General features: G+C 46.4%; 2 protein-coding genes across 3 annotated transcripts; one reads left to right on the top strand and one right to left on the bottom strand.

Annotated features, from left to right (window-relative positions):
• Positions 1-11,418: 11,418 nt before the first annotated feature.
• Positions 11,419-22,438, top strand: NDUFC2 (NADH:ubiquinone oxidoreductase subunit C2). The gene is made up of 3 exons (XM_023209326.1): positions 11,419-12,056; positions 18,709-18,852; positions 22,085-22,438. Exons 1-3 carry the CDS (start codon positions 11,891-11,893, stop codon positions 22,132-22,134), a joined length of 360 nt encoding a protein of 119 aa, XP_023065094.1. The 5' UTR covers positions 11,419-11,890; the 3' UTR covers positions 22,135-22,438.
• Positions 22,439-23,793: 1,355 nt separating this feature from the next.
• On the bottom strand, positions 23,794-40,755 carry THRSP (thyroid hormone responsive). 2 transcript variants are annotated; one of them, XM_023209324.2, is made up of 3 exons: positions 40,725-40,755; positions 27,826-28,724; positions 23,794-24,480 (listed from the first exon to the last, which is right to left on the bottom strand). In XM_023209324.2, exon 2 carries the CDS (start codon positions 28,337-28,339, stop codon positions 27,845-27,847), a length of 495 nt encoding a protein of 164 aa, XP_023065092.1. In that variant the 5' UTR covers positions 28,340-28,724; positions 40,725-40,755; the 3' UTR covers positions 23,794-24,480; positions 27,826-27,844. The 2 variants fall into 2 exon arrangements, with proteins under 2 accessions (XP_023065092.1, XP_023065091.1); XM_023209323.2 differs by lacking the exon at positions 40,725-40,755 and having other exon boundaries at positions 27,826-28,881.
• Between the last annotated feature and the right edge of the window lie 15,131 nt (positions 40,756-55,886).

The following is a 55,886-nucleotide window of genomic DNA, read 5'->3' as shown; positions in this document are numbered from 1 at the left end:
GGAAGCAGAGATAATTGGGACCATCTTAGAGTCTGTTCATTACGGTGTCTATTGTATAGATGGACCAGAATTTATTTAACAAGATTTCTCTTAATGGACATTTAAGTTGTTTACATTTTTGACAGTATGAATAACACTGCAATCAATATCAGTATTCCATTCTGCATGTGTGCTAGGACTGCACATGTTGAATTAAATTTCTAGAACTAGAATTTCTCTTTTTTTTTCACTCTCAGAATATGCTTAATAGAACTAGAATTTCTATGTTGAAGGCTATGCTCAGTTGTACTTTCGATAAATATTGACAAATTGGTGATAGAAGTTGCATCAGTTTATGTTTCACAGGCAGTGTATAAGGATGCCTATTCACACATTCGCCAACTTACTGTGTCATCAAGTTTTGCCAGTGATGTCTGTTATCTTCATTTGTATTTCTCTTATGAGAGAGGTTAGAAACTTCTTATATGTTTAAGAGCTATTTGTATTTTATTGATTGATTGAGACGGAGTCTTACTCCTCAAGTGGCACGATCTCAGCACACTACAACCTCCACATCCCAGATTTTTCAAAAGATTCTCCTGCCTCAGCCACCTGAGTAGCTGGAACTACAGGCATGTGCTATCACGCCCAGCTACTTTTTTTTTTTTTTTTTTTTTTGAGACGGAGTCTTGCTGTGTCGCCCAGGCTGGAGTGCAGTGGCGTGATCTCGGCTCACTGCAAGCTCCGCCTCCCGGGTTCACGCCATTCTCCGGCCTCAGCCTCCGAGTACACCCAGCTACTTTTTGTATTTTTAGTAGAGACAGGGTTCCACCATGTTGGCTAGGCGGGTCTTGAACTCCTGACCTCCGGTGATCCACCTGCCTTGGCCTCCCAAAGTGCTGGGATTACAGGCATGAGCTACCACACCTGGTCCTATTTTCATTATTTTTTAAATATAAATGGTTTACTAGATTGCCAAGGTCGGTCTTGAACTCCTGGGCTCAAACGATTCTTTCACCTCACCTCCCAAAGTACCGGGATTACAGGTGTGAGCCACTGTGCTCAGCTTAGCCATTTGTGTTTTCTTTTCTGAAAACTGTGTTGATGTTCTTTGCCACCTTTTTTTTTTTTTTTTTTTTTTTTTTTTGAGACGGAATCGCTCTGTCAGCCACGCTGGAGTGCAGTGGTGCGATCTTGGCTCACTGCAACCTCCACCTCCCAAGTTCAAGCAATTCTTCTGCCTCAGCCTCCCAAGTTGCTTGGATTACAGGCACAAGTCCCCACGCCCAGCTAATTTTTATATTTTTAGTAGAGACAGAGTTTCACCATGTTGGCCAGGTTGGTTCTGAACTCCTGACCTGAAGTGATCCACCTGCCTTGTCCTCCCAAAGTGCTGGGGTTACAAGCGTGAGCCACCAGGCCAGCCAGAAAGAATTTTTAAAGACACACTATAAACCATAATGAATAAGATTGGCTGGGCGTGGTGGCTGATGCCTGTAATCCCAGCACTTTGGGAGACTGAGGCGGTTGAATTGCTTGAGCCCAGGAGTTTGAGACCAGTCTAGGCAACATAGTGAAATCCCATCTCTACAAAAAAAATTAAAACATTTTTAAAAAATGGGTAAAAGATGAACAACCAGTTCATTCATGGAAGAGGAAACTAGAAGAATCAATAAATATGAAAATATATTCAGCTTCACTAATAATAAAGGAAAAGCAAAACCATAATGAAGTAACATTTCTACTAGAAGACTGGCAAAAATTAAAGTTTGGCAATGGCAACAGACAACAGGCAAAGGTTGCCAAGGATATGGGGAAACCCAACAGAATCAAGTGGAAAACCATTGGAACTAATAGGAAAGTGTAGTAAAATTGCTGAATACAAGAGCAGCATTCTAATTAAGCAATTAGAAAAGGTAATAGAATATAAAGATATTTGCAACAGTAACAAAAACTATAAATACCTAGAGACATACTAGTTAAAATGTTTAAGAATTTTGTAGAGAAAATGCTTATGTTTTATTGAGGAATATAAAAGGAAATTTGAATAAATGTATAAATATATACCATGTTCATAGATCAGAAGACTCAGCATTTTAAATGTATCAGTTTTTTCCATAGGAGTCTATAAATTTAATGACATTCTAATCAATACCCTAATGAGATTTTTCAAATAACTTGACAAGGTGATTTTAAAATCATAAGGAAGTCTAAAGGTATACAAATAGTAATAATAATTGCTAACATTTATTAGCTTTGAAAAAAAGTAGATAGGCCGGGCGCGGTGGCTCAAGCCTGTAATCCCAGCACTTTGGGAGGCCGAGACGGGCGGATCACGAGGTCAGGTGATCGAGACCATCCTGGCTAATACGGTGAAACCCCGTCTCTACTAAAAATACAAAAAACTAGCCGGGCGACGAGGCAGGCGCCTGTGGTCCCAGCTACTCGGGAGGCTGAGGCGGGAGAATGGCGTAAACCCGGGAGGCGGAGCTTGTAGTGAGCTGAGATCTGGCCACTGCACTCCAGCCTGGGTGGCAGAGCAAGACTCCGTCTCAAAAAAAAAAAAAAAGAAAAAGAAAAAAAGTAGATGATACACCCTATCAGATATTAAAGAACAATTCAACACTGTGGTTATTAGATTGTATGCTATGGGTATAGTAATTGGTAAAAAGAACTGTGGAACAAAATAGATTTCAAAAATAGACCATGGCATTTGTGAGAACGTGATGTGTATTAAAGGAGGCATTATATACTAGTGGGGAAAAGATGGGCTTTAATAATAAATGATGTTGGGCCAGTTTTCATGTGTAATATTCCTCACACTCAACACAAAAACAAAAATTTGAATGGACTAAACATGGAAAGGTAAAACTTGGGAAGAAAATATCTGAGCATATCTTTATGATCTTAGAAAAAACAAAGCTTCTTAATAATATTAAAAACATAGACAACAAAGAAAAAATTGATACATTTTACTAAAACAATAGTTTACACTTTATGACAGCCACCCCAGACTCCATAAATAACATTCAAATGCAAGCAGAATAGTTGGAAGAGCTATCTGCCATATATTTAACAAAAGGTTAGCATCAGAGTATATATATAAGGCCAGCACAGCGGCTCACACCTGTAATCCCAACGCTTTGGGAGGCCGAGGTGAAAGGATCGCTTGAGCCTAGGCGCTCAAGACCAGTCTGGACAACATAGTGAGGCCCCATCTCTACCAGAAATTTAAAAAATTAGCCAGCTGAAGGCCAGGCATGGTGGCTCACGCCTGTAATCCCAGCACTTTGGGAGTCTGAGGCAGGAGAATGGCGTGAACCCGGGAGGCGGATCTTGCAGTGAGCCGAGATCACACCACTGCACGCCAGCCTGGGCGACAAAGTGAGACTCCGTCTCAAAAAAAAACAAAAAAGTTAGGCAGCTGGGGTGGTGTAGGCCTGTAGCCCCAGCTACTTAGGAGGCTGAGGTAGGAGGATCTCTTGAGCCCAGGAGGTTGAGGCTGCAGTGAGCCACGATCATGCCACTGGACTCCAGCCTGCACCAAAGACTAAGACTGACTCAGAAAAAGAAAAAAGAAAGGCCGGGTGTGGTGACTCATGCCTGTAATCCTAGTACTTTGGGAGGCTGAGGGGTGGATCACTGTAGGAGTTCAGTCAGGGTGGCAGGAAAAGTTGTAAGAAAAAGTTATAGGAAAAGATGCAAACCTTCTTGGAAGGCCAGGAGGTTTTCCCAAAGCTTCGGAAGGTAATTATGGCTGAAGGCAGTCAAATTCTCTTGTCTGGAGCCTGAGAGCAAAGGGCAGATAACAAGGGAATGTAAAGAAACTTACCTAGATAAATTTGTTTACTCCTATCTCCAGAAACCAACCTTTAATCATTTGAGCACAGGACTGCTCTCTACTTGGGGGGTCAACAATGTTTATTACCCACAAATTGTGTTTGTTCCAACCCTTTGTCATTAAATATGTACTAAATAAGTGCGAGCAGGGCCAGCTTATTGGGACTGCACTCTCTCAGCGGCTACTGCACTCTCTCGTCAGTGGTGCTGAGCCATGAGGTACCCTAGCTGTACTGTCAGGCAGAATACCTGTGTCAGCATACTTCTTTCATCCGTTGCTCAGCCAGAGTCTGCGGGACAGACTCAGCATATCACCAGGTCAGGAGATTGAGACCACCATTGCTAACACAGTGAAAACCCGCTTCTACTAAAATTACAAAAAAATTAGCCGGGTGTGGTGGCACACAACTGTAGTTCCAGCTACTTGGGAGACTGAGGCAAGAGAATCGCTTGAACCGGGAGGTGGAGGTTGCAGTGAGCCGAGATCGCACCACTGCACTCCAGCCTGGACAACAGAGCAAGACTCCATCTCAAAAAGAAAAAAAAAGAAAGATGGTATGGTACTGGTATACACACATAGATAAACCATTGTGTATATGGCCAAATGATCTTCATCAAGAGTGCCAAGACTACACACGGGGGAAAGGATAGTCTGTGTTGGGAAAACTGAATATCCACATGCAAAAGATGAAGTTGGAACCTTACCATATCCCACGTACAAAAATTAACTCAAAATGTTCAGGCGTGGTGGCTCATGCCTGTAATCCCAGCACTTCGGGAGGTCAAGGTGGGTGCATCACATGAGATCAGGAGTTCGTGACCAGCCTGGCCAACATGGTGAAACCCTGTCTCTATTAAAAATGCAAAAATAATCAGGCATGGTGGCAAGCACCTGTAATCTCAGCTACTTGGGAGGCTGAGGCAGGAGAATTGCTTGAACCCAGGAGGTGGAGGTTGCAGTGAACCAAGATTGCACCACTGTACTCCAGCCTGGGTGACAGAGTAAGACTCCATCTCAAAAAAAAGAAAAGAAAAGAAAAAAACTCAAAATGGATTAAAGTCCTAACTATAAGATCTAAAACTCCTAGAAGAAAATATAACTTCAGGCCAGGCGTGGTGGCTCATGCCTGTAATCCCAGCATTTTGGGAGGCCGAGGCAGGTGGATCACTTGAGGCCAGGAGTTTGAGACCAGCCTGGCCAACATGGCAAAACCCTGTCTCTACTAAAAATACAAAAAAATTAACTGATGTGATCTCTCATGCCTACAATCACACCTACTTGGGAAGCTGAGGTGAGAGAATCACTTGAACTCGGGAGGCACATGTTGTAGTCAGCCAAGATTGTGCCATTGCACTCCAGCCTGGTGACAGCGAGACCTTGTCTCAAAAAAAAAAAAAAAAAAAAAAGAAAAGAAAAGAAAACATAGTTTCAGAACACTGGATTTTGCAATGATTTCTTGAATATGACACCAAAAATATATGCAACAAAAGCAACACTAGACAAATGGGAGTACATCAAACTTTTTTTTTTTTTTGAGATGGAGTCTTGCTCTGTCACCCAGGTTGGAGTGCAATGGCATGATCTCGGCTCGCTGCAACCTCTGCCTCCTGGGTTCAAGTGATTCTCCTGCCTCAACCTCCTGAGTAGCTGGGATTACAGGCGCCCACCACCACGCCCGGCTAATTTTTTGTATTTTAGTAGAGACGATGTTTCACCGCGTTGTCCAGGCTGGTCCCGACCTCCTGAGCTCAGGCAATCCACCTCCCTCGGCCTCCCAAAGTGCTAGAAGCGTGAGCCACCGCGCCTGGCCGGGAATACATCAAACTTTAAAACTGTACATCAAAGGAAACACGGTGAAAATGCAGCTTACAGAATGGAAGAAAATATTTGCACATCATATATCTGGGCTGAGTGTGGTGGCTCACACCTGTAATTCCAGCACTTTGGGAGGCCAAAGCAGGTGGATCACTTGAGTTCAGGAGTTCGAGACCAGTCTGAACAACATGGCAAACCCCATCTCTACAAAAAAATACAAAAATTAGCCTAGTGTGGTGGCATGTGCCTGTTGTCCCAGCTACTTGGGTAATTGAGAGTGAGAGGATTGCTTGAGCCTGGGAGGTGGAGATTGCAGTGAGTTGTGATCGTGCCACTGCACTCCAACTGGGCAACAGAGCCATACCTTGTCTCAAAGAGGGGAAAAAATTATATATATATGGGGTTAATATCCAGAATACATAAGGAACTTCCAGAACTCTACAACAGTAACAAAAACAATCCAGTTGAATAATGGACAAAATAACTTGAATAGACAGTTTTCCAAAGAAGACATACAAATAACCAGCAAGCATGTAAAAAGATGCTCAAAATAACTAATTATAAGAGAAATGCAAACCGAAACCACAGTAAGATATCACCTCACACCTATTAGGATGGCGGTTATCAAAAGAACAAAAAAAAACATTGGTGAGGATATGGAGAAATTGGAATCCTTATATACTGCTAGTAGGAATTTAAAATAGTGAAGCTGGGCCAGGTGTGGTGGCTCATGCCTGTAATGCCAGCATTTTGGGAGGCCCACGGCGGGCAGATCATGAGGTCAGGAGTTTGAGACCAGCTTGACCAACATGGTGAAACCCCCTCTCTACTAAAAATACAAAACTTAGCTGAGCATGGTGGCATGCGTCTGTAATCCTAGCTACTCGGGAGGCTGAGGCAGGAGAATCACTTGAACCCGGGAGGCAGAGGTTGCAGTGAGCCGAGATCATGCCACTGCACTCCAGCCTGGGTGACAGAGCGAGACTCCATCTCAAATAAATAAATTAATTAAATAAATAAAACGGTGCAGCTATTATGGAGAATAGTATGGAGGTTCCTCAAAAAATTAAAAATAGAATTACAGTATGATCCAGCAATCCCACTTCCGTGTATGTAACCAAAAGAATTCAAAGCAGGATATTGAAGAGACATTTGAACCTATGTTCATTCCAGCATTATTCACAATAGCCAAGAGGTGAAAGAATCCAAGTGTCCATAAAAAATGAATAGATAAAGAAAATGTGGTATATACATACAGCGGAATATAAATTATGCAGCCTTAAAAGGGAAGGAATTCCTGTCACAAGCTACAATCTGGATGAACCTTGAGGACATTAAGGTAAGTGAAATAAGCCAGTCACAAGAGGAAAAATACTGTATGATTCTACTTATGTGAGGTATCTAAAATAGTCAAAATCATAGAAACAAAATGAAAAGGTGGTTGCCAAGGACTAGGGGAGAGGAAAGGCTGAATTAGTGTTTAATGAGTATAAAGTTTCAGTTCTTCAAGATAAAAAGTTCTAGAGATCTGTTGTGCAACAATGTGAATATGGCCCGGTGTGGTGGCTCACACCTGTAATCCCAGCACTTTGGGAGGCCGAGGAGAGCAGATCACAAGGTCAGGCGATTGAGACCATCCTGGCTAACATGGTGAAACCCCGTACCGAAAATACAGAAAGTTAGTCAGGAATGTTGGCGGGCACCTGTAGTCCCAGCTACTCAGGAGGCTGAGGCAGGAGGATGGCGTGAACCCAGGAGGCAGAGCTTGCAGTGAGCCGAGATAGCACTGCTGCACTCCAGCCCTGGCTACAGAGCGATAGTCTGTCTCAGTAAATAAATAAATAAATAAATAAATAAATAAATAAATAAATAATAAATAAATATTTAAAAATTGAATATACTTAACACTACCAAACTCTAAGGTAGGTTTGTTTTGTTTTGTTGTTTGTTTTTCTGAGACAGTCTTGCTCTATCGGCCAGGCTGGAGTGCAGTGGCACTAATCTCAGCTCACTGCAACCTCCACCTCCCAGGCTCAAATGATCCTCCCACCTCAACCTCCTGAGTAGCTGGGACTACAGGTACACACCACTATGCCCAGCTAATTCCTTTGTATTTTTTTGGTAGAGATGGGGTTTCGTCATGTTGCCCAAGCTTGTCTCAAAATCCTTAGCTAAAGTGATCCTCTTCCCTCAGCCTCCCAAAGCACTGGGATTACAGGCATGAGCTACCATGCCCAGCCCCAAACTATATGCTTAAACATAGCTCAGATGGTAAATTTAATGTTCTGGTTTTTTACCACAATAAAAAGGTAATACTTTAATTTATCTAAAAAGTATCATTGCATATATCATAAATCCAAAATTGTATAAAATGTATATGCATAAATAATAAAATCTATATCCCTATACCCACCACATAGCTTCACAATTGAATATCATTAATACCTTAGAGGTCTTATGCCTCTTCCTCTCCAGAGGTAACTATCCTGAACATTTGCCTTTAATTTTTCTGTTACTTTTCTTTAGGGTTTTATCACTAACATGTGTCTCTAAAAATATATTTTTGCCTAATATTGAATTCTGTATCAATGGAATCATAGTATGTTCTCTTGTAACTTGTCTCTTTTTCTTAAAGTTAGGTTTTTAAGATTCATTGGCCAGACGTGGTGGGCACACCTCTAGACCCAGCTACTTGGGAGGCCGAGGTGGGAGGATCACCCGAGCCAGAGGAGATGGAGGCTGCAGTGAGCTGAGATTGCACTACTGCACTGCAACCTGGTGACATAGTGAGACCCTGTCTTAAAAAAAAAAAAAAAAAAAAAAAAATTTGGCCGGGTACAGTGGCTCACACCACTGCACTTTGGAAGGCTGAGGCGGGCAGATCCCCTGAGGTTGGGAGTTCGAGACCAGCCTGACCAACATGGAGAAACCCTGTCTCTACTAAAATACAAAATTAGCCAGGCGTGGTGGTGCATGCCTGTAATCCCAGCTACTCCCAGGTAGACCCAGCTACTTGGGAGGCTGAGGCAGGAGAATCACTTGTACCCAGGAGGCAGAGATTGTGGTGAGCCGAAATCACACCATTGCCCTCTAGCCTAGGCAACAAGAACGAAACTCTGTCTCAAAAAAAAACAAAACAAACAGCTGGGCGCAGTGGCAGACGCCTGTAATCCCAGCACTTTGGGAGGACGAGGAGGGCAGATCACAAGGTCAGGAGATGGAGACCGTCCTGGCCAACACAGTGAAACCCCGTCTCTACTAAAAATACAAAAACAAAATTAGCTGGGTGTGGTGGTGGGCGCCTATAGTCCCAGCTACTTGGAAGGCTGAGGCGGGAGATTGGCGTGAACCCGAGGTGGAGCTTGCAGTGAGCCGATATCGCACCACTGGACTCCAGCTTGGGCGACAGAGCGAGACTCCATCTCAAAAAAAAAAAAAAAAAAAACCCACAAAACTAAACAAAAAAGGGCCGGATGCAGTAGCTCACGCCTGTAATCCCAGCACTTTGGGAAGCCGAGGTGGGCATATCATTTGAGGTCAGAAGTTCGAGACCAGTCTGGCCAACAGGGTGAAACCCCATCTTTATTAAAAATACAAAAATGAGCAGGGCATGGTGGCACACACCTGTAATCCCAGCTACTGGGGAGTCTGAGGCAGGAGAAATGTTTGAACCAGGGAGGCAGAATTACAGTTAGCTGAGATCGTGCCACTGCATTCTAGCCTGGGCAACAGAGTGAACCTCTGTCTCATAAAAAAAACAGACAAACAAAAAATAGGCCCAGAAGATTGTGGGGGGTTATGTGTAGGGGAGCAGTGGGCTAGGCTTCTGTTATGGATCCCCTTACTCTGAGTTAGATTTTTTTTTATAGAAGCTGAGCCTTTGAATATCCATTGAATACACAAGTATTTCATCATGTTTTAAGAAAATCTGTAAACTTCATTGTAAGTGTTTGCCTAGTAGTTTATCTGGTATTCAGAATTTACATATTGCTTCTGAGGAACATTTTTGGTTGTTTTTATTCTTTTGATAACATTTTAAAAGAAACATGGTTAAAAAAACAAACAAAAATTTGTGCAAAAAAGGTTTTTCATCCTATACTATTTTCAGAGGATAAGATTCCTAGATGTGTAATTATTGAGTTAAAGGGTGTGAACTTTGAAACATTTGCTGCCTTTGAGGAAAGTTCTAATATACACTCCAGAAAAATCCTAATTTGGGCTGGGCAAGGTGGCTCACACCTGTAATCCCAGCACTCTGGGAGGCCAAGGCAGGAGGATCCCTTGAGCCCAGGAGCTCCAGACCGACCTGGGCAATATAGCAAGACCTTGTCTCTATAAAAAATTTAAAACCTAGCTGGCATGATCGCACCACTGCACTCCCGTCTGTGTGACAAATGAGACCCTAACTTGAGGGGAAAAAAAGCAAAATTCTAACTTGAAATATTGTCAGGTAGTGTTTTTTCTATAGAGATAAAAGGTCCATGCTTTATGTAATCACTCTTAGCTGGTATTTAAGTCTTCCACTCAGGAAATCACTATCTTTCATGCATATACCTTTGCATAAACCTCTGGTTTAATCAGCCTCGTTTGGATAAAATGTTGATTCTACTAACGAATGGACATGACAGGAAGACATTTTAGCTCAACATCAGGAAGGGCTTTCCAAAGGGAACTGTTCGATCTGCAGTATTAGAGGTGGGTGAGCAGATGTCATGCGTGTCTGTGTTAAGAGACCACCAACAGGCTTTGTGTGAGCAAACGGCTGTTTATTCACTGCGTGCAAGTGGGCTGAGTCTGAAAAGAGAGTCAGCAAAGGGAAATAGGGAAGAGGTTGCTTTATAGGAGTTGGGTAGGTAATGGAAAATTACAGTAAAAGATGATTATCTATTGTTAGCAGAGGAGGGGGTCACAAGATACATGGTGGGGAGATCATAAGACTCATTGTCCAGAAGAAGGATGTCACAGGTCGATTGATCAGTTAAGGTAGGGCAGGGACAAGTCACAATGGTGGAATGGTGGAATGTTGGTTAATCGGTTAAGGCAGGAACTGGCTGTTTTACTTCTTTTGTGGGTTTTTGACTGCCCCAGACTTCTTGGCTCCTGCAGGCCATCTGAACGCATATGTGCAAATCACAGGGGTTACAATGGCTGAGCTTCGTTGGGCTCAGAGGCCTGACAGCAGAGACTGGAAAATTGCTTAATAGAATTATAAATTCCTTCTTTCATTACTCAAACCTTTTTTTTTTTTCTTTTTTTTCTTTTTTTTTTGAGATGGAGTCTTGCTCTGTCACCCAGGCTGGAGTGCAGTGGCTGATCTTGGCTCACTGCAAGCTCCGCCTCCCGGGTTCACGCCATTCTCCTGCCTCCGCCTTCCGAGTAGCTGGGACTACAGGCATCTGCCACGACGCCCGGCTAATTTTTTGTATTTTTCATAGAGATGGGGTTTCACCATGTTGGCCAAGCTGGTCTTGAACTCCTGACCTTCAGGTGATCCACCAGCCTCCACCTCCTAAAGTGATGGGATTACAGGCCTGAGTGACGGCGCCTGGCCTCATTACTCAAACCTTTAGGGAACACCTCCTCACTCAGCCATGTGCAAGGACGTGAAGACCCAGAGGTGAAACATTTTAGGGTGCTGCCTCCAAATCTGAATTTCAAGAAAAGACTACAACGATCCAGTCCTGGGCTTCTCTAAATTCTTTTGTTGCTGACCAGACCTTAATTTTAGCCTTTGGAGGATGTGTCTATGCGAATGAGCGGCTGAAAACTCAGAAAACGAAAACTAGCTTTTATGGAATTTCAAGTAATTACGTTTCTCAAAACTATGCATCATGCTCATTTGTGGGCATTGGATGAAAAGATAAATCTTTCTAGAAGGGGCAGGGGAGGGAGAGGCAATTCTGGGTGCGGAAGTTGGCAGAAAAGAAAATCAGTGTCTCCTAGACTTCGCCCAGTTTGGCTCGTTTGGGGTACCCCTCCACCACGCGTTACCAGGCCCGTGAAACCCACTCCCACCAGAGAATTAGCGCGGGCGGACGAGCAAATTGACACCTAGTAGTCCGGAACTTTGCTTGCAGGGTTCCTGCAGCAGCACGCACCGGGAAGCTTTTGGGCGCTGCACCGCGCTGCGCCGTGGCCTTGAGTCCGGCGTGCAGAGGAGGAGAAAGTTGACTCCTTAGTCCCGGGTAGTGGTCGTGGTGGTTTTCTTTGTAGTTCGTGGTCTGAGACCAGGCCTCAAGTGGGAACGGCGTCACGATGATCTCACGGCGGAACCCAGAGCCCTTACGGTTTCTGCCGGATGAGTCCCGGGGCCTGCCCCCGCCCAAGCTGACCGACCCGCGGCTTCTCTACATCGGCTTCTTGGGATACTGCAGTGGCCTGGTTGATAACGTGATCCGGCGGAGGCCGGTCGTGTCGGCTGGTGAGTGCTGCGCGGGCGGGATCGGCTGGGAGGAGAGGGGACCGCAGGGCTGCAGACCTGCCCCGCCGTAGGCCCTCCTGAGGTGCTCTGCTTTTCCGTGCCTTGTTGCCTGGCTGACCCCAGCTCGCCTTCCTGGGCGGTCCGCGCCCCGTTAGCTCTTTAGAATCGAGCAGAGCCAGTGTGTCATTTGGCACTTGAAGAAATTGAGGTGCAGTGAAGCCCGAACTGAGACTGTGAAGGACCCGGGACTACTCTTCTGAGTTCGTGTTGTACTGTGTGCACAAATGAGCGGTGGCTCCATGCCACGCACTACTCACACTATGGGCATTATTGATAGCATTTAGGCCTTAAAACACTTTATTAGGGATGTATTATTCACAACGAGGAAACCGAGCCTAACAGGTTAACAGCAGCTTGCCCAAGGTCATAAGGCTATTAAGTAGCAGAGCTTTTTTTTTTTTTTGACCTCTGAATGGATATGGGACACCGGTGCTTCTCAAACTTAATGTGCATACGAATAGCATAGGTGTCGTGTTAAAATCGGATTCTGGACTGGGCGCGGTGGCTCACACCTGTAATCCCAGTGCCTTGGGAGGCCGTGGCGGGCGGATCGCTTGAGCTCAGGAACTAGATACCAGCCTCGGCAACAGGGCGAAAGCCAGTCTCTACAAAGAACTAAAAAAGTTAGCCGGGCGTGGTGGTGCATGCTTGTGGTCCCAGGCTGAGGGAGGCTGAGGCAGGAGGGTCGTTTGAGCCTGGAAGGCAGAGGTTGCAGTAACCCGAGATTGCTCCATTGCACCCCAGCCTGGGCAACAAAGTGAGACCCTGTCTCAAAAAAAAAAAAAAAAAAAAAAAAAAATGCGGATTCTGATTCATGAGATCTGGGGAGGAACTTGATGTTACTAGCAAGTGCTCAAACTGCTGCTGATCTGAGGACCACTGTTTGAATAGGAGGCTCTAAACCAGTGTGCTGTAATCCCATCAGAGACACTGACTATTCTGATAATAACCACCACAGTAGCTTTGCTAAGCTCTATGGATTTCCAGAGGGAAAAGAGGAGAGGAACTTTGGAAGAGGGGTCTTTGAAGTTAACTTTGATTATCAGGCAGGACTGAGAGACAGCTTTCTAGGCCCATGGGGCTAGTGGGAGCCACTGGGGACAAGGACCTCTGAATGGAGGCTGTTTAATGATTGAGTGAGTGTTCAGGTTTAGAGTAATAAAACTACAAGGGAGATTTTAGCACAGCTTGGCAATTTATTTTCTAGCCAGCCAGGAACTTTGTAAGCTTTTGAGAGCTGCAGGGGTGCAGTGATGAGCTCTGTATTTTGAAAAGTCATCTTTGTCAGCAATGTGAGGCATTGATTGGAGCCAAGAAGCACAATCAGGAAAAAAGCTCAGGCAATGGTTCAGGCAATTAGGAGTCACCACACTTGTACATCTTTTGCCTTCTTACAGCTGTATGTCATGCCTGAAGGTCAGCTTGCAGCCCATCAAATCCCAGCATTTCCAGTGCTCAAACAGTATTGAAATCCTATCTCCCTTGGACATGACTCCTCACTTCAGAAAGGAGTGATCTTTGTCCATTTATGCCTCTGAGGACTCGAGGCTTTCCCTTTTCATCACCACTTCACAGTTGCCCAAGACTGTCACTTGGTATAATGAAAAGAGCGCCACTTTGGAACTAAACAGACTTGCTCACCAGGCACAGGCACAGTGGTTCACACCTGTAATATCAGCACTTTGGGAGACCAAGGCAGGAAGATCTCTTGAGGCCAGGAGTTCAAGACCAGCCTGGGCAACATAGTGAGACCCTGTCTCTACAAAAAATGTAAGAAATTAGCTAGGCATGGTGATGTGCACTTGTAGTCCTAGGTACTCAGGAAGCTAAGGGAGGAGAATCACTTGAGCCTAGGAAGTTGAGGCTGCAGCAAGCCGTGATTGCACCACTGCACTACAGTCTGGGCAACAAAGTTGAGACCTTGTCTCCAATAAATAAATAAATAAACAGACTTGCTCTACTGCTTTCCAGCTGTGTCAGTTTGGGCAAGTTACATGGTCAGGTCGATCAGAGCCAAAGTTTCCTCATCTGTAAAATAAGAATAATTAATTTTTGGGCCGGGCGCGGTGGCTCAAGCCTGTAATCCCAGCACTTTGGGAGGCCGAGACGGGCGGATCACGAGGTCAGGAGATCGAGACCATCCTGGCTAACACGGTGAAACCCCGTCTCTACTAAAATACAAAAAAAATTAGCCGGGCGTGTTGGCGGGCGCCTGTAGTCCCAGCTACTCGGGAGGCTGAGGCAGGAGAATGGCGTGAACCCGGGAGGCAGAGCTTGCAGTGAGCTGAGATCAGGCCACTGCACTCCAGCCTGGGCGACAGAGCGAGACTCCGTCTCAAAAAAAAAAAAAAAAAAAAGAATAATTAATTTTTGCATATTTGTTGTGAGAATTGAGTGAGATTCTATAGGTAAAATGTCTGACATGTAAAAAGTGCTGGACAGAGTTCCCCTTCCTTAGCTCTTGTTATGGAAACAGTTTACCATATATTTGTAATTTGTTCATTTACTGAACCCCCCCCTTTTTTTTTTTTGAGACAGGATCTCACTTGTCACCCAGGGTAGAGGGCAGTAGTGCAATCATGGGTCACTGCAGCCTCGACCTCTGGGCTCAGGCGATCCTCCTATCTTAGCCTTCTGAGTAGCTGGGACTACAGGTGCGTACCACCAGGCCTGGCCAATTTTTAAATTTTTTGTAGAGATGGGGTCTTGCCATCTTGGCCAGACTGGTCTCAAACTTCTGGCCTCAAGTGATCCTGCCACCTCAGCCTCCCAGAGTGCTGGGGTTATAGGTGCGAGCCACTGTGCCTGGCCTTATTGAACTGTTTCTCTGTTATGTGCCCTATGGAGCTCCTAGTGAAATCAAGGAGACAAACAGTCTGTTGCTGATCTTGGTATGATAGATACATGTTTTGATAGAGGTGGGTGAGCAGAAAGCACTTTAGGAGCACAAAGGAGATACAGATGGGAGGGAGAATGCTGTAGAGGAGGTAAAGGTTGACTGAAATGTGACGTATGCACCACTTAATCTCATTGTTGTTAGTTTAGCAGTTTGTGCCTTTCTGGGAGACAGAAGAGTACAGCAGTTAAGAGCATATGCTTTGGGGTTTGACACCACCTCCACCCCACTAGTCATTTGATTCTGGGGAAGTTCCCTATCTCAGGACTAGATGAGATAATGAATATAAACTGCTTAGCCCAGGAGTAGGGATCAGACTTCCTGAGCTCCCAGAGCTTCCCTAAATTGCTTTGGAAGATTTAGATCCTAGGACTTTATTGAAATGGTTGTCCTCAGCAGCATTTACTGAATGCATATTGTATTTATCTAGGTCAGTGTCTGATATCTATAGTAGGTGTTCAATAAGTATTGAGTGAGGCCAGATGTAGTGGCTCATGCCTGTAATCCCAGTACTTCGGGAGGCTGAGGCAGGTGGATCACCTGAGGTCAAGAGTTCAAGACCAGCCTGACCAATATGGTGAAACCCCAAAATTAGCCAGGCGTGGTGGCACATGCCAGTAATCCCAGCTACTCGGGAGGCTGAGGCTGGAGAATTGCTTGAACCTGGGAGGCGGAGATTGCAGTGAGCCGAGATTGCGCCATTGCACTCCAGCCTGGGCGACAGACTGAGACTCTGTCTAAAAAAAAAAAAAAAAAGTAGTATTGAGTGAATAACTATATGCAGATTACAAGGAATATAAAACATGGTCCCAATCCTCCAAAGGTTTACAGACTAGATGGCCATATCCATTAAAAAGACAAATTGTGGTACAAGTTTGTGCATGTAGGGTGAAGGTGTATATCACATAAATGTTGTTTCTAAGAGAGTTGGAGGTGTGGTGAAAGAGATATGGTAGATTTTCAAACTGCAGCCCTGGAGAGTACCTGGCATTCTGTGAGTAATGGGATATTCTGGCTGGACACCGTGGCTCACACCTGTAATCCCAACACTTTGGAAGGCTGAGATGGGAGGATTGCTTGGTTTCAAGACCAGCCTGGGCAACATAGGAAAACTTTTTCTCTACAAAAGAAATTTTTTAAAGCTATCTGGACATGGTGGCATGCACCTGTGATCCCAGCTACCTGGGAGGCTGAAGTAAGAGGATCACTCGAACCTGGGAGGTAGAGGCTGCAGTGAGTGTGATCATGCCTCTGTATTCCAGCCTAAGTGACAGAGCAAGATTCTGTCTCATAATAATGAATATGTCTCATAATAATGAATTTCTATCAATGAAATAAAATTGTGTAGCTCTTTTTCAAATTAGCAGGAAATGTTAAAAAGAATTTTTTAAGAATAAGACTTTAAAAATAAGTTGTACATATTTGGGGGGTACATGTGGTATTTTGATACATGCATACAATGTGTAATGTTGAAACTGGGGCAAACGGGCCATTCATCACCCCAAACATTCACCCCTTCTTTATGTTGGGAACATTCAAATTCCTCTCCTCCAGCAATTTTGAACTATACAACAAATTATTGTTAACTGTAGTCACCCTACTGTACTATCAATAAATAGAATTTTTTTATAAGTTTTTCTCATCATCTGTTTTTTTAAACTTAACCTTCTTGCTGGTTACCACTTAATGTGCCCTAAATTTAGAGTCAGTTGGCATTCTAAGTCTAGCCCACAAAATTAAATATTTATTGATCTCTAGTTTAATATATCAGTAATTTATGATGTTCTGCAAAGAGCACAATAGCTGCCGGGGTTAGACTCACCGAGTAAAGAATGGGAAGATGATTGTAACGGGGTGTGCGAGTAGTGAGAGGTAGACCACTCAGAGAGAATGAGGAGAGAGGTTAGGAAAACGGGGCCTTGGGAAGAGGCCAAGCCATGCCTTTAGGGCTGGGAAGCTGACATCATCATCTCAAACACTTACGGAGTTTTTCTGTGAGGAACATGGGTCAGCGTAGAGAGAGTCTGGTTCTGTGTGTCTCTGTAGTCCGATGGCACATGGGAGAACATGCACTCTTTGGTTTGCTATATGGCGGGTAGCCCATTAGGGAAAGCAGTGGCTGTTTGGGGTAAGAGAGAGTGCTCTGTCCAGTTCTAGAACATAGGAATATTTTTCATTTTTATTGTTTTATACATTTTCCAAAATACTTTTACATGCATATGTCTTGTTTTATACGCTACTACTATGAGAAAGATAGGATAGGTCTTTTTTTTTTTTTTTTTTTTTTGAGACAGAGTCTCATTCTGTTGCCCAGGCTAGAGTTCAGTGGTACCATCTTGGCTCACTGCATTCTCCACCTCCCAGGTTCAAGCGATTCTCCAGCCTCAGCCTCCTGAGTAGCTGGTACTACAGGTGTGTGCTACCACGCCCGGCTAATTTTTGTATTTTTAGTAGTGACGGGTTTTCACTGTGTTGGCCAGGCTGGTCTTGAACTCCTGACCTCAGGTGATCCACCCTCCTCAGCCTTCCAAAGTGCTGGATTACAGGTGTGAGCCACCACGCCCAGCCAGGGTAGGTCTTGTCTGTGGTTTTAGAGGTAGTAAATTGAATTACCCAAGGCTGTTCATTCATTTATTAAATAAATATTAAGTGCTATATGCTAAAATATACATTACATGTAATATTTTAGATTTGCTAACCTTTAAAGAAGTGATAATGTGGGCTGAGTGTGGTGGCTCATTCCTGTAATCCCAACAGTTTGGGAGGCCGAGGCAGGGGGATCGCTTGAGCCCAGGAGTTCAAGACCAGTCTGGGAAACATAGCAAGACCCCTCTTAAAAAAAATGGGCATGGTGGTTCACGCTTTTGGTCCCAGCTACTTGGGAAGCTGAGGTGAGAGGATTGCTTGAGCCTAGGAGGCTCAGTAAGGTGTGATTGTGCCACTGCGTTCCAGCCTGGGCAACAGAGCTAGACCCTGTCGAGGATCAAGGCTGTTTGTTCAGAATACCTTTTTTTGTTTGTTTGTTTTTTGTTTTTTGAGACAGAGCCTCACTCCGTCCCCCAGGCTAGAGTGCAGTGGGGCGATCTCGGCTCACTGCAACCTCTGCCTCCCGGGTTCTAATGATTCTCCTGCCTCAGCCACCTGAGTATTTGGGATTACAGGCACCTACCACCCCGTCTGGCTGATTTTTGTATTTTTAGTAGAGACAGGGTTTCACCATGTGAACTGGTCTTGAACTCCTGACCTCAGGCGATCCACCTGCCTCAGCCTCCCAAAGTGTTGGGATTACAGGCATGAGCCACCGAGCCCAGTGCTTTTTTTATTTTTATTTTTTTAATAAATGCCATAACAGGCCGGGCGCTTTGTCTCCCAGGCTGAAGTGCAGTGGTGCAATCTCAGCTCACTGCAACCTCTGCCTCCCAGGTTCCAATGATTCTCCTGCCTCAGCCTCCCAAGTAGCTGGGACTACAGGCACCCGCCACCACCCCCAGCCAAATTTTATATTTTTAATAGAGACAGGGTTTCACCATGTTTGCCAGGCTGGTCTCGAACTCCTGACCTCAGGTGATCCACCCGTCTCGGCCTCCCAAAGTGCTGGGATTACAGGTGTGAGCCACTGTGTCCAGCCAACAATGTAACTCTTAATACATATTGACTAATTTTTGCTTTCTTTGGGATTTGTCATTTGAATTTCAGGTTTGCATCGCCACCTTCTATATATTACGGCCTTTTTTTTTGTTGGATATTATCTTGTAAAACGTGAAGACTACATGTATGCTGTGAGGAACCATGAAATGTTTGGATATATGAAATTACATCCAGAGGATTTTCCTGAAAAAGGTATTTCAAGTTAATTTTAGAGAATCTGTGTTTACTGTATTATTATTTTCCCTGGTTAATCTTATCCATGTCTGTGGCTTTAGGTACCTTCTAAATTCTGTTGACTCCCACATCTTAGTCTATAGACCAAAATTCTCTTGAATTAATATATCCAGTTTTTGCCTGACTACCTCTGTCTCCTTTGGACAGCAAACAAAACTCATGTCCCCTCTGCCTTCCCAAACCTCCCGCTTCTCTGTGTCCTGCTTCAGGGAATGGCAGTACTGTCCACCTGGACACTCAAGCCAGAAGCCTGAGAATTATCAAGTCTTTCTCTTTCACTTCCCATTAATCATCAGGTCTTATCAGTTCTACTTCCTAAATATTTCTCAACTTTGAACTCTCCTCTCCCTGGTTCAGGCCTTGATAATCTCTTGCTCGGACTATTGCACTTGCCTGTTAACTCACCACTTGCTTTGGTCTTATTTCCAGTGACAGCAAATCTGATCACATCTGTTTAAAATAGTTTTCCGGCTGGGCGCAGTGGCTCACACCTGTAATTCCAGCACTTTGGGAGGCCGAGGGGGGCGGATCACCTGCGGTCAGGAACTTGAGACCAGCCTGGCCAACATGGTGAAACCCCGTCTCTACTAGAAATACAAAAAGTACCCAGCCATGATGGCGCGTGCCTGTAATCTCAGCTACTTGGGAAGCTGAGGCAGGAGAATTGCTTGAACCTGGGAGGCGGAGGTTTCAGTGAGCTGAGATCGCTCCATTGCACTCCAGCCTGGGCGTCACAGCAAGACTCTGTCTCAAAAACTTAAATTAAATTAAATTAAATTAAATTAAATTAAATTAAATTAAATTAAATTAAAATAAGTCATCCATTGCCTAGTGGATGAAATCCAGACTCCTTAGGATGGCTCGTTTCCTCCAGCTTAGCTAATTGCCTGTCCTCTGGTACAAACACTTTACCCACATTCTTATCTACCATATGATATACACGTCTGTGTTCTTCATGGATTGTAGCTTTGTCTTTGTTTCCCAGCCTCTCGCATAGAGCCTACACATAGCAGGCATTTATGCATAGTAGTGGATATGAACCGTATGGAACACTTCCTCATTCCTCATCACTCATCATTTGCCTGGTGAAATGCTTTGTCCCGAGCCTGCCCTATATTGCTTTCTTCCTACTATGTTATTCTTCCTCTTGCCCCTGTTTCCACCCCATCCACCTAGCAAATTTCTGCTTTCATTATCTCAGTGAAGCTTTCACCGAGCTACAGTCAGGCGTTCCCTCAGTGTGCTCTATCTCTATTCTGCTATGAATCTATTAGTAGTTGTAATATAACTTTTCTCACCTGTGTTTTACACACAACACGTGCACATATATGAGTTTCTGTAGGCTGGGAGTTTAACTTACTAGGACTTTTTTTTTGTCTCCCCAGGGGTTTGGCACACATGACCTTATTAAATGTGTAAATGAATGAGTATAGAAAACATTTGAGAAAACCAAACACCGCATGTTCTCACTCATAGGTGGGAACTGAACAATGAGATCACTTGGACTCGGGAAGGGGAACATCACACACCGGGGCCTATCACGGGGAGGGGGCAGGGGGGAGGGATTGCATTGGGAGTTATACCTGATGTAAATGACGAGTTGATGGGTGCTGACGAGTTGATGGGTGCAGCACACCAACATGGCACAAGTATACATATGTAACAAACCTGCACGTTATGCACATGTACCCTAGAACTTAAAGTATAATAAAAAAAAAAAAAGAAAGAAAAAATTTGAACTTGTAAACATATAAATAGATTTTCCCCAGTCTCAGCAACATAATGAGACCTCATCCCTACAGAAAACTTAAAAATTAGCTGGGTGTGGTGGCACATGCGTATAGTCCCAGCTACTTGGGAGGCTGAGGCAGGAGGATTACTTGAGCCTGGGAGGTCAAGGTGCTGTGAGCTGTGATCACACCACTGCATTCCAGCCTAGGTGACAGAGCGAGACCCTGTCTCAAAAAAAAAAAGATTTTCCTATTAATGTAAATGTGTGATATAAAACATTTAAATTTCATTAGACTGATCTCTAAGGTCTTATTTAGCTCTAAAATTTTATTACTCTTTAATTTTCCCACAGCCTTCAGTCATATATATGATATTTATGGTGGATCAGAAAGATACATCTTCATTTTTTGCCAAAGAAGAGCTTAAAGACTAGCACAAAGCATGAATAGTGGATGTATCGGGAATGCATAATACTCAGAACCATTAAATGTTAGAGTTGGAAGTTATCTTGGATATATTGACTACTAGGAGTGACACCCAGTGACTGAGCAGTCTTCAGTCCCAGACCTCTGGCTCTTTGCTTAGACATAGTTCCATGAGTTCACTGTGTCTGCAGGAGTGTGTATAGCTGCAGGGCTCATTCTGTTTCTGAGCTGCAGATTACTGGCAGTTGTGCCAAGAGCCTCATGCACGGACAGTGGGAGCCCGGAGAGCTTGACCACATTGGCTGCTGGCCTCTCCTAGCTGACCTGTGCCCTTCTGTGTTTATTTCTTCCTTCACCTCTTCAGTCATGTTATTCCTGGCAGCACCTTGTCCCTCTTGGCAGCCATTTGGTTGTCATCACAGATTCCTCCAAAATTATTCTTCATTCAATGAAAGGAAATCCTTCAGTGATTACCAAGCCATAGTCGAGGACAAGAAAATAAGGAAATTCTTAGGGGTTTGTCTTAGTCCATTTGGCCTACTATAACAAAATGCCTTAAACTGGATAATTAAAGAAATGTTTTTTAACTTTGTTTTCCTTACCACCTGTATAATTGCAGAATAGACTGGGTAATATATAAATAATAGAAATTTATTGCTTGCAATTCTGGAGGGCTGGGAAGTCCAAGATCAGGGTACCAGCACAGCTGGTGTCTGCTAAGGGCCCACTCTGTGCTTCATAGATGATGCCATCTTGCTGTGTCCTCACATGGTAGAAGAGGCAAACAAGGTCCCCTAAGCCGATCCCACTCATGAGGATAGAGCCTTTGTGACCTAATCACCTCCCAAAGTCCTAACCTCGTAATATCATCATCTTGGGGGTTACATTTCAACTTATGAATTTTGGTGGGGCATGAACATTCAGACCACAGCAGAATTTCAATCAGTAAGATTACTGAGTGTTAATTTTCCTTTAGGAAATACAATTTTTAAAACATTTTTAAAATAAATCTTTTATGATCTTTCCTTTTATAGAGAAGAAAACATATGCTGAAATTTTTGAAAAATTCCATCCAGTACGTTAAAGTCTTCAAAATGCTTGCTCCAGTTTCACTGATACCTGCTGTTTCTGAATTTGATGGAACATGTTTCTAATGAGAGTTGAAGCTTATGCTTATCTGTGTGTTGACACCTTGTAATTAAAATAGTTACCATGAATACTCTGACTCTTTTTATTGTTGTAAGAAAAATAGTTCATCAGAGAATGGTCAGTTCCCATTCACCCATCTGAAAGATTTTAAAATGAGGTTGAATTCTAGTTTAGAGTTAGCAGACTACAGCCTACGGGCCAAATCTGGCCCACTGTCAATAAAGTCTTATTGGAACACAGCCATGCTCATTTGTTTACATGTTGTTTATGGCGACTGCCATGCTACAAGAGCAGAATTGAGTAGTTGTGATAGAGACCTATGGCCTGCAAAGCCTAATTAATATGTGGCCCTTTCAGAAAAGGTTTGCCTGTCCCATCCTAGTGCAAAGTGAATTTAGAGTGAGCCAGATTATGGAGGATTCTGTGACTCTTGCCAAATAATTTTGACTTCATCCTGTAGGTATTAAGTCATTAAAGCATTTTAAATTATACAGTCAGGTTTGTATTTCTGAGCTCTGTCTATAATGATATAGAAGGTGGTTTAGAAGGAGAGGACTCCAGACAAGGAAAACAGAAATCTTACACTGCAAAGGTGTCTTTGCTCTTAGGTGGATTATCCTGGAGAAAGTGGACTCAGGAGCTAATACTGTCTACAGTGGAGCTTGGTGCAATTAGAAGCAAAAGACTGTACTTAACTGGAATGAGGTTACTTTTTATGGCTTATCAAATGCTTGTCTTGGCCTGATGCAGTGGCTCATGGCTAGAATCCCAGCACTTTGAGAGGCTGAGGCAGGATAGATTGCTTGAGCCCAGGAGTTTGAGGCCCAGGAGTTTGAGACCAGCCTGGGCAACATGGCAAAACACTATCTCTACATAAAATACAGAAATTAGCTGGGCATGGTGGCACGTGCCTGTAGTCCCCACTACTCATGAGGCTGAAATGGGAGGATCTATTGAGCCCTGGAGTTCGAGGATGCAGTTAACTGTGATTGTGTCACAGTTCACTGCAGCCTGGGTGACATTCCAGCCTGGGTGACAAAGGAGACCCTGTCAAAAAAAAAAAAAAAAAGTACTTGTCTCAAAAGTTTTTGTTTCCTAGCTTAGAATTTATAATCAGATTCGGTTTTGGAGATAAAGTATATATTTTTGTTTTTTGTTTTTTTTTTTGAGACAGTCTTGCTCTGTCATCAGGCTGGAGTGCAGTGGTGCGATCTCAGCTCACTGCAACCTCCACCTCCTGGGTTCAAGCAATTCTCCTGCCTTAGCCTCCTGAGTAGCTGGGACTACAGGTGCATGCCACCACACCCAGTTAATTTTTGTATTTTCAGTAGAGACAGGGTTTCACCATGTTGACCAGGATGGTCTTGATCTCTTGACCTTGTGATCCACCTGCCTCGGCCTCCCAAAGTGCTGGGATTACAGGCGTGAGCCACCGCACCTGGCCTATGTGTGATTTCAAATTAGGTGGCCTTATAAATATAAGATGGTTTCTGGGCAAAATCAAATGAATTCCTACTTTATTTTCTTGAGTACCACTTGTAAAAACTGAAATTAGGTTGGAGAAAGTGCTTTAGAAATAATAAAGATGTACAAATACAAGGTTTTTTTTTTAATTACTTCTGCAATAAATATGTTTATAGTTCACTTGTTGTTGGCCTCATCAGTGGTCGCCAAGTAAAAGAGGGTGAACCACTCATCCCAAGAGACTCTGTCTGCTACCCCTTAGCTCTGGAGGGTAAAAAGCAAGGGCCAGAGCAAATACATAGGAGAAAGAGGGAGAAAAAAAAAATCAGGCTATTTTAATAGCCCTCACATGCCAAGTGCTTTTGATTCATCGTGTTTAGTTTTCATCAACTTGTGAGGTACATAATATTATCACCATTTTATAGATGAGGGAATTTAGGCTCCAATGGGTTAAATAACTTGCACAAGTACACACACTGAATGACTGCCATGAGGAGGGATGTGAATTTTGGTCACATGCCAACACCTACGCTCTTCCCACCATACCACACAGGACAGGTAACTGTCTAGTCCCTCCTGGTCACCTCCCCAAGCTGGTAAGAGGAGCGAGGGGAGCAGTGAATAATAGCAACAGACATTCTAAAGGTGAGCCAGTGACTGGAATCCAGGAATTGGTGCTCAGGAGTTAGAGAAGCATCCCAGAGAAGTGAGCCGCCTTCACTTCTGGCTGCAGGTCTAGGCCTTTCTGCTCTCATCATCGGCTGGTGAACTGCTCCACCGGCCTCATCAGAGTCTGCCTTTTATCATGTGAAGGGACCTGTGGAGTGAAGAAATTTTTAAAAGGCCAAGTGAGTATCAATTCAAACAACTAAGATACTATCACATGCCCATTGAAGCAGGAATTAAAATGAAAAAACTCAATGCTGATGTTGCTGATGAAAAACTGGCAGTGCCTCAGCACTGTAAGGAGAATTCTAGGTTGTCAGAGCAGGAATAACTCATTTGATTTCTCTGCTATATTTTACTAACAGGGAAACTAAGATGCAGAAAGGTAAGATAAGTTGTCTAGGGCCAGGCTTGGTGACATGCCTATAATCCCAGCACTTTGGGAGGCCAAGGTGGATGGATCACTTGAGGTCAGGAATTCGAGACCAGTCTGGCCAACATGGTGAAACCCCATCTCTACTAAAAGTACAAAAATTAGCCAGGCATGGTGGCGTGAGCCTGTAATCCCAGCTCCTCAGGAGGCTGAGGCAGGAGACTTGCTTGAATTTGGGAGGCAGAAGTTGTGGTGAGCCGAGATCATGCCACTGCACGCCAGCCTGGACGACAAGAACAAGACTCCATCTCAAAAAAAAAAAAAAAGAGAGGTTGGGCGTGGTGGCTCACACCTGTAATCCCAGCACTTTGGGAAGCCGAGTGGGGAGGATCACAAGGTCAGGAGATTGAGACCATCTTGGCCAACGTGGTGAAACCCCATCTCTACTAAAAATACTAAAAATTAGCTGGGCGTGGTGGCGCGCACCTGTAGTCCCAACTACTTGAGAGACTGAGGCAGGAGAATTGCTTGAACCCGGGAGGCAGAGGTTGCAGTGAGCCGAGATCGTGCCACTGCACTCCAGCCTGGCGATAGAGTGAGACTCCACCTCAAAAATAAAAGTTGTCTAGGATAATACAGAAGTCAATGGAAGAGCCAGAACAAGAGCCCAGATTTTTAACTGTTGCTATACCATATTGCCTCTGAATGAAAATCAGGTTAGGGTGTGTTGAAATGTTATGGTGTAGAGTTGCTGCTCTGGCCTTTGAAGCTATTTGGTGAGTCAGAGTGTGGTTTCTACCCATTCTGCCATGCCCAGTTCCCACTTTGAGCCCACTCTGCAAAAGTCTAAGGCTCTAAGGAACACCACTGTAGAGGAAAATAATTAGACTAATTAGGCCAGGGTTCATATCTTGGCTCTGTCATTTACTGAGTAATGTTGGACTTATTTTACTTCTCAGGCCTCTGGTTTTTTCATCTGCAAAGGGAATGATAGGCCGGGCGTGGTGGCTCATGCCTGTAATCCTAGCACTTTGGAAGGCCGAGGCAGGTGGATCACGAGGTCAGGAGTTCAAGACCAGCCTGGCCAACATGGTGAAACCCTGTCTCTACTAAAAATTAAAAAAAAAATTAGCCGGGTGTGTTGGCACACGCCTGTAATCCCAGCTACTTGGGAGGCTGAGGAAAATCTCTCGAACCTGGGAGGCAGAGGTGGCAGTGAGCTGGGATGGCACCATTGCACTCCAACCTGGGTGACGGGGTGAGACTCCATCTCAAAAAACAAAAAGGGGAATGATAATTCCGTGAGATAATGGATATGCAAAATGATCTTAAAATTATTCAAATACCAGTCGTTAGTTTTACTACCACTGTTACTGTTCAGTGAAGAAGCGGAAACTCAGAGAAATGAAGTAGCTTGCCCAAGGCCCCACAGCTCATTAGTGATAGAATCAGAACGTGAACCCAGAGCTGCTGACACAGCCCAGTCTAATTCAACAACCTCTGTGAGGTAACTCGGGGAGCCTCCAGGGGTGAGGGAAGAAGGGTTGAGGTTGACAGTTTGGGTTTGAAGTGGGAGAAGGAAAAACGGCTGAGAAAATGCCTGGAGCAGAGATCTCCATAGGCTCAGTGTTTGGGGGTCCACATTTATTCCCCATAATTACACAGCAGGCTTCACACAGATTATGAAGATAACACAATATGGCAGACAGCGGGTACGAGGAAAGAACGCTCAGCTCAAAGTTGAGGCCCGTCTTACTTTTGTCTCTTTACTGCGTGACTTTGGGTGAGTCCCTTCACCTCTCTGGCTTCAATTTCCTTACTAGTAAAGTGGGGATGAGAATCTTTTCCTGCACAGCTGCATCAGATGGTTCTGAGATTGCAATGGACGTGGATGTTGTTTACAACTAATGAGACCAGTTGGTGGGAGCAGGGCTGGCAGGTGGCACAGAATCAAAACTGGCAGGTACTGTGGTCCAATTTGTATTAATACTAGTCTTTATCCATGAGTGAACTAGTGATGACCATGCTAAGAACCCTTCCCACCTCCTACCCTCTGCCACCACCTGCTTGTCTAGCTTGCTGCTCATCCACACTCACCACCCCAGCCCCTCTGTGCATAGACATGTAGGCTCAGACTGGAACACATAATCACATGTACATACAACAGGGCTTCCCAACAGGCATGTCTGTACACTCCGGTTTGCCTGGAATGGATTAGAGTGCCATGACAGTGGTCCCTCGGCTTCCCGTTTGGTGGGTTCCAACCTGGGATGGTCAGAGTACCCCCAGCCTGTTGTAGGAGTACTGCAAGCAGCCTCACCTATGTACCCCCAAGTGCCATATAATTTTCCATGTTCTGTGACTTGAAAAAATGTTGGGAAACACTGTCACACACACGGAATTCACAATGTTCACTTAAGTCAATATGCATGCCCTAGGTAAGTTTCTTCCTTCTTTCTTTCTTTCTTTTTTTTTTTTTTGAGATGAAGTCTCCCTCTGTCGCCCAGGCTGGAGTGCAGTGGCACAATCTCGACTGACTGCAACCTCCGCCTCCTGGGTTCACGCCATTCTCCTGCCTCAGCCTCCTGAGTATCTGGGACTACAGGTGCCTGCCACCAGGCCCAGTTAATTTTTGTATTTTTAGTAGAGACAGGGTTTCACCACATTGGCCAGGCTGGTCTCGAACTCCTGACCTCAGGCAATCCACCTGCCTTGGCCTCCCAAAGTGCTGAGCCACCGCGCCCGGCCCCTCTTTAATCAAATTCTTAACAAAGTCAATGATGAGAACACACTCATTCAATTCACACATTTGCAAGTATTCACATACAAATAAATGCACACGTGCACAAACATATGTATGTGCATATGAGATACGCCCTCACAGGCCACTTTTCCTTCTGTTTCCATATCACTTCATTGCAATTGCCAATTTGAGGTCAGAAGGATAGTAACACAGGCCCAGTCTTAGGCCCTCCTAGGTTGTGGTCCCAATACCCTGACGCAAGAGTGGCACTGTCTGAGAGCCAGGCTGTTCCTCTCCCACTGGGTTGCACCACTGCCCCCTCTCCTCTCCTGGAATGTCCCTTGGTAGACTCTGACACCCACCAGCATGGCCACCGTTACCTTCCCTAGTGTCCAAGGTCTACCAAACTTGCCCCGTCATTTCCTGGTATTTCCTTGTCACCTCCTGGGCTTTCTTGGTAAGGTGCATAAGGATGTGATGGAGGCTGGAGAAGTGCAGGTGGAACTGGGCTTCCAGTTTCAGCTGTCCTGAGGCACTCTCGTCCTCGACTTCCTCTGTCTCTGCGGTTCCATTCTCAGCCTCCTCAGCTTCGCCGCCTGCCACCTTGGCCTGCCACTCCTCCCGCGGCAGCAGCCCATGTTCCACATCCACACAGATGGCCTTGAGCATGGTGAAGTAGGTGTAGAGATCGGGGGCCTCAGCCTGGGCCTGGCCCCCATGCCCACTCAGCTGCACGTCCCGCAGAAGGCTGGGGATCATCACCACCTGCTCCATGTTGTGCACCTCGGCCGAATACCGGTCCATGACGGTCAGCAGGCAGTTCTTGGGGTAACGCTTGGTTAGCACCTGCATGGTTGCTTCCTCTGACACAGTGAACCCAGCAGACTGCCCCATGCTATTTCTAGGCTCTCGGCAGATTGACAGGATGCCAATGCTCAGCTGTTGGGTCAACACAGCCCTGTTTTGGGCCAATCCCAGGGCTCAGGCTCTAGCATCTGTATCAGGTGATCCATCTGCCCAGAGATAGGTCTGCCAGCCTTCTGCGTGTCATCCCAGCTCTGCGTGACTGCCCCAGCAAGAACCCGACACCTCCTCTGTCAGCTTGCTGAGCCAGTTGGAAGGAAGCTTTTCCCTTTGGCAACTGGTACACTGGACCTCAGGGCAATAAATAATTCTTTCAGGTCACTGGAGACCAAGCTGTCTCTTTGCTGCTTAGGGCAGCCTTCCTTCAGCCCAGGGTGACTCCATTGTGAAATGGAGAGGATTTGAAGTGAAACAGCTTGATGTGGGGCAAGGAATATTGAGGTTAGAGTCAGAAACCCAGTTCTGCAATTTCCTAGCTGAGATTTTTTTGTTTTTTGCTGGCTAATATTTATTGAGCACCTACTGCACATCAGGGTCTGCACTGAGCCTTCTTGTGAGTGATCTCATTTAATCTTCACCATAACCCTCATAAATGTTTTATTTATTTAATTTTTGTAGAGATGGGGTCTTGCTATGTTGCCCAGTCTGGTTTTGAACTCCTGGGATCAAGCAATCCTCCCACCTCAGCCTCCCAAAGTGCTGGAATTGCAGGTATGAACCACCAGTATTCCTGTTTTGCCAATGAGGAAATTGAGGTGCAGACAGCTAAAGTAACTTGCTCAGTCCCATTGGGGCTGGGATTCCAGCCCAGGACCACCTCTACCCACCTCCAGGCAGTGCTCTGGACTGACATGAGGTTACACAGTTATACAAGTTAACCAGATCCATATCCTCTGTAAATTTGAGGTGGTATTGTGAGAATTGAATAAGACAAACCAATAAAAATGCTTTGTATCAGTCCAGACAAGCGGTTGGGATCAAAAGAGGAAAAAAATGCTTTGTAAACCACAAAGCCCAATCCTCAGATGTATTATCTATGCAGATTCTAGATTATTGCTAAGGCTTCTCCCAAATCTAACCAGTCATTCCACAAGCTACAGTGCTTCCACTTTATTATTGACCTTTCCTTGGACCAGCAGTCTTGGAAGATAATAATCTTCTGCATGGTCATATTGTCATAGTTTACAAACTGCATTTGCTATATATTTTTTTATTAGATATTTAAGAAAATGAAGGCCTGGGGAAAGGCCCAAAGTTGCACAACAAGTTAGTGGCAGAGTCAAGTGGAGAATAAGACCTTCTGAGTTCTGGCTCAGGTACCTGCCCCCTCCACTGCCTCCGGTGAAATCTGCTGAATGGTTTCCCACGCCTGCAGAAGAGGAGAGAGGAGGAGGGAGCACAGGAGGGGACGTGGGGCTGAACAGGGCCTCAGTGTTGCCTCACCTAAGCCACCCTCACCTCCACCCTAGGGCAGGAGCCCTCTCTGCACCCTCCAAACTGACGATCATTCACTCCTCTGCTCCCTCCCACTACAGCCGGAGCTGTGAAAAAGCTTATCTTTAGATTGAACAAAATTCCACCTCCCAGCCCGGCATGGTGGCTAATGCCTGTAATCCCAGTAATTTGAAAGGTTGAGGCAGGAGGATCATTTGAGCTCAGTAGTTTGAGACCAGCGTGAACAACATATGAGACCCTATCTCTACAAAAAATTAATTTAAAAAATGAGCTGGGTGTGATGGCACATATCTGAGGTCTCAGCTACTCAAGTGGCTGAGGTGGGAGGTGGGAGGATTGCTTGAACCCGGGAGGTTAAGGCTGCAGTGAACTGTGATGGTGCCACTGCACTCCGGCCTGGGTGACAGAGCAAGCTCCTGTCTCAAAAAAAGAAAAAGAAAAGAAAAAGAAAAAATATTCTACTTCCCTATAACCCCTCCGCCTTAAATTGTAATATTTACCCCACCCAGAGTTACTGGCCTTAACTACGCTTATGTTGGCACAGCAGAGTGGTGTGCAAAGTCCCATCCTTTAACTCTGTTCCCACAGGGGCCCTGAGACAGAAAAACATAAGTATCATGAGATAAAACTGAGACAAAACTGAGACTCAGAAAAGGAGAGGTACTTGCCCAAGGTCTCATAGCTCGGACATGACAGGAATAGGCGTGCCCTAGCTCCGTGAGGCCTGAGAGGAAAGCAGCGATCATCCCGCTCGTCAAGTCCCCTTGGCAGGCTGGCCGCGCATAGCCACAGATGACCTGAAGTCACCCTGTGTTGACAGTTGGCCTTGCTTCTCCAGGGCAGAACAAGCAGCCAAATCCAGGCCTGGGCCTGCTGCAGAGGGCAAAGCTTCCACCTTAACCCTCTGTGTACTGCAAGCGGTAGAGGGAAACAGAGAGCACCAGCCTCCCTGAGCCTCGGCTTCCTCATATGTTGTAATAATGACAAGGGCAAACATTAACTGAGGACATATTATTCTAAGCTAAGTGATATATGCAAAGTTCTTCTTTTTTTTTTTAAACCTCGAGCTTTTTTTTTTTTTGAGACAGGGCGTTACTCTGTCGCTCAGGCTGGAGTGCAGTGGCATGATCTTGGCTCACTGCAACCTCCACCTCCTGGGTTCAAGTGATTCTCCTGCCTCAGCCTCCCAAATAGCTGGGGCTACAGGTGCCCTCCACCATGCCTAGATAATTTTTGTATTTTTAGTGGAGATGGGGTTTCACCATAATGGCCAATGCTGAGATTACAGGTGCGAGCCACCGCGCCTGGCAATATACAAAGTTCTTAGAGCAGAACTCAATCCTCCCAACAATTGTACGTGGTAGGTAGACCCCATTTACAGATGAGGAAACTGAGGCCTGAGACCGTAAAGCAATAAGCCAAGGAACCCACATTATTCATTCCTTGGCAAAGAGGAGCTGGAATGTGTCCTGACTCTTCCCCACGGGTGTGATGGGGTGAGAGATGATGTTTGTGAAATGCCTAGGAGACTGTGGGACTCAATAAGCAGACACTGGGTCAGGTGCAGTGACTCACACCTGTAATCCCAGCACTTTAGGAGTCCGAGGCGGGTGGATCACCTGAGGTCAGGAGTTTGAGACCAGTTGGCTAACATGGTGAAACCCCGTGTCTACTAAAAATACAAAAAATTAGCCGGGCATGGTGGCGGGTGCCTGTAATCCCAGCTACTCGGGAGGCTGAAGCAGGAGAATTGCTTGAGCCCGGGAGGTGGAGGTTGCAGTGAGCCTAGATTACACTACTGCGCTCCAGCCTGGGCAACAGAGCAAGATTCTGTCTCAACAACAACAACAACAACAAAAATTAAAATAAAAAAATAAAATAAGCAGGCACTGCCTTCTTTCTAGCTGATTCTGCCGCCCGACTCTGCTCCCTGCATCCCTCATTTATTTCTCCATGCCTGGACTTGCCACTCTACATTTCATCACTGCAAATGCTCAGTAAATATTGGCTGAATGATGACCATTAGATTTCTACTGTTTTTTTTTTCTTTTTTGTTTTGTTTTGTTTTTTGTTTTTGAGACAGGGTCTGACTCTGTCACCCAGGCTGGAGTGCAGTGGCATGATTATGGCTCACTGCAATCTCCACTTTTGGGCCCACGCAATCCTCCCACTTCAACCTCCCAGGTAACTGCAACCACAAATAGCTACCACATCTGGCTAGTTTTGTTTTTTTGTTTTTTTTTTGAGATGGAGTCTCGCCTGTCACCCAGGCTGGAGTGTAGTGGTGTGATCTCGGCTCACCACAACCTCCACCTCCTGGGTTCAGGCAGTTCTCCTGCCTCAGCCTCCTGAGTAGCTAGGATTACAGGCAAACGCCACCACACCCAGCTAATTTTTGTATTTTTAGTAGAGATGGCATTGCACCATATTGGTCAGGCTGGTCTTGAACTCCTGACCTTGTGATCCACCTGCCTTGGCCTCCCAAAGTGCTGGGATTACAGGCGTGAGCCACTATACCCAGCCTAGTTGTTTAAAAATTATTATTTTTGCGGAGACAGGGTCTCTCTACATTGCCCAGGCTGGTCTCAAACTCCTGAGTTCAAACCATCCTCCCACCTTGGCTTCCTGAAGTGCATTCCAGTGGATTACAGGCCTGAGCCTTTGCACTTAGCCTAGATTCACTTCTTAGTGTATTCTAGGGTCTTTGTTTATAATGTCCAGTCACCTCAAAAAGCAGGTTCCCAGGCTGGACGTGGTAGCTCACGCCTGTAATCCCAGCACTTTGGGAGGCCGAGGTGGGTAGATCACTAGAGATCAGGAGTTCAAGACCAGCCTGGCCAACATGATGAAACCCCGTCTCCACTAAAAATACAAAAAAATTAGCCAGGCATGGTGGCACATGCCTGTAGTCCCAGCTACTCGGGAGGCTGAGGCAGGAGAATCGCTGGAACACAGGAAGCGGAGGTTGCAGTGAGCAGAGATCAAGCCACTGCACTCCAGCCTAGGTGACACAGCAAGGCTCTGTTTCAAAAACCAAAAAAAAAAAAAAAAAGGAAAGAAAGAAAAAGAAAAATAGTTACCCTGGCTTAGAGGGAGGCAGAGTGAGGCCTCTGGTGTGGCAAGGGACCCATGTGGCCACCACCACATGTGGCCACCCAGGAGTTGTGTATAATGACAGGTGCTCAAAAATACCTCACAGGCCTGACTATAAGGTGAGGTTCTTTTCTGGAATTATTACTTAGGAAAGAAAAGATTGTGCCATACACACATCCTGATAATATTCATTATACAGGATGCTTTTCCTCTACTTTACCCTTTATTGTTAGCAAGACGTAACAATCTAACCCTCAACCAGTCAGCAGAATGAAGAATTTGCATTAAACTGTTTCCTAACCTACAAATGGAAAAAAGTAATTTTTCTAAATTAATGTATTAGGTTAAATAATGTAACCTGACCAGGCATGGTGGCTCATGCCTGTAAGCCCAGCACTTTGGGAGGCCAAGGCAGGTGGATTGTTTGAGCCTAGGAGTTTGAGACCAACGTGGGCAACATGGCAAAACCCCATCTCTACAAAAAATTAAAAAAAAAAAAAAATAGCCAGGTGTGGTGGCAAGCGCCTGTGGTCTCAGCTACCTGGGAGGCTGAGGTGGGAGGATCACTTGGGCCCAGAAGGTGGAGTCTGCAGTGAGCCATGATCATGCCACTGCACTCGCACTCCAGCCTAGGTGACAGAGGGAAACCCTGTTTCAAACACAGAAAAATTTTTGATTTTTTTTTTTTTTTGAGACAGAGTCTTGGCTCACTGCAACCTCCACCTCCTGGGTTCAAGTGATTCTTCTGCCTCAGCCTCCCAAGTAACTGAGATTACAGGCATGCGCCACCACACCTGGCTAATTTTTGTATTTTTAGTAGAGACAGGGTTTCACCATGTTAGCCAGCTGGTCTCAAACTCCTGACCTCAGGTGATCCGCCCACCTCGGTCTCCCAAAGTGCTGGATTATAGGCATGAGCCACTGCGCCCAGCCTGATTAATTCATTTCTAACCCTGTAACACTTTTATTTTGTTTTTTTTCTAACTTTATTGGGGGAAAATTTTGTTGAATTTTTTCTCCTCAAGAAACTGGGGTTTCCACTTTGGAGGCCAACGTGGGAAGATCACTTGAGGCCAGGAGTTTGAGACCAGCCTGGGCAACACAGCAAGACCCTATCTCTATTTAAAAAGAAGGTGGGGGCTTCCCTGGTATTCAAATATCCATCTTTGAGCAGTGGGCACAGTCAAAGACCACAAGGCTGGAGACTGTAACTGGGTTCTGGTGCTGCCTCCAGGCCACTTGCAAGCTGGCTCCCTGAGCTCCAGCATCCACGCTGCCAAGTGAGGAGTTTGGAGATTTCTGCACGAAGGCTCTTCCAGCCCCAACTGTATAACTCCTGTATCCAGGTCCAGGTCCCTACGGGCATTACTCTCTGACTTAGTTCTTGCATTTTGAACTTAGCCTCAGGGTCACCAACTCAGAACTGGAAAACATGATGTTCCATGCGTGCACAGGGCTGGGAGCACTGACTCTGGTATGGTGGGCAGGCCAGGGTACCCCAAGAGTAGCTGCCTCCTGCTTCTTTTGCCCAGTGGTGTGGAGCAGACCTGGGCCCCCTGGGGCTCACTGACCCCCATCTAGATAACCAAGAGGGCGACCTTTGTTAATTCCTCTCCAGCTCAGACTTTGGGAAACTGTGTTATTCTGCGTGTGTGTGTGGTTTTTGTTTGTTTTGTTTCGTTTTGTTTTTGGGACAGAGTCTCACTGTGTCACCTAGGCTAGAATGCAACGGTGTGATCTCGGCTCACAGCAACCTTAGCCTCCTGGGTTCAAGTGATTCTCTGTCTCAGCCTCCCGAGTAGCTGCAATTACGGTACCCACCACCACACGTGGCCTTTTTGTTTGTTCGTTTGTTTGTTTGAGACGGAGTCTCACTCTGTTGCCCAGGCTGGAGTGCAGTGGCGTGATCTCGACTCACTGCAAGCTCCACCTCCCGGGTTCACGCCATTCTCCTGCCTCAGCCTCCGGAGCAGCTGGGACTACAGGTTCCTGCCACCACGCCCGGCCAATTTTTTGTCTTTTTTTAGTAGAGACAGTGTTTCACCGAGCTAGCCAGCATGGTCTCAATCTCCTGACCTCGTGATCTGACCGCCTCAGCCTCCCAAAGTGTTGAGATTACAGGTGTGAGCCACTACGCCTGGCCATTTTTTTTTTTCCCTCGCTCTGTTGCCCGGGTTGGAGTGCAGTGTTGTGATCTCGGCTCACTGCAACTCCACCTCCCAAGTTCAAGTGATTCTCCTACCTCACCCTCCCGAGTAGCTGGGATTACAGGCATGCACCACCATGCCCAGCTAATTTTTGTATTTTCAGTAAAGACAGGGTCTCACCATGTTGGGCAGGCTGGTCTTGAACTCCTGACCTCAAATGATCCACCTGCCTTGGCCTCCTAAAGTGCTGGGATTACAGGCGTGAGCCACTGCGCCCAGCCTTAATTTTTATAGTTTTAGTAGACACAGGGTTTCGCCATGTTGCAGGCTGGTCTCAAATTCCTGGCCTCAAGTAATCTGCCTGCTTCAGCTTCCCAAAGTGCTAGGATTATAGGCATGAGCCACTGTGCCTGGCTATGTGTGTATTTTAACCCCTTTTAAGGCAAGTCTATTGCCAGACATGTTCTTGGGCTTGAACTGGAGGGAATGACAGAAAGGAAGGGAGAACATGAGTGTGTTGGTGGAAAAGAGAGAGAGTGAATGAATTAGTATAATAATTGGGTGAAAAAAGGAGCCATGTGAGTGACTGAGGGCAGAGCACATGAGGAGGCCTCCCTCCATCATTCCCTCCCTCCCAGCAGGCTATGCACCCAGGCTGCCTCCATGTCTCCCTGGCAGACAGAAGGCCCAGATAAAATGCTGCTAGCCACGTGTCAGATTAGAAGACAGACAGTGTGTTCTAAGGGGACAGACATAGATGCAGGCGAGTTCTAGGAGTAGAGGGAGGCAGGAGGCAGAAAGGAGGAGACATAGGGTCTCTTTAAGAGATACAGTGAGACAGTGGTTCCACAGGGACTCAGTTCTTCCTGCTCAAAAATGCCACATCCAAGGGTTGACAAGTTATCTGGTCCACTCAAGCCATTGCAGATAGAAAATTCCAGCAAAGGGTCTGGGTGCAGTGACTTATGCCTGTAATCCCAGCACTTTGGGAAGCCAAGGCAGGTAGATCGCTTGAGGCCAGAAATTCAAGACCAGCCTGGCCAACATGGTGAAACCTCCTCTCTACTAAAAATATAAAAATTAGACTGAGGTGGGTGGATCACCTAAGGTCAGGAGTTCGAGACCAGCCTGGTCAACATAGTGAAACCCCGTCTCTACTAAAAATACAAAAAATTAGTCAGTTGTGGTGGCGGGCGCCTGTAATCCCAGCTATTTGGGATGCTGAGGCAGGAGAATCGCTTGAACCTAGGAGGCAGTGGTTGCAGTGAGCTGAGATGGCACCACTGCACTCCAGCCTGGGTGACAGAGCAAGACCCTATCTCAGAGAAAAAAAAAAAAAAAAGAAAGAAAACAAAATAAAATTCCTGCAAAGAAGGGAAGGGAAGTAGCCTGGACTAGACCTCAGGCTTCATTCAGTTTCTTAAGTCTTCCCTCCCGCCCTCTTGCAGGGAAACTGAGGCTGAATGAGGTGCTTACTGGAACAGGCTTGGCAGCGTTGCCTATGGCCTCCCCCCAGAGTATCTAGATGATCCGGATGCCCCAAGCTGGGCAAACTGAACTGGCTGCAGATGGATTGGGGTCAAGGCTCTCAAGGGACAGGCCAGGAACAGTGTGTGAATGTGATGCAAGGGGCAAGATGAACAAGTGGTGCCTGAGGCTGCCAGATCCTAAGTAACCCTGACTGGGCTTGACCGCAGGAAACTACAGAATGAATTCGGCCAAGGTTGAGGAAAGTTTCCAAGTTTAAAAAGTGATTGTTAAAATTATTTTGAGATGGAGTCTTCCTCTGTTGCACAGGCTGGAGTGCAGTGGTGTGATCTCAGCTCACTGCAACCTCCGCCACCTGGGTTCAAGAGATTCTCCCACCTCAGCCTCCCAAGTAGCTGGGACTACAGGCACCGACCGCTACGCCTGGCTAATTTTTTGTATGTTTTGTAGATATAAGGTTTCACCATGTTGCCCAGCCTGGTCTTGAACTCCTGAGCTCAAGTGATTCTCCTGCCTGGGAGACAATTTCATAACTATAGCCAATAAGACACCTTTCTTTTTCTTTTTTTTTTTTTTTGAGATAGAATCTCACTCTGTTGCCCAGGCTGGAGTGCAGTGGTACCATCTTGGCTCACTGCAACCTCCACCTCCTGGGTTCAAGCGATTCTCATGCCTCAGCCTCCCTAGTAGCTGGGATTACAGGCGTTCACCACCATGCTCGGCTAGATTTTGTGTTTTTAGTAGAGATGGGGTTTCGCCAGATTGGCCAGGCTGGTCTCAAACTCTTGACCTCAGGTGATCCGCCCACCTTGGCCTCCCAAAGCTGGGATTACAGGCATGAGCCACCGTGCCTGGCCTAAAAAAATGATTTTTATATATACACACATCACCTGATATCTATGGGCTTCAGGCTGTTTTTCTCTGCCTTGTCACACCAGTCTGGAATGCCTGGGGTCAAGCATCAGGAGCTGGCCAGGCACCGTGGCTCACACCTGTAATCTCACACTTTGGGAGGCTGAGGCAGGAGGACTGCTTGAGCCCAGGAGTTTGAGACCAGCCTGGGCAATATAGTGAGACCTTGTCTCTTAAAAAAAATTAATTTTATATATATGTATGTATTTTATATATATAATACACATACATAATTTATATATAATATATAAGCTATATTACACATATATAATATATATATTTAAAGATTTTTAAAGAATCAGGGGCTGGCTGGGTGCAGTGGTGCACACCTATAATCCAAGTACTTTGGGAGACTGAGGCAGGAGGACTGCTTAAGCCCAGGAGTTTGAGACCAACTTGATCTCCTTTCTACAAAAAATAAACACAATTAGTCGGGTATGGGGGCACATGCCTATAATTTGGGAGGCTGAAGCGGGAGGATCACTTGAGTCCGGGAGGTTGAGGCTGCTGTGAGCTATGATTGCGCCACTGCACTCAGCCTGGGCGACAGTGTGAGATTTTGTATCTTAAGAAAAAAAAGAACAAGCCGGGTGCGGTGGCTCATGCCTGTCATCCCAGCACTTTAGGAGGCTGAGGCGGGCAGATCACCTGAGGTCGGGAGTTCGCGACCAGCCTGACTAACATGGAGAAACCCTGTCTCTACTAAAAATACAAAATTAGCCGGGCCTGGTGGCACATGCATGTAGTCCCAGTTACTCGGGAGGCTGAGGCAGAAGAATCACCTGAACTTGGGAGGCGGAGGTTGCGGTGAGCCAAGATCACGCCATTGCACTCCAGCCTGGGCAACAAGAGCAAAACTCCATCTCACAAAAAAAAAAAAAAATAGAAAGAAAAACGAGCGCTTATTTTCATGATCTGCCCCACTCCTGTCCCCAGGCACTCAGCCCCTGTTGTGTGCTTCAACCCTCTGCTTTGTCCCTCAGGGGAGTTCTTGTATTGGGAGCCCACTATGTGCCAACACTCTGCTGGGCCTGGGGACACAACAGGACATAAGGTAGGCATGGTCCCTGCACTCAGGGCAGCTTATAACTAGTTGAAAGAGAGCAATGACAAACAATCTACAGATCAATATGACTAACATGACATTGTGACTTGTACTAGGAAGAAAATAAGGTAACAAGGCCAGGTGCAGTAGCTCACACCCGGCAGTTTGGGAGGCCAAGGCAGGTGGATCACCTGAGGTCAGGAGTTCGAGACCAGCCTGGTCAACATGGTGAAAGCTCATCTCTACTAAAAGTACAAAAAAAAAAAAAAATTAGTTGGGCATGGTGGTGGGTGCCTGTAATCTCAGCTACGTGGGAGGCTGAGGCAGGAGAATCACTTGAACCTGGTAGAGGTTACAATGAGCTGAGATTGCGCCACTGCACTCCAGCCTGGGCGACAGAGCAAGACTGCATCTCAAAAAAAATAGAAGAAGAAAAGAAGACAACACATCTTACTACTCACTGTTATCTGCAGACCAGCCCCATCTATCAAGTTACCCCAGAGCTCATCAGGAATGCAGATTCTCAGGCCCCAGCCAGGACCTACTGAATTGGAACCTGCATTTCAACAAAATCCTCTGAAGATGCCCAATTCCAAACATGGTTATTATGCCCAGGAAGAAGAAACAGCTGTGCTAAGACCTGAATGTTCTCAGCTTTTGGAAGATCTGTTATCCAGGTAGAGGGAAGAGCAAGTGCTACTGATCACAAAATATTCTCCTTAAAGATACAACTGGCCACCACAGTGGCTCACGCCTGTATTCCCAGCACTTTGGGAGGCTGAGGCGGGCAGATCACTTGAGGCCAGGTTTTCAAGACCAGCCTGGCCAACATGGGGAGACCCCGTCACTACTAAAAATCCAAAAATGAGCCTGGCATGGTGGCACGCACCTGTAATCCCAGCTACTTGGGAGGCTGAGGCAGAAGAATCAATCACTTGAACTGGGGAGGCAGAGGTTGCAGTGAGCTGAGATCACACTGCTGAATTCCAGTTTGGGCAACAGAGTGAGACTCCATCTCAAAAAAAAAAACAAAAACAAAAACACAACTGGCCAGCACAGTGGCTCACACCTGTAATCTCAGCACTTTAGGAGGTCAAGGCAGGAAGATTGCTTGAGCCCAGGAGTTTGAGACCAGCCTAGACAACATAGTGAGACTTTGCCTCTACAAAAAAAAAAATTAAGCCAGGTGCAGTGGCTCATGCCTGTAATCCCAACACTTTGAGAGGCTGAGGTGGGTGGATCACTTGAGTCCAGGAGTTCAAGACCAGCCTGCGCAACATGATGAAACCCTGTCTCTACAAAAAATACAAAAATTAACTGGAGGTGGTGGTGCATGCCTGTAGTCCCAGTTACTTTGCAGGCTGAAATAGGATTGCTTGAGCCTGGGAAGTGGGGGCTGCAGTGAGCTGAGATCGCACTGCTGCACTCCAGGTTGGGTGACAGAGCAAGACCTTGTCTCAAATAATAATAATAATAATAATAATAAAATAAAAAGGAGCCAGGCATGGTGGCACTCATCTGTAGTCCCAGCTACCCAGGAACCTGAGGTGGGAGGATTGCTTGAGCCCAGGAGGTTGAGGCTGCAGTGAGTCATGACTTTGCCACTGCACTCCAGCCTGGGTGACAGAGTGAGACTTTGTCTCAAAAAAATAAATTAAATAAATAAATAAAAGGACACAACTAACTTGGACATGATCTTAAGCAAGTCAGTCTGTCTCCTATCTGGAAAGTGCAGGATCTTCCAAGCTAAAAAACACAACTCCTCTGAAGGGAGGGTTTTGAGGCATCATGAGCCAAACAACCAGCTAAGGAAAGCTATTTATTTGAGGAAGTGGTGGGGCCCCTTCTCTAGAGTCCTTAAATCACGCTAAGAGGCCCAGACCTTTCCTGCTTACTCTGGAATACGGGTATCTCTGCTGTTCAGAGAATCTGCTACGAACTCAACTGTTACAAAGGCACCTTGTGAAGGGCTGACCAGAGTGGACTAGGACATAGCAGGTCTCCCCGTCCAGCCCCACCCCCAACTTCCTCCCTGTCACACCCCTCCCCCAGTTCTGGGAAAACACAGCCCTTCCTCTAGCTGATGCAACTGGCCCTGGGGCCAACCTAAGGCCTTCTAGGTTTGCTGAGAGGTAGAAAGAGGGGCAATGTCAACAAAGCACCCCCTCATCAGCCAATCTCAAATGTCTAGGTTGTCAGAGCTCCAAGACTCCATAGTAATCCAGCAACCCAACCCCTACAATTCACCAATGAGAAAACTGAGACTCCAACTTACATTTCCAGTCATGCCTTGTTCCTTCCCCTGGGAGGACTTCTTCCTGGCCTTCCCATTCTTCTCTTTCTCTCTCTCTCTCTCATCTGGGAGCCCCTGGAGGCAAGAACCAGGTCTTTTTTTATTTTGAGAGACAGGGGTCTTGCTATGTTGCCTGGGTTGGTCTTGAACTCGGTCTCAAGCAATCCTCCAGCCTCGGCCTCCTAAAGTGCTAGGATTACAGGAGTGAGCCACCCTGCCCAGTCTAAGAACCAAGCCTTGAGTCTTCAGTTTGACTACTATACCCAAAGAGCTTAGGAAAGTGTCCTCAGTTTGCTGACTGAAAGGATGAATGAATGAAGACTGTGGAGTCCGTCTACCCATGGTGTGCTTCTCTCCTGCCCCCATTTTCTCAACCGACACATTTTTGCTGAGTTTTCCCCAAGGAAGTGCTGGCCACAGAGGGCTGTCAGCAGGGAGGCTGCCAATGTCAACCCCTGGACTCCAGCAAGCTCAGCTGCATCCTTCTGCCATGGCCAGGCCCTGACAGAGGAGCTCCGGAGTCTCCCTCCCTCGGGCCACCTCTTGGTCTGCCTACAGGGTGGGCCCCCTGTCTGGGACCCAGGCCAGAGTCTAGGAAGTGTTTGAGGACCCAGTCCCCACTCTGCACAGGTGCTGCGAGAGGGCTTTGCTAGAGAAGGAGACATGCGTCAAGATCTACAAGTTCGTCCACAAAACTCAGCCAGTGAATGCCATTCTTCCCAGCCTTGTGAGGTTCCAGCTGTCAATCCACCTGCTGCTATCCTTTGGGGGCGTCATCCCCTTGTCCCCTTTCCAGCCAGGTTCACAGTGACATGCTCCAGTTCTGGCTTCTCCATGATGCCTCCCTTCATAACCAATCCTTGTGCAGTACAAAAAGAACCCCCCCATCCATCTCTTACTCAAACACCTTCCATGACTCTGTTACAGCAGGTGGCTGGTCAGACATGAGCAGGGCAGGAGAGGCCCCCATCTCTCAACCAGGAAGGTCAGGTGACCATCAGGTGAGGGTCAGGTGGTTGTTAAGCTGTTTCGCTAAAATAATAATAATTGGTTGCATCTGGCATCAGGGACAGGCAGTCTCCCAGTAGATGGGAAATACCTGAAACTGGTGATAAGCTCTCAGGAACTGGGCAAGTGGGCCCCCACATTTATAGTAAGAGGCAAAATGGTGGAGTTTAACTGGTAAATGACCTCCTAGGAACATTTGACTGGTAAGGGAAGAATGCCTTGAGTGAGCAGTGCACAGTTCCAGGAAACACTGCGCAGCTCCCCTCCTAAGCGCTAGCAGGCCTCTGCGCATGTGGATAGCCGGCCCCAAGCGAAGAACACGGGGAGAAGGGACACAAGACCCCGGAAGTTTGCCAATGTATAAAACCCCAAGTCAAAAGATCAAACAGTGCACTTGGCTTGGCTTTCAACTCATTGGCTTGGCCCTCTTCCAAGTGTACTTTTTTTTTTTGAGATGGAATTTCGCTCTGTCACCCAATCTGGAGTACAGTGGCACGATCTCGGCTCACTGCAACCTCTGCCTCCTGGGTTCTGGCGATTCTCCTGCCTCAGCCTCCCGAGTAGCTGGGATCACAGGCACATGCCACCACACCCGGTTGATTTTTATGTTTTTAGTAGAGACTGGGTTTCACTATGTTGGCCAGGTTGGTCTCGAACTCCTGACCTCACGTGATCCACCTGCTTTGGCTTCCCAAAGTGCTGGGATTACAGGGGTGAGCCACTACACTCAGCCCCTAGTGTACTTTCCTTCCTTTCCTGCTCTAAAGCTTTTAATAAACTTTCACTCCTGCTCTAAGACTTGCCTCTGTTTTTCCTTCTGCCTTATGTGCCTCAGTCGAATTCTTTCTACTGAGGAGGCAAGAACTGAGGTTGCTGCAGACCCATACAGATTCGCCGCCAGTGACGCTCCTTGTGTCAATTTTGTATTGCTGCTGTAACAAAGGAACACGAACTTAGGGGCTTAAAGCAACAGACACTTATTACCTTACAATCCTGGAGGTCAGAAGTCCAACATGGGTCTCACCAGCGTAAAATCAAGGGGTCAGCAGGGCTGCCCTCCTTTCTGGAGGCTCTGGGGGAGAATTCGTTCCTTGTCTTTTCTGGCTTCTAGAGGCTGCCTGCGCTCTTTGGCTTGTAATTCTTTCCTCTGTGTTCAAAGCCAGGAACACTGTTTTATGCCACCTCTCTCTGGTTCTCCCGCTTGGAGTTACATTGGGCACTGCTGGATAATTCAGGATAATCTTTCCATCTTAAGGTCAGCTGATTAGCTGCCCCCTTAATTTCCCTTTGCCATGTAACCTAACATTTACAGGTTCCAGGAATTAGGAAGGGGACATCTTTGGGGGCCATTAGTGTGCCTACCATACTCATTCCTTTCAATTTTGTTTTTACATGCCATGGTATTTTCTTCTTTCTTTTTTGAGATGAAGTCTCGTGATGTTGCCCAGGCTGGTCTCAAGCGCCAAGGCTCAAACCATCCTCCCGCCTCAGCTTCCTCATTAGCTCGGACTACAGGCATCTGCCAACTTGCTCTGGTGCCTTGTATTTTTGTTTTGTTTTTATGTTACTTTATTATTTTACTTTTTTGTTTGCTTTTGGTTTTGAGATGGAATCTCACTCTGTCACCCAGGCTAGAGTACAGTGGCATAATCTCAGCTCACTGCAAACTCTGCCTCCCAGGTTCAAGTGATTCTCCTGCCTCAGCCTCCTGAGTAGCTGAGATTACAGGCATGAGCCATCACGCCCAGCTTATTTTTGTATTTTTAGTAGAGACAGGGGTTCACACGTTGGCCAGGCTGGTCTGGAACTCCTGATCTCAGGTGATCCACCCGCCTCGGCCTCCCAGTGTTGGGATTATAGGTGTGAGCCACTGTGCCTGGCCTGTTTTGTTTTTTTGAGTCAAGATCTCACTCTGTTACCCAGGCTGGAGTACAGTGGCGTAATCACAGCTCGCTGTAGCCTCAACCTCCCAGGCTCAAAGGATTCTCCCACCTCAGCCTTCCAAGTAGCTTGGACTACAGGCATGTGCCACCACACCCGGCTAATTTTTGTATTTCTTGTAGAGACAAGAAGTATAAGTTTTATCACATTGGCCAGGCTGGTCTTGAACTCCTGGCCTCAAGTGATCCCCCTATCTCGGCCTCCATAAGTGCTAGGATTACACCCGTGAGCCACCGTGCCTGGCCAGGACATAGTATATTTAATAAAATATGTACCTATTAAAATGTTTCTGGCTGGGTATGGTGGGCTGTAATCCTAGCACTTTGGGAGGCCAAGGTGGGAGGATTGCTTGAGGCCACGAGTCTGACACCAGCATGGGCGACATAGTGAGAGGCCCCATCTCTATTAAAAAATATTTTTGCAACCTGGGTAGCATGATGAGACTCCATCTCTACAAAAAATGTAAAAGTTAACTGGGTGTGGTGGCATGCGCCTATGGTCCCAGCTACTCAGGAGGCTGAGGCAGGAGGATTGCTTGTGCCGAGAAGGTCAAGGTTGCAGTGAGCTGTGATCATGCCACAGCACTCTGGCCTGGGCTACAGAGCAATGCCCTGTCTCAAAAAACTCCCCAAAATTATGATTTCATGTATCTATGTATTCTTTATACATACATAGGTAGTAAACACAAACTTACGTAGGGATGAAAAACCAAATTGAAGGAGCCATCTGGGTGGAGGGAGGGGAAAAAGGGAAGTGTACATGAGTACTTTATATTCATTAGGTCTTATTTCCCAAGCTTAGTAATGGCTACATGACTATTTATATATTCATCATCTAATATTTTTAATAGATTAAGTACTCATAACAACAGAAAAGGAAAAGTGAGAAATGTTTTCTAGGAAGAAATGCAAGCCTGAGCAAAAGTTCAGAGGCATGAAATAACAAGATACCTACATACATTATATACTGATGATTCTCCAGCATGCCCGCACTCTCTCCCAAACTCCACCATACCTTTCAAATCTTCGCTCCTCTCTTCCTAACCTCGCCCCCTTAAGTCCAGCCTCAGCCACCGCGCTGACATTTTCGACAGATCAGCCCCTTTCCCCTTTAGGATAGGCTCTCCTCTCATTGCAAGGTGCGCCTCTTATCGTGGGTGGCTCAGTCCATGCATGTATGCCTGTCCCGAAAGAACTGCAGACTCCGGAAAGACTGGACCCCCAGCCCCAGGCTCAGGGCTCCGGTTCAGGCGGGGCGCCCGCCGTCGCAGCTCCGGCCAGCAGAGGGCGCTGCCGGGCAGGCCTAGGCCTGGAGTTGAGGGGACCCTAGCCTCCTGCCAGCGCGCTCAGACTCCGCCCCGGGGAAAGGGGGGAAACACGCGAGCTTCTCGGCTCATAATTGTCAAATCCTCTTGTCTTTCCAAGACACCCTCACCACATAGGCAGCGTCAATGTTCTGTAGCTGGTTTACTAAAGGGGCTTGACTTAGCAGGGAAAAGCACTGAGCCGGTCTCTTTCTTTCCTGCTCCTGCCCTTGCGAACTGATTCTGTGGACTCCTTTTTTTTGCTATTTCTGGGTGAAATCTCGGCAGATCGCTCCCTTTTCTCAGAGTCCTGCCTCGTTTACTGTTAGGTAATTCCAGCTTGTGTCTAAGTGCAGGCCAGTGTTCTGGCAAACGCCCCCTCCTGAGGCTGCCTCTAACTGGGACACCTGCTGACCAGGGAGAGGGCTGGCAGCCTCCCTGCGTCCTCACTGGGCTCTTCTGCTCCTCCTGCCCCTCTGCGGACTGCCTCGGACTCTTCTAGGGTGGGGTGGGGGAGAAGCGGTAGGTGCAGCAAGGTCTAAGGAGGACCTGAGTACTCCTTACCTGAGTACTCTGGTACTCAGTACTCAGTACTCAGGCACTGGGAGTACTCCCAGTGCCCGCACTTGTCCCTTGGGAGCACGTTGATGGGCACTATGAAAACTCCCACGTCTCTCCTCAGTAGCACCCTTGTAAAGAGGGGCTGTCTCCCCCAGGGCTGCTTATGAAACCGCCTTTGCAAAAATTTTAACGGTGAGAAAATTAGGGCGGCAAAGGACATCTGATCTAACGAACCCTCATCTTGCCTTTAACCTCCAAATTGCCTTTGGTCAATCCTGGGTTTAGGCCAAGCTAACTTTGGGAGACATTTAGTTTATAGTTTAAATGATATCTGCCCTTCTCCAAAACTCAACTGCCTTTGTAAAGCTAATGAAAGACCACCAGGTCAGGAGAATATTGAGCCTGAGTTCTGCTAAGGTGCCGACCTAAACGATTGCCAGCCACTATTCCAGAGGCAGAGGGAAGATAGGCAACCTCCCCAATTACTCCTGCAGATAACATCGCTATTGTAGAATCTAAAACTGGTACTTTGGGAGACCAAGGCAGGCAATCGCTTGAGCTCAGGAGTTCGAGACCAGTCTGGGCAACATGGCAAACCTTGTCTCTACAAAAAAAATACCAAAAAATTAGCCAGGCATGGTGGCATGTGCTGGTAGTCCCAGCTACTTGAGGGCAGAGGCAAGAGGATCACTTGAGCCTGGGAGGTCAAGTCTGCAGTGAGCTGTGTCTGTGCCCTTGCCCTCCAGCCTGGGTGAAAAAGTGAGACCCTGTCTAAAAAAAGATCTCGGGAGTTAGGTGAGTGGGCTTGAGCATTCACGCCTACGAGGCAAAATGGCAGAGCTGAACTTGTGTGTGACCTTCCTCTAGGAACACTTGACTGGTAAGAGAAAAATGCCTGAAGTAAGCACGTGCACAACTTCAGTAAACACACTATACATGCAGGCCCCTCCCAAGTGCTGGCAGGCCACTGAGCATGTGGATAGCCCGCACCAAGGAAATATCAAGGGAGGGGAGGTGCAAAACCCCAGAAGCATGCCAAGGTATGAAGCCTCAGGTCCAATGTCAAACCGGACACAGATCTCTCAAGCCACCTGCTTGGTCCGTTTCCAAGTGTACTTTACTTCCTTTTGTTCCTGCTCTAAAACTTTTTAATAAACTTTCACTCCTGCTCTAAAACTTGCCTCAGTCTATCCCTCTACCTTATGCCCCTCTGACTAATTCTTTCCTCTGAGGAGGCAAGAATGGAGGTTACTACAGACCCATACAGATTCACTACTGCTAACAATTTGAGTAATAATTCTGTCTCCTGTGTGGCGTGACTGGCCTTGTGGCAATTAAACTATCTCTTTATTACAATGCTGTGTGGTCTCAGTGAATTGATTTTGTCTGTGCAGTGGGTGGAAGAACCTACTGGGGGTTACGCTCACTTACTGCCCCTCAGCGACTGCATCGCTCTTCACACCTGCAATCTCATTCTGCCGGAGTCCCCTCACCCCTAGATGGAAGCTTTCTTCCACCAGGTCCTTTTCAGGAAGATTCTTCTGTGGGGTCCACATGTGGGTCACAGGAAGCACGCAGCTGGCAGTACAGCCCCTGCCTACCAGCCCCTCCATGTCCTGCTAGGTACCAGGCAGATTCCAGACTCCAGAGCCTCCACCTCCAAGACTCCCCAGATAGTTCTCCGAAAGCCTTGCTCACCTGGTTAGAGGTGAGGGAGAGCAGCCCCTTCTACTCCCTGTTTTGGGGTGTGGGCTGGGGAACAGGCTGAGGGAGCACATTGACAACTCTGTCCAGAGAAATTTCCCCTCCAGCTTCTGGGGATGTCACCTCTCTTTGTGGTCAGGAAGTAGGTAAGGAGGTGGGTTTTAACTCTATTCTCCTTTCTGGGGAATCCTAAGTGGGTGGTCCAGCCTCACTTTAGGATCAGCAACTCTGGCCTTGTTTCTGCCTTTGGGACCTCAGCTGGAATTCTGAGGCTACTGGAAAATCTTCGTGTACATCGTATTAGTTTCCAGACTTTGCCTGAGAGCTCTTCAGGGTGTCTGTCACCTCGAGCCAGAAGAGACCTCCTCAGAGGATCCACCCAAGACAAAGCTGCCCATCTGTGCCCTGAGTGAAACCCTTCCGTCTCTGTCAGACGCATGTGGGCTGCACCACTCTGCCTCACCTTCCACCAGAAGAATCCTGTCCCTGCTTCTCCACTTGGCCAACACCTTTTGGTCTTAGAAGACCCGAGTCAAAATGTCACCTGCTCCAGGAGGCCTTCCCTGGCACCCCAAGAGCTGGTTCAGGGGGCCCCTCCACTGTGCTTCTGCCAGCCCTGTCATAAAGAGCTCTGTTGGCGTTCCCTCTGTCTCAATCTATCCCCTCACTTGATTCTGAGCTCTTTGCAAGCAAGGATGGTATTTGTTTTATTGAGTATTTTTAACTGTTTCATATGAAAAGCGCACACGGGCTGGGTGCAATGGCTCAAACCTGTAATCCCAGCACTACTAATCTACTTTTGGTTTCTCTGAATACCTCATTCTTTTTTGGTGATGACAGTTATTCCATAGCAAGAGACATCATCATTTTATCTAACCATTCTAATGAATGGATATTGAGTATATTCCAATTTTCTGGATAATACAAACAACATTGCAACAAATATCTTACTACATAATACACATGAGAGTATTTTGGTAGAAGAAAATGCCAGGGGTGGGGCTGCTGGAACATAGGGTGTATGCATTTAAAAGTGTAACAGAGGCCAGGCGTGGTGGCTCACTCCTGTAATCCCAGCACTTTGAGATGCCAAGGTGGATGGATCACTCGAGGCCAGGAGTTTGAGATATGCCTGGCCAACACAGGGAAACCCCGTCACTACTAAAAATAGAAAAATTATCTGGGCATGGTGGCACACACTTATAATCCCAGCTACTTGGGAGGCTGAGGCATGAGAATTGCTTCAACCTGGGAGGTGGAGGTTGCAGGGAGCTGAGAACGTGCCACTGCACTCCAGCCTGGGCAACAGAGCGAGACTCTGTCTCAAAAAAATAATAAATAATAAATAATAAGAGTGTAACAGGGCCAGGAGCCATGGCTCAGGCCAGTGATCCCAGCACTTTGGGAGGCTGAGGCAGGAGGATTGCCTGAGCCCAGGAGTTCAAGACCAGCCTGGGCAAGATGACAAGACCTCATGTCTACAAAAAAGTTTAAAATTAGCTGGCATGGTGGTGCTCAACTATAGTCCAAGCTACTTGGGAGGCTGAGACAGATCGTTTGAGCCCAGGCTGCCAGGACCTATGATCATGTCACTGTACTCCAGTCTGGGTGACAGTGTGAGACCCTGTCTCAAAAAAAAAAAAAAAAAAAGAAAGAAAGAAAAGAAAAAGAAAAAAGAAAAAATCCCAGGACTTTGGGAGAACAAAGCAGGAGGATTCCTTGAGTCCAGGAGTTTGAGACCAACCTGTGCAACAGAATGAGACCCTCATCTCTCCAAAAAAAAAGAAAAAAAATTAGCCAGGGGTGGTGGTGCATGCCTGTAGTCCCAGTTACCTGGGAGGCTGAGGTAGGAGGATCGTTTGAGGCCATGAGTTGGAGTCTGCAGTGAGCTATGATTACACCACTGCACTCCAGCCTGAGCGACAGAGCAAGACCTTGTCTAAAAAAAATACATTAAAAAAAAAAAAAAAGTGTAACAGATATTTATGGGCCTGTGCATCACAATCACCTTTAAAATGATTATTGATCCCTATCTTCGATGTTCTGGTTTAATAGTGATGAATTGGGGCCCAGGAATCTGGATTTTTAAAACATTCTTACCTGATCATTGTGATGTGAGACCACACAATGAGAAACATGATTGCAGTTTCTTCCTGCCCGCTGAACAAACAAAAGCGACCCACCAAGACCATGGCATTACAGTAAAAAAAGGGTTTAATTGACACTGACACAGGAGCTAGAAAGAGATGATTTAGGCAGATAGTGAGTGTAAGAGAGTCTTTGGTAAGGCTTCCTTTTAATAAAAAGCAGCCCCCAAATAATTTCTTGTCTAACAAAAAGCAGGCTGAAAAATCAAGCTGCACGCATAGATAAACAAGCTAAAAGCTTGCCTAGGTAAATGCTGGCAGCTGTGCCAATAGAAAAGGGATGCCTGGAAGCCAGGTATATTCAACGTGGAGGTTCCCTCTACCCCCCTCTTTTTTTTTTTTGAGACAGAGTCTCACTCTGTTGCCCAGGCTGGACTGCAGTTGCCCGATCCTGGCTCACTGCAACCTTTGCCTCCTGGGTTCAAGTGGTCCTCAGCCTCCTGAGGAACTGGGACTACATGCACGCACCACCATGCCCAGCTAATTTTTGTGTTTTTAGCAGAGATGGGGTTTCGCCATGTTGACCAGGCTGGTCTTGAACTCCTGGCCTCAAGTAATCTGCCCACCTCAGCCTCCCAAGGCGCTGGGATTACAGGTCTGAGCCACGGTGCCCAGCCCCACTTCCCTTTTCTTTGTCAACCACATGTGCAGTAAAGAAGCAGGCAACATGGCATCAGCCAGGTAGGGAAATCATTTGCATAATAAACAATTAGGGCGGGGTGGCCAGCTTCTTCGCAAGCTATACGAATGGCACACTGGGTCTGACCAATCTCTTGGGCCCTATGTAAATCAGACACCACCTCCTCAAGCTCATGTAGAAAACCCCGTGCATTTCACCACAGAACCAGGAGAACTACTTGGGAGCCTTTCTCTCCGCAGGAGAGAGAACTTTTTCCTTTCCCTTGCCTATTAAACTTCTCTCTTAAACTCACTCCTTGTGTGAGTCTGTGTCCTTGATTTCTTTGGCATGAGGCAATGAACCTTAGGTATTTACCCCAGACAATCACGCTGCTTCAACACAAAGGTGGCCATGCCATGTAGGAGACGGAGTTATTACTCAAATCAATCTTGTCCAAAGCGCGTAAGTTAGGGATTTTTCTTTTCTCTTTCTTTTTTTTTTTTTAATTATACTTTAAGTTCTAGGGTACATGTGCACAACATGCAGGTTTGTTACATACGTATACATGTGCCATGTTGATGTGCTGCACCCATTAACTCACATTTACATTAGGTATATCTCCTAACGCTATCCTTCCCCCGACCCCCTCCCCACAATAGGATCTGGTGTGTGATGCTCCCCTTCCTGGGTCCAAGTGATCTCATTGTTCAGTTCCCACCTATAAGTGAGAACCTGTGGTATTTGGTTTTCTGTTCTTGCGATAGTTTGCTGAGAATGATGGTTTCCAGCTGCATCCATGTCCTTACAAAGGACACGAACTCATCCTTTTTTATGGCTGCATAGTATTCCATGGTGTGTATGTGCCACATTTTCCTAATCCAGTCTGTCACTGATGGACATTTGGGTTGATTCCAAGTCTTTGCTATTGTGAATAGTGTTGCGATAAACATACATGTGCATGTGTCTTTATAGCAGCATGACTTATAATCTTTTGGGTATATCCCCAGTAATGGGATGGCTGGGTCGAATGGTATTTCTAGTTCTAGATCCTTGAGGAATCGCCACACTGTTTTCCACAATGGTTGAACTAGTTTACAGTCCCACCAACAGTATAAAAGTGTTCCTATTTCTCCACATCCTCTCCATCACCTGTTGTTTCCTGATTTTTTAATGATTGTCATTCTAATTGGTGTGAGATGGTATCTCATTATGGTTTTGATTTGCATTTCTCTGATGGCAAGTGATGATGAGCATTTTTTCATGTGTCTGTTGGCTGTATGAATGTCTTCTTTTGAGAAATGTCTGTTCATATCCTTTCCCCACTTTTTGATGGGGTTGTTTGTTTTTTTCTTGTAAATTTGATTGAGTTCTTTATAGGTTCTGGATATTAGCCCCCCCCCTTTTTTTTTGTTAAGATAGTCTCGCTCTGTTGCCTAGGCTGGAGTGTAGCGGCGGGATCTTGGCTCACTGAAACCTCTGCCTCCCAGGTTCAAGCAATTCTCATGCTTCAGGCTCCTGAGTAGCTGGGACTATAGACATCTGCCACCATGCCTGGCTAATTTTTGTATTTGTCATAGAGATGGATTTTCACCATGTTGACTAGGCTGATCTTGAACTCCTGACCTCAAGTGCTCCGTCTGTCTTGGCCTCCCAAAGTGCTGGGATTCCAGGTGTGAGCCACCATGCCCAGCCCCAGGTTAGGGGTTTTTCAAAGGTAGTTTGGTGGGCAGAGGGATAAGATGGGGGCATGCTGATTGGTTGGGTTAGAGATTAAATCATAGGGAATCAAAGCTGTCCTCTTGTGCTGAGTCAGTTCCTGTGTGGGGGCAAAACCTGGAAAGACATCTCAAAAGGTCAATCTTTCTTTCTTTTTTCTTTTTTTTTTTTTTTTGAGACGGAGTCTCACTCTGTCACCCAGGCTGGAGTGCAGTGGCGAGATCTCGGTTTACTGCAAGCTCTGCCTCCCGGGTTCACACGATTCTCCTGCCTCAGCCTCCCGAGTAGCTGGGACTACAGGTGCCCGCTACCACGCCCAGCTAACTTTTTGTATTTTTAGTAGAGACAGGGTTTCACTGTGTTAGCCAGGATGGTCTTGATCTCCTGACCTCGTGATCCGCCCGCCTCGGCCTCCCAAAGTGCTAGGATTACAGGCATGAGCCGCTGCGCCCAGCCAATCTTTCTTTCTTTCTTTTTTTTTTTTTTGAGACAGAGTCTCACTCTGTCACGCAGGCTGGAGTGCAGTGGCACGATCTTGGCTCACTGCAACCTCCACTTCCCAGGCTCAAGAGATTCTTCTGCCTCAGCCTCCAGAATAGATGGGATTACAGGCATGTGCCACCACATCCGGCTAATTTTTGTGTTTTTTAATAGAGATGAGGTTTCACCATGTTGGTTAGGCTGGTCTTGAACTCCTGGCCTCAAGTGATCTGCCTGCCTCAGTCTCTCAAAGTGCTGGGATTACAGGTGTGAGCCACCACACTCGGCCATGTCAACCTTTCTTTGGCTCTACAATAGTGATGTCTTCTGCAAGAGTAATTGGGGAAGTTGCAAATCTTATGATCTCTGGAATAAAGGCTGGTAATTATTTAGAATTCAAGCCCCTCTCATCCTCCTAACTTGGTGGACTTTTATTAGTTTTACAAGAACAGTTTAGTTTTGGGGAAAGGCTATTATCTTTTTTGAGACAGAGTCTCGGTCTATCACCCAGGCTGGAGTGCAATGGTGCGATCTTGGCTCACTGCAACCTCTGCTTCCCAGGTTCAAGTGATTCTCCCACCTCAGCTTCCCAGGTAGGTGGGATTACAGGTGCCTGCCACTATGCCCAGCTAATTTTTTAGTTTTGGTAGAGATGGGGTTTCACCATGTTGACAAGGCTGGTCTGGAATTCCTGACCTCAGGTGATTCACCCCGCTTGGCCTCCCAAAGTGCTAGGATGACAGGCATAAGCCACGGTGCCCAGCCATTGTCATTTAAACTATGAACTAAATTCCTCCCAAAGTTAGCTTGGCACATGCCCAGGAATGAGCAAAGATAGTCAACCTGTGACGCTGGAAGCAAGATGGAGTCAGCCATGTCAGATTCCTCTCACTGTGATAATTTTGTGAAGGTGGTTTCATGCAGACTGGGTCTGCTATGTTCTTGGGTCTCCAGCATCCAGCCCTGAGCCCGCCCACACACAGCAGGTTTGCTCTCTGTAGCAACATCATAAACTCCAGTGCCCCTACCTACATCCTGCTGCCACTGTGCTAATGCCGCCCTGGTAAGTCATCAGACCCAGTGTGCTGGCCCCTGGGGTGATAGAGCCTCTACTGGAAGCTTGACAGACTGTGTGTCTCCCAATCCTTGAAGCCCAGAGTGCCTGGGTCACCCTGGTTTACCAGGCAGTTCCCACTTCGGAGATCTGTTAGCTTTGTCCTTTGTGGGAGGCAAAATCACCTTCCATTCAAATTAAGTCCTAGTGGCCAGACACGGTGGCTCACGCCTATAATCCCAGCACTTTGGGAGGCCGAGGCGGGTGGGTCACCTGAGGTCAGGAGTTAGAGACCAGCTTGGCCAACATGGTGAAACCCCATTTCTACTAAAAATATAAAAATCAGCCAGGAGTGGTGATGCGCACCTGTAATCCAGCTACTCGGGAGGCTGAGGTGGGAGAATTGCTTGAACCTGGGAGGTGGAGGTTGCAGTGAGCTGAGATCATGCCATTGCACTCCAGCACGGATGACAAGAGTGAAATTCCATCTCAAAAAAGTAAAAATAAAAATAAAAATGAAAAATCAAGGCCTAGCAAGGAGTATGTTAGCTGCCTTCTCTCCCTGGGGAAGGGATGACTCAGAGAACAGGAGTGGTGGATGGAGGACAGACAGCCACTGAAGACACAGAGAAAAGACACAGAAATGAGGCTAGATTCCAGGGGAAGAAAATTAAAAGGTGCAGAAAAAAGGCAAAAAATGAAGAAAACAGCAGAGAGACACACAAAGAGAAAAGAGCCAGAGAGAAAGAGGAGCAGAGTTAAAGAGAGAAGAGACACAGGAAGAAGTGGAGGGAGAAAGAGGAAACAGAAAGGAAAGAAAGAAAGAGAAAGAAAGAGAAAATAGGAAAGAGAGAAGAAGGAGAAGACAGGAGAAAAGAAAAAGAACATGGAGCAGGAAGTGAGTTTCTGAGGGTACTTTGAATCAGCCAGATAAAATGCCCGTGCTTCAGATTCCAGGAAGACACGGGAAACAGGGGCAGCCTTGGCTTGGTTCTCAGCTCCTGGCCAGCAGCCAGCTCTGGTTTCAGCCCTTGCTGGCAGCCCCGGAATTCTGTTGGAGGTCAGATTCTGAACATGGGGCAAAAACATAAATAGGGCAGCCACACCCTGTGTGCCTGGATGGTGGGCACAGCTTTCTTAGTAATGTGGAAACACAGAATAAGAGCTCAGAAAAGTGCCTACTCTTTGCACGGTGCCTTAGCTGTCAAGGATGCTCACTGCAGCACTGTTACAGTAGAGAAAGAGAGAAAAAATACAGAAGGAAGGAGAGAAGAAATAAAATGTGGCTTAGTAGATTTACGATACATTCATACAACACAATGCTATGTCGCCATTTTAAAAAGTGGTACAGAAGAGCCTTTCATATGGGGGAAATCTTCACGATACCAGATGAAAAAAATGAGTACTTTTTTTTTTTGAGACAGGGTCTCACTCTGTCTCCCAAACCGGCTCACTGCAGCCTCAACCACCCATGCTCAAGTGATCCTCCCACCTCAGTCTCCTGTTCAACTGGGGCTAGAGGTACATATCAACATGCCTAGCTATTTTTTTTATTTTTTATTTTGTAGAGACAAGGTTTCACCATGTTGCCCCAGGCTTATACATGTTTAAATAAATCTTTTTTTTTTTTTGAGACAGAGTCTTGCTCTGTCACCCAGGCTGGAGTACAGTGGCGAGATCATGGCTCAATGCAGCCTCAACTACTGGGGCTCAAGCAATCCCCCCACCTCAGTCCCCTGAGTAGCTGGGATTACAGGAGCACACCACCACACTTGGCTAATTTTTTTTTTTTTTTGGTATTTTTTGTAGAGATAGGATCTCTCCACATTGTCCAGGCTGGTCTTGAACTCCTGGGCTCAAGCGATCTGCCTGCCTCGGCCCCTCAAAGTACTGGGATTACAGGCATGAGCCGCCGCACCTGGCCTGGTTAAATAAATATTTTAAATGGCATGATTCAAGTTTTGTTAGTGGATATTTATGTAGTAGGGGTGGCACCAAACCTGTCCTAGTTCAAGGTCCTCTTGAAATTCAGTTCAGCCCAACCCTGTGGTCAGAGATAGCTGGGTTTTTTTTTTTTTTTTTTTTTTTTTGTAATCTAAAGTCCAGACTCTACTCCTTCCCTCCTAGCCCCATACTCTCCCTTCTGGGGAAATTCCCATGAGTTTTAGGCAGAGTGCCAATTCCTGGCCCTTGCTCCCACTACAGAATCCCTTGCAAGAGATGGGATTCTTCTGCTAGCAGCCCCTGGTACATCCAGGCCTGACCGTGACCACAGCAGCAGTAGCCATCCAGTTCTGCAGTGTGGCTCCGGTCAGGCTCCTGGCCTGGGCCCTCTGAGTGCCTGGTCCCCGTCCTTTGTGAACACTGATAGTCTTCTAAGAAATTCTCTTTCTGGGCCGGGCGCGGTGGCTCAAGCCTATAATCCCAGCACTTTGGGAGGCCGAGACGGGCGGATCACGAGGTCAGGAGATCGAGACCATCCTGGCTAACACGGTGAAACCCCGTCTCTACTAAAAAATACAAAAAAATTAGCCAGGCGAGGTGGCGAGCGCCTGTAGTCCCAGCTACTCGGGAGGCTGAGGCAGGAGAATGGCGTGAACCCGGGAGGCAG

This window comes from Piliocolobus tephrosceles, chromosome 13, assembly GCF_002776525.5.
Source record: "Piliocolobus tephrosceles isolate RC106 chromosome 13, ASM277652v3, whole genome shotgun sequence".
In the NCBI taxonomy this organism is placed as follows: Eukaryota; Metazoa; Chordata; class Mammalia; order Primates; family Cercopithecidae; genus Piliocolobus; species Piliocolobus tephrosceles.
This window is presented reverse-complemented; position numbering and strand designations above follow the sequence as displayed.

Coding starts and splice junctions, on each gene's coding strand:
- THRSP (XM_023209324.2), bottom strand. CDS start 28,339: ATGGGGCAGTCTGCTGGGTTCACTGTGTCAGAGGAAGCAACCATGCAG.
- NDUFC2 (XM_023209326.1), top strand. CDS start 11,891: ATGATCTCACGGCGGAACCCAGAGCCCTTACGGTTTCTGCCGGATGAG. Junction 12,057..18,708: donor GAGGCCGGTCGTGTCGGCTG/GTGAGTGCTGCG, acceptor TTTGAATTTCAG/GTTTGCATCGCCACCTTCTA. Junction 18,853..22,084: donor AGAGGATTTTCCTGAAAAAG/GTATTTCAAGTT, acceptor TTCCTTTTATAG/AGAAGAAAACATATGCTGAA.